Raw genomic sequence first — 72,089 nt, 5'->3', positions numbered from 1 at the left:
TTTAGCTACTGTTCTGTTATGAAGAACTTGAGAGTTTTGAGATGGAAGCACCAAATCTAAAGAAGCTAGTTTTAGATTCACCCATTGTGACAGACAAATGGTTGAACTGCATCTTTTCTAAACATCCACTCATTGAGAGTTTAGAGCTTCATTATTTAATTATGTAAGTTGGAAAGGATTAAGATTTCAAGTGATCGCATGAAGAGTTTGACCATTCATCAATGCAGTCATTTGGTTGGAGTTAACATGCATTGTTACTCCTAACTTACATACACTCAATTATTTTGGTGATGTTATATCCCTTTCTTCCAACGCTTTTACTCTATCGGAAGTTAATCTCAACCTTTATAGCGATACTCCTTTGGATGTCGAAAAGATTGAATTCCTCGCAAAGTTAAGTCATCCGAAATTATTGACTTGGAGTACCTTATGTGACAAGGTATTCTACGTTCTTTTATTTGATTTTCTTATAGTTTACTTTGTACATCAATTATTATCATTTTTTATAAATATCTAACATTTGTTTTTATTTACTTTGTGAAGAGTTTGATTGCTCCAAAAGAATTAAGAGAAGCACTATCATTCCCTTTATATAATGGAGCTGTTTGGTAAGTAATTGTGAAATGAAATATTTATTTGAATAGTAGTAAGAAGTGATTGATGTGATATAAAATTTGTGAATGTTTTATGGAAAAGTGAAAAAATTTTGTTTTGTAGTGAGTTTTTTTTTTTTTTTTTTTTTTTTTTTTTTTTTAAAAAAAAAAAAAAAATTTGAATAGTAATAAAAAAAGGGTAAATGTTTAATAAATCATTGAGTCGAAGCGTCATTTGAATTCGATCCCTCACTTTTTGAAAGTAAGTATTCGGTGCTTAACTATTTCGCGAATTTGAAACAGGTCATTCCGTCATTTTTTCATCAATTTTTCTAACCACCGTTAGTGCCACGTCACCCTTTTTGCCATGTCATCCTAAAATATTATTATTTTATTTAATTATTAATTTAAAAACTTAAAATTTATTTTTTATTTTCTAAAAAAAGAAAAAAAAAAAGTAGGGGGTATGGGGCGGCAGCCACCCCCTTGGGGAGGGGCGAGCCACCCCCTAGGACTGGTGAGTTCTCCGGTGAGTGTTTTTCTGTTCTTTGTCGCTTAACCCACAGCCTATGCAAATCAAATCACAAATGATCAAGACAAAAGAGCCTTGAATAAATTGAAACAAACTCGTATTTACAGACGCCAATGCAATCACAAAACAAAATTAATGTTCAAGAATGAAAGAATCGTGGACTAGACTAGTAGCAGTTGTCTTCCTAAATATCACTCGTTGAAGGGATTCCAATCCCATCATCACTAGAACTGGCGGCCGTCTCTGGTCTAATTTCTTCCAGTTGCTAGAGAACCTGCTGAACTTCTGGCCGAGTCGACGGTGACGGATCAACACAATGCAAAGCCAATTTTAACGTGTTCAGCAACTCATCATCGATTATAGATACATCCCTCATCAACTCTAAATCAAATACTTCATTTGTCCACTCCTCCTTCACGATAGAGGCAACCCACTGAGGCAAATTGTGACCATTCATCGCCAATCCCTCATTGGCAATCCCTCGAACACCTCCTGTGCCTATTCCATCAACCCAAATTCAAACCAAGTATGAACCAAACGCACTTCCAACAAACACATCCAACTCCAACTTGGGTCGATTTGCATTCGTCGAGTTCTTGACCCACTGTCGCCGTTACGATTCTGGAGAGATTGAGAGGGATGACCACGCCGCCGACCCCCGCCAATCCAAAGCCTTATCGGCTTCTCTGCAAGCCTTCCAATCCGATGTCTCCAGTTGCTTAAACCGGTTGAGGTTAAATTCGAAACTCGGATCAGAATTACTGTCCCTAACATGGGTTCGACAGTATTTCAGCCTCATTCCGGTCATCAACAGAGCTTTTGCAAAGCTGGTTGTGGATATAGACTACCCCATTAGTAAATGGGAAGTTGCTTCTGTGGAAGAATATCTAAACTACAGCTTGATTTTGCTGGAGCTTTTCAACTCTATTAGCTCCTCTCTTGCATACCATGGACAAGCCAAGCTCTCTCTGGCTTATGCTTTGAGCCTTGTGGAGGATTCGCCTTCTTCAGTAATAGAGCGTTTGAAAGCAGTGGAGCCAAGAAGGGGGTGGCTGCCGCCCCATACCCCCTACTTTTCTTTTTTCTTTTTTTTTAGAAAATAAAAAATAAATTTTAAGTTTTTAAATTAATGATTACATAAAATTATAATATTTTAGGATGACATGGCAAAAGGGTGACGTGGCACTAACGGTGGTTAGAAAAATTGATGAAAAAATGACGGAAGGACCTGTTTCAAATTCGCGAAAAAGTTAAGCACCGAATACTTACTTTCAAAAAGTGAGAGATAGAATTCAAATAGCGCTCCGACTCAGAGATTTATTAGGCATTTACCCTAAAAAAAATTATTGATGTGGTGTAAAAAGTGTAAAAAAGTTAGAATGTTTTTGATTTGATTTTTTTGGGAGAGTGAAATGGGAATTGGAAATTTTACATTTGGTTGCCAAACAACTTCAATGTCAAGCAATTGAAGTTAAAGTTATTATGGCATTCACGTATGAGAGATGAGATCATCGAACTTGTGGATTCTTTGTTATGAATTTTCCCTCTTCTAGAGATTCTTGTTATAGAATGGGAGGAGACAGATGATAATATATCTTTGAAGGTATGTATTACATATGTTCATTTTTGAGAATGTAGAAACTTTCTTCTAATACTGTTATTTTTTAGGATGCTTTGGTTCTTAAGTGCTTCAAACAAAGTTACTAAAGTGAAAGGTCATTCTTATTTCTTGTAACCATGTCGTTCTCATCTCCTATTTTGTAGCAATTCATTGATGTGGTAGTTCATAACCAGTAAAATAATTAAACAAAAATATGGCTTATTAAGTTCTCTTAATTATTTCACCAATTATATAAATTGTAGCATCAGTTTGTAAATGATTTTATAGTAAAATTTGTAGTACTGTAAACATTTTCTATTATTTTGTGTCAGCTGTAATTTGATCTTTTGTGGTTCCTTCGTAGCATGAGACAGTAGATGCTAATGGTGGTATTACAATGCACTAATGAATTTTTTATAATTAGAGAAAAAAAATTATTCTTATTGCATCATGTTTTCTCATTTCTAAATTCAGTTTCAAGCACCTTTTATTTTTTTCTCATACCTTTTTTCTGGCATTTTTTATAGTGTTCATAACTGTGTGCATGCTCTTATTTCAGTTCTCATATGAAACTCCAGTTTACAAATTGAAAAATCTAAGTTGTTGCAAACTTCTTCCAGTTCTGTGTTGGCGGCATTGCTTAAAGACTATCAAGATTGAATACTCCGAAGGATTGACCGATGTCAAAGTTCTAAAGAAATATTTTCATAAGAACTTAGAAATATTAGAGAGCATCCTATAATTTCAAGGACGTAGAGGATTTGTAAATGAAAAGATTATGGACAAGTATCTTTCAAAGATTCATAATTCTTTAAAATTGTCTCACTGATTGTGACTTTTGAATCACCCTATAGAATCTCAACTCGATTTTGCTAATCTTTATTTCTACTTTAAATAAACAGTGTTGAAGGCATAATGTTTTGTACGATTATCCAGACATTCACCAACTTGTCATGCTTTATAAATTTGTCTTGTTTTTTGTTAACTATCAGTAACCAGCAATGCTATCTTCTTAATTTCAAGTTTTTTCGGAAGATTTTTAATTTTTAATTTTAGGGGACGGATTGTGTTGTGTCTACGACGATGGAGCTATTGAAGTAGTGTCTGGTTGAGTTGAATTAATGGATGTTCTTAGTCTAATTTTCTTCTGATCTGTCATATGGAGTTAAAAAGCAAGATTAATGTGCAATCCCCTATATGACTGCATGTGCATTAGCAGACAACTAATTAATTTGAGTTAAAATTAATAAGATGGGTGAACTTACGGTCACGGAGGGACCATTTCCATGGCCTTCCTCCCCGTTCGCATCCACCGGTGCTGAAGGAATCACTTCAATTTCTTCAGCTTCGCCCACCCTCCATCTCAAAGCATACTTTGATCTTAGTAAGATCTTTAGGTGCTGCAGGAATGCCATCGAGCTCAAATTCTCCCAACTGGTAATTGCCATGCAAGAAGTTCCCATCTCAAAGAATACTTTTACTTGTACCTGCGTCTATGTTGGTCACGATGTGTCAACAGTTTGTCTGTAAATTATGAGTTGGTTAATTAATTAGTTATGACAGTAAGTTAGCATATGATCGAGCTGTCTTGTTAGCGTGTTAATTAGATAAGTTTTACAGTTGAGATGTTTTCTAATCTTGTATATATGGACGACTCTGTCTCAGAGATATAATAACAGAGTGAAGCTCTATCCCGTTGGTTGGATTTACTCATCAACTTTTAAGACCCACTTGTTGCAAAGAGGTTTGATTTCAATGCATGCACTTGGGCATTTGGGATGAATTTCTTTGATTTGCGAGAGTGGAGACCACAAAATTTAACTGATGTCTACCATAAATACTTGCAATTGGTAAATGTTTTGTTTGTCCTCGCATTTGCGTGTGTACCTATAGGAGTGAAAGTTTATTTTTAAAAAGTGAATGATTGATTTCAAATCGCCTGTTGGCTTAGGGATTTATCATACATTTACCTAATAATTAATAGTGCAAATCTCCTCCACCTCTATTTTGTTTTTTTCTAAAATATTGGTTAAACACTTTTTTAGTACATATGATTTAAAAATTTTATTTTTGAGTTAAATATTATTTAGCTCTGTTAGGGGTATACAACTGAGGCGGTTATTAATAAAAAATAACCGGTAACCGATAATAACTGCTAACCGAAGAAACCGAAAAATTGAAAATAACCGCAACCAGATAACCGAGTACCCGGTTGCAGATATAGATTATAGGGTTTTAGGAAACCGGGTAACCAGTTTTTTTTTTTTAATATATATAAATTAAACTTTGGATTTAGCTTTGTCTCGTTGAGAATTCTTGGATCCACATTGGCATCAGAGATGACTGTTTCCATCCCCAGTCTACCAATAACCGAATTGAAAGTAAAAACTACACCAATGTTCACAACCGCAGGACTTTGGCAATACACATAACTGGCCGGTAAGGAATACTCCTATCAAAGTTATAATTGGCATAACCGCAAACTGTTTCATACTTGCCATCACACCAATTCTTCATAATAAAGACTCAAAACTTTTCTCAAACTAAGCTTGCACATGCTTCAAAATCTGGATACCCAGATGAGTTTAAGAGACAACAAGGGTTATGTACAAACATGGTGGCCTAGAAATGAAAGGGTGTCCCCCGAAACTAACGAGCACGTACTGACCACTACTTCATGCTCAAAGTGCAACCCATTTCTTGTCTAATAAACTCGTGGAAAAAACCAAAAACAGTAAAAGGAAAAGATTGGAAAATTGAGCCACTTAAAAAAAAAAAAAAAAAAAAAAAAAAAAAAAAAAAAAAAAAAAAAAAAAAACAAACAAACAAACAAACAAACTATGGAGTATGTGTGTGATAAGGAAAAATGAAGGAAAGAGTATAAAGGGATAGTACTGTTAAATTTAATAATTTATGGAAACATGTCCCACCATGTAAAAATGAGAATTTCATTTTGGGAAAGAGAGAGAGAGAGATAATCATTTATGATGAAACAAAATGGTATTCAAAAATAATTGCTAGTTTGCCTTTCATTACATGAATGAAAACCAGTTATCTGACTAATAACTAGATAACCGGCGGTTGGTAATAACCGTAACTAATAGACCGATTGCGATTGCGGTTGCTGTTATTTAAATGAGAATAACCGGGTTCCCCAGTTGCGGTTTTGAAAGAATAATCGCAACTGGTTGTACATCTCTAAGCCCCGAGAACTAACTGTCTTTTTTTATGAAAAACCAATAACTAACAAGTGTCATGATATAGCCATCCAATCTGCCAATCTGTTATGATTTAGCCCCCTCGGTCGGTCTTGACCATTATCTTGGATGGAAAATCAAATTTAAACAAAATGTTTTGAAAAAACTCTTATTTTGACAATTGAAAACCCAAAATTATCCTTTGTATTCATTAATTAATAGAAAAATACTATTTTTTTTAAAAAATAAATAAAGAAAAAAATCTATTTCTTTTTTTTTTTTTTTTAAAAAAAAAAATCCTAAGGATAAATGTAAAATCATTCTTTGTGGGTTTGAAGGTTGGAAGTGTGTCGGGATAAATGCAAAATCATTCTTGGCTGAGCCACTCCTTTTTTCTTTTTCTAATTTTTTTTTAATATTTTTTTTAAAAGTTTTATTAATTTTAATTTTTAATTAATTTTTAAAGTTTTTTATTTTTTATATTGTGCCACATGTCAACCCTCATTCGTTGACACGTAGCGGACCATTAAATATTGGATGAAAAAATAAACTGAGGTACCAAATTCGTCTTTTCTCAAAACCCAAGTACCATCTATGAAGAAAATGAAATTGAAGTACTAAAAATGTATTTAACCCTTAATTTTAATTTGTATTATAAATGGTACTACGCTTATGATTAAAAACGGAAATAGTACTTCCGTCCAAACTCTATTCATAAAAGTAACGAAAATCCACGTCAAACCAATTAAGGACTACCAATGGCCGTTTGCCTCATTAAACAAAAAAAAAAAAAAAAAAAAAAAAAAAAAAAAAACCCTCATTAAAAGTATTAAAAACAAAAGAAAAGTAAAAACTAAAAAAAATAAAAATAGAAGTGCCAAGGTGGTGGCTGAAAAATTGAGTGCAAATGGAAGTTTTTGGTTGAATTTTCATTGCTGAGTTTTGATACTCAGTTCTATATTTATAGAGAAATTTGTATAAGGATACATCAATGCTGAATTACAGGAAAAGTATAAGTCTAAAGTTGTACATTGGGAACTAACATGAGCTAACTAATTAGATTACAATTCCATGTTTCCTGCAGCCGCATATCTCCTGGAATTAGGGACTTTGAGCTGACAAATATCTCCCTTGAAGTAAGGATGGTGACAGCCTCAGTTCATTAGCTTTAGGATGATTGAAGTCATGCAGACTTTGTTCTGCAGAGGATGCTCTGGCTTGTTCTGCAGAGGATGAGCTGGAGCATGCTGAGGTGGAGAAGTCTGCTAAGGTGGAAGGGTCTCCTTTAACAGCCCCCCTCAAGCTCATGGGGAGAGAAGTGACCATGAGCTTGTCTCGAAGAAAGAGAAAACGGGAAGAGGTTAGGCCTTTGGTGAAAATATTTGCACATTGATCTTCGGTGGAGATGTAGCTAGCAGTCAAATCTTTGTGAAGAATTTTCTCCCGAATAAAATGGTAATCCACCTCAATATGTTTGGTCTGAGCATGATAGATGGGATTGGAGGCTAAAGCAAGAGCACCTAGATTGTCACAGTAAAGGCGAGGAGGTGCAGTGAGAGGCAGTTGGAGTTCCTTAAACAACATTCTGATCCAATACAATTCAGCAATTGCATATGCCATGGATCGGTACTCAGCTTCAGTACTCGAGCGAGAGACCACAGGTTGCTTCTTAGATTGCCAAGAAATCAAGCATTGACCAAGAAAAACACCAAAACCACTAGTGGAACGTCTGTCAAGTGGATCTCCAGCCTAGTCCGAGTCACAATAAGCATGAAGATTAAGGAGACCACGAGTAAATAAAAGGCTAGAATCAGGAGTTCCTTTGAGATACCGAAGGACCCTTTTGGCTATAGTAAAATGAGCTGTAGTGGGGCAATGAAGAAACTGACAAAGTTGATTTACTGAGTAAGATATATCCGGCCTAGTAAGAGTGCAGTATTGTAAGGCTCCAACAATGTGTCGGTAGAGAGAAGGATCACTTAAGGGATCACCATCAAGACGAGTGAGTTTCTTCCCTGAAGTGCGAGGTGCTGAGTATGGTTTTGCACCTAGCATATTGACACGAGTAAGCAAGGAAGTGATATACTTGGCCTGGTTAAGGTGAATGGCTTGAGAGTCACGATGAACATGAATTCCAAGGAAGTATGAGAAGGTGCCAAGGTCCTTCAATTTGAATTCATGCTGCAAGTCAAGAATTAGAGCATTAATTTTGGACAAATGAGTGCCTATAATAATGATATCATCCACATAGACAAGCACAAAGACATGAACAGGATGTTGATGAAGTATGAACAATGAAGTGTCAACTAAAGAGTCTCTGAACCCGAGAGCCAATAGAGCTTGTGTCAGTCTTTGAAACCAGGCTCTTGTGCCTGTTTTAGACCATAGAGTGCTTTGTTGAGCTTGCATACATGAGTAGGAAATCGTTGATCAATAAAGCCAGGGGGCTGTTCCATAAACACTTCTTCTTGGATGGAACCATGTAGAAAAGTATTGGACACATCCAGCTGCTTAAAAGGCCAATCAAACTGAAGAGCAAGAGTGAGTAACAATCGAATTGTTGCAGGTTTAATAACTGGACTGAAGGTTTCTGCATAATCAATGCCATTACGTTGCTTAAAACCTTTAGCTACTAATCTTGCTTTATACCTATCAATGGTACCATCAGGCTTTTGTTTGAGTTTGTAGACCCATTTGTTGCGGATTACATGCCTATCGAGTGGCCTTGGACAGAGAGACCAGGTTTGGTTTTCCAGAAGGGCAGCAAACTCACTTGCCATGGCAGCACACCAGTTGGGATTTGAAATAGCCTTGGAAAAAGGTAGCTGGTTCAGGAGGTGAAGTAGCAATCATGGCCTTCCAAGGATGTTTAGTAGTGTGTCTTGAGTGATAGAGATGGAAGTCTGAAAAATCTTTGGGTTTTGAGTGTCCTGTTTGAGACCGAGTGGTGATGTGAGGAGTAGGGGCATAAGATTCCTCAAGAGAGAGAGGTAGATGATTTGGTTCAGGCCTTGGTGACTCTTCTGCTGAATGTATGTGAACTGATTTAGGAATTGATGATTCGTCTAGTGCAGAACTGGTTGAGTCATTAGGGTAGAAGGCAAGGGAAATTGTTTCAGTTGGTGATAGTGAAGAGGAATTAAGGTTCGGTTGTGTATGAGTGGAAGTTGATGTGTTAGAGGGTGTTGACGGATGTGACAGGGTATCAACAAAAATAGAGTGAGAGTTCCTGTCAAGGGCAGCATTGATAGAGTAGAAATCAATGGGAAGCGGAGTACCTGGTGGATGAGGAGAGTCTTCTAAAGAGGCAGTGAGATAGGCCTTATCCTTTGCTGGAAAAGTGTGATCACCAAAAATAACATGCCTGGAAATATAGATTCGATTGGAAGTAGGATCAAGGCATCTGTAACCCTTTTGATTTGAACTATACCCAAGAAAAACACATTGTTTACTACGAAATTCATGCTTGTGTTTGGTGTAAGGTCTTAATAAGGGATAGCAAGTATAACCAAACACTCTTAGATGTGAAAAAGTTGGTTCCTTATTGAAAAGCTTGAGAAAGGGACTGGAGTGCTCAAGAGTGCTAGTGGACATTCTGTTGATAAGATAGACAGCAGTGTGACAAGCATCAACCCAGAACTTAGGAGGTAAATGAGACTGAGCTAGAAGACTCAAACTAGTTTCAATGATGTGTCTATGTTTCCTTTCAACAATTCCATTTTGCTGTGAAGTATGAGGGCATGTAGTTCTATGGAAAATACCATGGTCAGCCAGAAATTTGGTGAAGGCATTTGAGGTGTATTCACCTCCCCCATCTGTTTGCAATTGTTTAATTTTTTGTGAGAAGAGATTTTCAGTCAAACATTTGAATTTGACAAACTGTTCTAAAGCCTCAAACTTATGTTTTAAGGGAAGCAGCCATGTATATCGTGAAAATTCATCTACAAAGATAATATAAAACTTGAATCCGTTAGTAGACAAAACGGGAGAGGTCGAAATATCACTATGAATCAGCTCCAAAGGAGCTGATGTTATACGGCTAGAGTCACAAAAGGGAAGCTTCCTACTTTTAGCTAGCTGACATGGAGTACACAAAAGCTGACTAGACTTAGATTTCAGCACTGGAATTTGTTGATGATTAAGCATAAACTGAAGAACTTGATGATTGGGATGTCTTAGACGATTATGCCAAACATCTGCAATAGTTTTGATTCCAATCAAGACAACATATCTCCTAGCTTTATTTCTTGTAAGCTTCTTTAGCTGCATAGGATAGAGCCCATCTTTACTAGGGCCCTGCAGGAGGATCTCCCCGGTTTGGTTGTCCTTCACAAGAAAATAAGTATCCGTGAGTTTAAAATGACAGTTATTGTCTTTGCAAAATTTATTGATGGATAACAAATTTGCAGAGACTTGAGGACAATGCAAAATATTGTTTAGATGAACAATGGATTTAGAGTTAGAGGTTTGAAAAGAGGATGAGCATGTATTTTGAATTTGAAGACCACTACCATTTCCAATAGCTATAGTTTCAGTCCCTTGGTATGGTTGCTGCAATGTCAAGTTGTTTAAGTCAGCTGTTAGGTGATTGTTTGCTCCACTATCAGCTAACCACTCATCTTCCTCATGGAGAGCAGTGGACTGTGAAACCATAGCAGCCAACTCACTTGGAGGGTGTCTTCCTTGGAATGAGAAATCCATATGGTAGAAGCAATCAAGAGCCTGATGATTGTTCTTACCACAGATTTGACAAGCAACCCGATTAGTGTTAAAATTGCTTGAAGAGACAGCATTGTTACCTGGTGCTTGATTTCTTGGTGCTTGGTTTCCTGAAGGACGAAATGGCTTCTTGACATAGGTAGGCTTTGAGAAATGCTGTGGCCTACGCTGTGGTTGGTACCCAAACTTTGGTTTGGCAGGATGTTGGTTTGGCCTCTGTGAAAGCAAGGCATAGCTAGATGCTTCTGCAGTAACATCTTGATTTTGGTGCTCAAGTAGTTGTTCATAACTCAGCAGTTGAGAAAGAAAAGACTCTAAGTCCATTGAGTCATCTTTGTTGGCAAAAGAGAAGGAAGTCACAAAGGAGTTGTACTGTGGTTTTAAACCTCCCACAATATAAGAAATGAGATCATCATCTCCAACTGGCTTTCCAATGATGGCCAGTTGATCTGCCAGCATCTTGGCAGTGCGCACAAACTCAGCACAATTTTTGGTGCCTTGGCGCAACATTTGCAATTGGTGCCGCAGTTGATTGATGCGGGATCGAGATGGATTTACATACCGATTCGCTAAAGCATTCCACACTTGTTTGGCAGTAGTCATGCCATAGATGGTGGGAACAACCTTTTCAGTCAAGGTTGCAATGAACCAGCTAAGAATGAACTGGTCTTTTCTCTCCCCAATGACATACTCAGGATTGAGAGAGAGTTGCTCCTTGTCTGCAGAACTTCCTGCAGCAGAAGAAAGAAACTTTGGTGGGGATGGTTCTGAGCCATCAACAATGCCCATTAAACCATAGGTTTTCAGGATAGGTTGGAATTGGAATTCCCAAGCTAAGTAGTTGTGGTCATCAAGTTTTGTGGGAGCAAGGTGAGTGATGTTAGGCAAGGTGAAGGTGGAGGGATTGGAGTTGCTGGATTCTGCCATTTGGTGTGAACCGAGAGGCTCTGATACCATGAAAAATTGAGTGCAAATGGAAGTTTTTGGTTGAATTTTCATTGCTGAGTTTTGATACTCAGTTTTGTATTTATAGAGAAATTTGTATAAGGATACATCAATGCTGAATTACAGGAAAAGTATAAGTCTAAAGTTGTACATTGGGAACTAACATGAGCTAACTAATTAGATTACAATTCCATGTTTCCTGCAACCGCATATCTCCTGGAATTAGAGACTTTGAGCTGACAAATATCTTCCTTGAAGTAAGGATGGTGACAGCCTCAGTTCATTAGCTTTAGGATGATTGAAGTCATGCAGACTTTGTTCTGCAGAGGATGAGCTGAAGCATGCTGAGGTGGAAGGGTCTCCTTTAACAGTGGCTGGGGGAATAATAAAAAAAAAAAAAAATAGAAGTTGGACCATTCTGTCTATATTAGAATGAAGGGGTTATAATATGCCAAACTTCATTGAATCCAGTATTTATAAACTTGTGGGAAGTTCTCAACTATCCAGCCAACTTCAGCGCCCAAGCCCATGGCATGATATATATATAAAATGTAGGGTTGAAAAAGACGGGTTTAGTAGTCCTCTTCTTCACAAAACAATTTGCCAACGTTCTGAAAATTTCAGAATTGTGCTGCCGCGCTGAAGCTGTACGTGGTTGAAGCAAAAAAGGTTTGTCTTCAATTCCTATGATTTTATTTATTTCGAAATAATAAGAGAAATCTTTTGATGATTTTTGATAAAAAAACGATTCACTCTCTGTTGTGATATGTGTGATGCACTGATGCATCTCGTGTAAATACTGCAGTAAGGCATAATTTATAGCTTAATTATATATGCTCATCTATGCCAACTCATGAATTCTCTAACAAAAGGGAGCATAAATTTGATTTATAGCTTATAGATTTTGATCATCTATATATTATTAACTTAGCTTTCATTGAAGAAAATTCCTTTTCTTTATCTGTTATAGAAAATTCAGTCTAACCAGAGAGCCTAGCTTTGAGACCATACGATTTATTTATTTATTTATAGTCGGAAAGATAGGACATAATACATTCAAATCAGAGACTTTTTAGGGCCGCTGATCGATAGGATAAACTAATTAATAAGGCTTTGTGTGGTTATTCTTGCCTTTCAGTGAATGCTAGCTTCATTAAAGTCTGAAGATATTCTTCCTTTTGTCGTATTGCCTATGAATGTAATAATTAATTGTTAATATGTTTTTGGTGGTCAGTGTACTAAATAGTATTACTCAAATAATTTACTTTAGGACAATGCTTAAGATCATTCTTCTACGGGCCAAAAAGGTTGTTACAACTTGCAAGCATCTAAAAACTTGGTCGCACTTAACAAAAGAATAATAGGATGTGTATTACACATATACTTCTGGTTTTATTTTATTTTATTTTTTTTCCCTTTTCATGGGTTTTTTTTTTTTGGTTTGTTTTAATGATAATTTGCTGACTAAATTATCATGCCAGGACGTCTTTGCTGGCTTGGAGGAAGGTTATTTAATTCAAGCTTATATACTATGGAACACAAAATTGACCTACTATCGGAGTTGCCGGATCCAGTTGTAGAACACATCCTATCATTCATCCCCCTGAAAAAAATACTTCAACTCAGTACATTGTCCAAGAGATGAAAAAAGGTCTGGACTTTATTCCCCATTCCGCAATTTAATTCAAAATTCTATAAGTCAAATTTGTACAAGATTTTGGGCAACGAGAAAAAGCAGAAAATCAAGATAAAGAGTGAGGAATTCAATTATTTTGTGGAGAGAACTTTAGTTAGCCGTTGTAGGCAAAAGCTATGTACAAACAAGTTTAATCTTAAAATTTGGGTCGTGAATGAAACAGATTATGTTGTTGCGAACCGTTGGATTGGGTATGCAATTGAAAGCAATGTAAAAGAGTTGAATCTTGGCTTAAAATCCTATGTCTATAGCTATGAAGAGAAACCTGATGAGTATCAAGTGCCTGAGAGTATTCTAAGAGCAAAATCAATAAATTTGTTGAACTTGTCTGGGGGTAACTTGAAGTCGAAGTCATCTTGCAGTGATATTAATTTATCTTCTTTGAGAAAGTTGGTTTTGTCGCGAGTTGATATGGATGACCAGATTTTCCGAAGTCTAATTTATGGTTGTCCTGTTTTGGAAGAGATAGAAATTGGACGATGTTACGGGTTGAAAGATATACATTTGCCAGCATGTCTTCCTAAACTCATGCATGTCCTTTAAGCTGCTGTACTATTATGGAGAACTTGAGAGTTTTGAGTGATTGCATGAAGAGTTTGACCATTCATCAAGGCCGACATTTGGTTGGAGTTAACATTGTTACTCCTAACTTACATACACTCGATTATTGGGGTTATGCTACATCCCTTTCTTCCAATGCTTTTACTCTATCGGAAGTTTATCTCAACTTTTTGCCCAATACTCCTTTGAATGTCGAAAAGATTGAATTGCTCGCAAAGTTAAGTCATCCGAAAATATTGACTTGGAGTACTAGGTATTCTATTTTCTTTTATTTGATCCTCTTATATTTTACTTTGTACATCAATTATTATCGTTTGTTATAAAAATCTAACAATGTTTTTTTTTTTTTTTTTTGCTTTGTGAAGAGTTTGATTGCTCCAAAAGATTGAGAGAAACACTTTCATCCCCATTATATAATGTCAAGCAATTGAAGTTAAAGGTATTTTGTCCAAGTATGAGAGATGAGATCATCAAACTTGTGGATTCCTTGTTATGGATTTCTCCTCTTCTAGAGATTCTTTTTATAGAATGGGAGGAAACTGCAGGTGACAATATATCTTTCAAGGTACGTATTGCATATGTTCGTTTCTGAAAATGTAAAATCGTTCTTCTAATATTGTTATTTTTTAGGATGCTTGGGTTCTTTAGTGCTTCAAACAAAGTTAATGAAGTAAAATGTCATTCTTGTAACCATGTCGTGATAATTATTTTTGAGTAGTGTTAAGGATATTACAACTTTTACCACTAGGTTATTTTCAAATTGATGCGGTAGTTCATAACCAGAAAAATAATTAAGCAAAAATATGGTCTATTAAGTTCTCTTAATTATTTCACCAATTATATCGATTGTTGCGTCAGTTTGTAAATGCTTTTATGGTAAAAGTTGTAGTATATACTCAAAACATGTTCTTTTATTTTGCATTAGCTATAATTTGATCTTTTGTGGTTCATTCGTAGCACATGACATTAGATGCTAATAGTGGTATTATAACGCACAATCGAATTTTTTATAATTAAAAAAAAAAAAAAAAAAATTCTTATTGCCATCATGTTTTTGCATTTCTAAACTCTGTTTCACACACCTTTTATTTTTTTGTATTTTTTCTCTGGCATTTTCTATAGTGTTTCTAACTGTGTGCATGTTCTTATTTTAGTTCTCATATGAAACTCTTGTTTACAAATCGAAAAATCCAAGTTGTTGCAAATTTCTTCTAGTTCCGTGTTGACGGCATTGCTTAAAGACTATCAAGATTGATGAGTTCGGAAGATCTGCAGATGTCAAAACTGTAAAGAAATATTTCCATAAGAATGCAGAAATATTAGAGAGCATCCTATAATTTCAAGGACGTAGAGGATTTGCAAATAAAAAGATTATGGAAAAGTATGTTTTAAAGATTCATAATTCTTTGAATTTGTCTCATTGATTGTGACTTTTGAATCGTCTTATAGAATCTCTTGAGTTTGCTCATGTTTATTTTTACTTTAAATAAACCATGTTGAAGGCATAATGTTTTGCAAGATTATCCAAACATTCACCAAATTGTTTGTTATGCTTTATAAATTTGTCTTGTTTATTGTTCCTTATTAGTAACTTGCAATACTAGCTATCTTCTTAATTTCAAGTTTTTTCGAAAGACTCTAAATAAATTTTAGGGGACAGATTGTGTAGTGTGTCTACTGCGATGGAGCTATTGATGTTGTGTCGAGTTGAGTTGAATTAAGTGATGTTCTCAATCAAATTTTCATCTGATCTATCATATGGAGTTAAAGAGCAAGACTAATGCGCAATCCCTATGTGGTTGCATGTGCATTAGCAGACAGATAATTAATTTGAGTTAAAATCAATAAGATGGGTGAACTTTTGGTGATCTTGGGGTATTTGGTTCAAAAACAAACTAAATAATGGTAGCTGGAATATAATAATTTCATCTTTAAGCCAAAAATTGATTGGAATGATGCCTTGAGTTTGTGTATGAATAACTCATACCAATCATTCTGATTTCAAGTTGACAAAGTGGCTAGTGTCACTATATAGGTCAACCATAATCTAATCCATTTAATTAAACGGGTTAGAATTCTCAACGCTAAGTCTTTAATTTCGTGTTGGATTCATGTCGGATTTGCAGATTTTGTTAAAAATTAATAGCCCTAAAAACACCCACCAAATTTACGCAATGAAAAAGCAGCTATTAAAGTTTGTACATCTTCACACTACTTCACATTTGCGTTTCCATCGCGTCGCCGTGGTACAAACTATGGTTGAAGCACAAAGATATTTCTCTCTTTTCTCTTCTTCTCTCCATACCTTAACGCCGGACTTGTGCAAGCAACACGTGCCGACGCCGAAAAAGAGTTGGTCTTCCCATGATTTTGTTCTTCCAATTTTACTATTGGCCTGTTTGTTGTGAGCTTATAATTTTTTTTTTATTATTATTATTTTTAAAAATCCTGGAATACGTTGAGACAAAAAAGCTTGTATTATTTATAGAATGTATAAAAAGAAAAAAGAAAAAAGAAAAAAGAAAAGAAAAATGAATAGTTCTGAAAACTTTTATTGCTCAACTCCGGAAGACTCTAGGTCTTTTCGTACAATAGTTGTGAGTGAATCCATGTAGTACTCAAACCAGATTTGTGAAGTATTTTGATTTACAGCCAACTGTGAATCACCCTCGAGCTGAATTGATTGGAACCCCAAATCTCTGTAGAACATAACCCCCTGTACGAGTGGATCGAGGATATAGTGTTGAAAAGTACTAATAGATGCCTGATGGGGAGAGAGAAAGTTTTAGAAGAGGGAACCGAGAAGGACGTTTAGTAGCTCCTACCCATTGAGAGCCGTACATGAGGGGTTTTGTTGATGGGAACTGTAACGGGTTAAGGAAAAGTGCTAGCCACATCAGCGCTATCACCTCAAAATGACTAGTCAATTTGGAGTTTTTTTAGAATTCCTTGTAAAGCTTAGTTTCACCTAATCACTAGGAAATGTGAGACTTAGCACTTGTAACTATCTTTATAAACCACTCACTCTATGTGAGCTTCTCATCTTCCTATATGGGACCAGGGTGTTACAGGAACCACATAGTGAGACCCAATACAGCTAATACTAAAAGGATTTAGATTTCCATTTCAAAAGAAGGGCATTTCATTTCTGTTGTTAACATGCTTATGTAACATCATCCACCGAAACACAGATATCTTCATTATTCTATATATTTTTTGATTGTCCATATTATTTTTGTGAATTACTTGTGAGGACCCTCTGAGCTCGCACTACGAGCACCCATGGATCCATCAATCTCGCTGCAAGCCCAGGTGTCCCATTAGTGGTTGATCCGAAGGATTGGCGTAAATATTCAACTCGACTCTTCTCATTATCAAGATAGCTCTTATGCTATAAATTTTTTACAATTTATTGAAATGTATTAGTATGTGATTGGAAAGTGTTAAAATTTCTTCAAAGTAGTTGATGTTGCTGCAATTACATGTTAGCACGTGTCAACAAGCTGTAAATCTTGAATAAAATGAAACTAAATAGTATATAAGTATACTTTTACAATTTGTTGACATGTATCAATATCCATTTCCTACTTTTATGCAATGTATTTTTTTATTTGGGTTCATTGTTGGGGAGTCTACTCTTCTTTTTAGGTCTCCCTCTCTCTCTTCTTTTCGGGATCAAGAGTGGAAAGACCCTCCCTTATAGGGGTGGGCAAAACTGTGCAAAACCGCACCGATCTGCATGAACCGCACCGCCCGCCTTGCCACTACCGGTTTTCACGTTGATATTTGCGGACACGATTTGGATTTTTGCCAAACCGTGCAGGGTGGGCGGTGCTCGGGTTTAGGATTTTTTCAACACCAGATCCCCGCCCCGCACCGCACTACATAAACCTAAAACACCTAAAAACAAAAAACCCTAACCCCCCCTATCTGAAGACTCCGACTATCCCTCACGAGTCACACACCTCACTTCAAATGAAATGAGTCATACTTTCTTCATCTTCGTTACTACTCATGCTTTAGATTCTTTGAGCAGAATTAGGGAAAGACGGCGGCTGAGATATGTTGACTATTGAGACAACGACTGAGATAATGAGATCTGTGAAAAGAAGACAAAAGGAAAAGAAAGAGACGAAGCCTGACTTTTTGGGAAAAGGAAAAGAAAAGTTTTGTTGATTGTTGAAGGCCTAAAGGGTATAATTGTAAAAGATGGGGGGTTGGAAGACTCTAGAAAGCCATATGGCAGATGAGCATTGAAGTTTTTTTCCAAGTGAGTTACAACTGTTAGTCACTACTAACTCCGAACGGTGTGTTTTGCATTTGGTTTGAAGTTTGATAAATCACTCTGCATCCTGAATGCATACGCTGCGTTTTGCTTTTTTTTTTTACTGGAAGCTTCAAGCTATTCATTTAACCCTAATTTCCCTAAACAAAAAAAAACGTAAAAAGTAAAACGTTGTGCAGCCTCTATTCTGAGTATTCCCTAATCTAGAAAATTCTTCATTTTCCTCATCTTCTTCTTCCATCTTGTTGGGTGGTCCCTCCTACGTGGGGGACCACCTCAGACCAACGAAACAGGGGGGTTGTCACCCCTGTTTCTGTTGGCAGAGTGCAAGTCACTCACAGTGCGTGACTTGCGACCAAAGAAGAAGAAAAATGAAAAAAGGAAAGAAAGAAGGCAAGCTGATTTTTTCAGCTTGAGACAGAGAGGGAAGTTCAGTTTTTTTGAAAAACAAACTCGAGCAAACAGTGACGGAAGAGGGAAAAATAGTGTTTTCCACATAGCCATTTCCATCAGAGATTGGAGGGTCATCTATGGTCCGATCTTGATGAAATTTCAGTATGTTGTTCCTAACGACGAGGGCTACGCATTGACTGGTGTCGATCGTTGGATTTCCTCTCCATTTGTTTGGTTGTTCATCCCCACTTGGTGAGACCTTTCTTTGTTCTTATTGGAATCCACTTTTGAAGTGATGAATTTATGTTTTAATCCAAGAATGTGTGTATTCTTGATGTGGTGATAACCTCTAGATATTATTCTAGAGAAGACATTTGTAAGCCCATTATTGTTGATAGTGGAAGTTTTAACTGGACTAGGTCCCGTGGTTTTTCCCTTCACACCGGAGGGTTTTCCACATACAAATTTTTGGTGTCTTGCTTGTGGTGATTGCTGGATTTATTTTTCTGCATTGTTTTTGGATGAGTTGATATTATGGTGCTAGCTAGATTGACTATTTAATTTGCACAATGAGGAGTAGATAATTTCCGCTGTGCATTTTGTTATTGGCATTCATCCCAACAAAGTGGTATCAAAGCTTTGGTTGTGAAATTGCTGTGTAAATTAAATGGAGGAGTCATCTAATAGCATGGTTAAACTCACAACCTCCAATTATTCAATTTGGAAGACTAGGATGGAAGATATTTTGTACTGTAAAGAATTGTTTGAGCCTATTGAGTTGAATGGGATTAAACCGGATGCCAAAACTGATGATGAATGGAAGAAATTAAATAGGAAAGCCGTAGGACATATTAGGCAATGGGTTGATCAAAGTGTCTTCCATCATGTAGCCAAAGAAGTTGATGCTTACTTACTTTAGTTGAAGTTAGAGAGTCTTTATGAGCGAAAGACTACTCAAAACAAAGCCTTTATGATAAGAATGCTTGTGAATTTGAAGTACAAAGATGGGCAAAGTGTTACGGAGCATTTGAGTAATTTTCAAGGATTATTGAATGAGTTGTCTACCATGAAACTTGTGCTAGATGATGAGGTGCAAGCATTACTTATGTTGAGTTCTTTGCCGGACAGTTGGGAAACCTTGGTAGTGTCACTCAGAAATTCGGCTCCCAACGGTGTGATGACTATGGGTATGGTAAAAGACAGCATGTTCAATGAAGAGGCAAGAAGAAAAGAGCATGGTATTTCTTCTCATACAGAGGCACTTGTTACAGAAAAGCGGGGGAGAAGTAAAAGCAGAAAACCTCGTGGTGATGACAATCGTGACAAGTCAAGGGGAATGTCCAAGACAAGAAAAGAGATAAAATGTTTTTACTGTGGCAAGCTTGGGCATATGAAGAGATAGTGCAAAAAATTTAAAAAGGAACAGTTGAAAGAAAAAGGTGAAGAACCGAAAGAAGAAAAAGACGCTGCAGCAGTTGCATCTGATGGTGATGATTTAGTTGTTTGTGAAGATGCTTATGTTAATCTCGCATGTCATGAGTCTATGTGGGTAGTTGATACGGCAGCCTCCTTTCACATTACGCCACATTGAGATTTCTTCTCTTCCTACACCAATGGCAACTTTGGTTGGGTCAGGATGAGAAATGAAGCAAAATGTGAAATTGTGGGCATGGGAGATATACAGTTAGAAACCAGCATTGGGTGCAAATTGCTTCTCAAAGATGTCAGATATGTTCCTGAGATGCGCTTTAGCTTGATTTTCATTGGGAAGCTTGATGATGAAGGCTACCATAATTACCTTGGAGGTGGACAATGGAAACTTTGCAAGGGTTCTCTTATTTTAGCCAGGGGGAAGAAGATTAGCACTTTATACAAGACTGAAGTAGAATTAGTCAAGAGAGATGTGAATGTTGTTGAGAATGAAACTTCCACTGAGCTATGGCACAAGAGGCTTGGTCACATGAGTGAGAAGGGACTTCAAGTTCTTGTCAAGAAGCAGCTCCTACCTAATATCAAAGGTACGTCACTAATGCCCTGTACTCATTGTCTTGTTGGAAAACAAAGAAGAGTTTCATTTCATAAATTCCCACAATCAAGAAAGACTAATATTCTTGATTTAGTTCACACTGATGTCTGCACTATGAACACTAAAACTCTTGGTGGTGCACTTCATTATGTTACATTTATTGATGATCACTCTAGAAAAGTGTGGGTTTTTGCTTTGAAAACTAAAGATCAGGTGCTGGATGTGTTCAAAGTCTTTTACATGAAGGTTGAAAGAGAGACTGGGAGGCAGCTGAAATGTATTCGAGCAGATAATGGTGGTGAATATAGAGGTCCGTTTGAAGAGTATTGCAGAGGCCATGTCATCAGGCTTGAGAAAACTGTGCCCAAGACTCCGCAGCATAATGGTGTAACAGAGAGAATGAATAGAACTATTTGTGAAAGAATCAGATATATGCTTTCTCATGCAAAATTGCCTAAATCCTTTTGGGGTGAGGCAATGAAGACCACAGTTGACTTGATCAATCTTTCTCCGTCAGTTCCTTTGAATTGTGACTTTCCTCAAAGGGTGTGGACATGGAAAGATGTTTCTTTTGAGCACTTGAGAGTGTTTGGCTGCAAGACATTTGTTCATGTTCCTAGAGATGAGAGGTCCAAGCTTGATAGCAAGGCTAAACAGTGTACCTTCCTGGGTTATGGACATGAGGAGTTTGGTTACAGACTTTGGGATCCAATTTCTAAGAAAATCATACGGAGCAGAGATGTTGTTTTCTTTGAAGATCAAACCATTGAAGACATGGAACAGAGTAAAAAGCCAGAGTCTCTCTGTGAAGAACGTGTTGATTTGGGTCCAGTTGTTCCTCCTTGTGTGACACATGATGAACATAGGAGAGATGTACAAGAAGAGCAGGTTGACACAATTGGTAGAGATGGTGAGCCCGCAATTGATAATGTGGAGTCAGAAGAGCACCTAGAGCAAGCATCCTCAGAGCCATCCACTGAGATTCAGTTGAGGAGATCTACCAGAGAGCGCCAACCTTCCAAAAGATATTCAGTTGATGAGTATGTGTTATTTTCTGATGGGGGAGAGCCAGAAAGTTATCAAGAGGCTATGTTACATGATCAGAAAAATGAGTGGCAAAAAGCCATGCAAGAAGAGATGAAATCCATGCATGAGAACCACACATATGAGTTGGTGGAACTGCCTAAGGGCAAGAGAGCACTCAAGAATAAATGGGTGTTCAGATGCAAGATTGAACCAAACAGATCACAACCAAGGTTCAAGGCAAGGCTGGTTGTGAAGGGGTTTAGTCAGAAGAAGGGCATTGACTTTGAAGAAATTTTTTCACCGGTGGTGAAGATGTCTTCTATCAGAGTTGTTCTAGGTCTGGCTGCCAATATGAATTTGGAGATTGAACAGCTTGATGTGAAGACTGCTTTCCTTCATGGTGACTTGGAGGAGGAAATATATATGGAGCAACCAAAGGGGTTTACAACTAGAGGCAAGGAAAATCTAGTGTGTCAGTTGAAAAAGAGCTTGTACGGACTCAAGCAGGCACCGAGGCAGTGGTACAAGAAATTTGATTCCTTCATGGTTGAGCACGGGTATGACAAAACTACTTCTGATCACTGTGTATTTGTGAAAAAGTTCTTAGATGGAGAATTTATTATTCTCTTACTATACGTGGACAACATGTTGATAGTTGGTCTTCCTGGTATGAAGATCTCTGGTGATAGGAAAAATAGAAGATTGTGGCTATCACAAGAGAGTTATATTGAGAAGGTATTGGACAGGTTCAACATGAGCAAGGCAAAACCGGTGAGCTCTCCACTTACAGGTCATTTGAAGCTAAATTCAAAGCAAAGTCCTACAAGTGAGAAAGAAAATGAAGAAATGAAGAAAGTGCCTTATGCTTCAGCTGTGGATAGCTTGATGTATGCCATGGTGTGCACGAGGACTGATAACGCTCATGCTGTTGGAGTTGTCAGTCGGTTCCTTTCTAATCCCGGCAAAGAACATTGGGCAGCTGTGAAATGGATTCTCAGGTATCTCAGAGGTACTTCGAGGGTATGCTTGTGCTTCGCTAACGATAAGCAGGTGCTTGATGGATTTACAAATGCAGATATGGCCGGTGATATTGACTCTAGAAAGTCTACTTCAAGGTACCTGATTACTTATTCAGGGGAACAGTGTCATGGCAATCCAGATTGCAGAAATGTGTTGCTTTGTCTACTACAGAGGCTGAGTACATTGCTATCACAAAAGCTGCCAAAGAATTGTTGAAAAAGTTCATACAAGAACTGGGTCTACAGCAAGAGAGGTATTTGCTTTACTGTGACAGTCAGAGTGCCATCCATCTCAGTAAGAATTCAACTTTTCAGTCAAGATCCAAACATATTGATGTTAGGTATCATTGGATTCGTGATGCGTTGGATGAGAAATTGTTGCAGATTGAGAAAATCCATACTGATGATAATGGTTCAGATATGATGACAAAAATGTTGCCTATGTAAAAGCTTGAAATTTGCAGAAGGAAAGCGGGCTTGGTGGAGCCCCCATGTAGTCGGGAGGGGGAGATTTGTTGGGTGGTCCCTCCTACGTGGGGGACCACCTCAGACCAACGAAACAGGGGGGCTGTCACCCCTATTTCTGTTGGCAGAGTGCAAGTCACGCACAGTGCGTGACTTGCGACCAAAGAAAAAGAAAAATGAAAAAAGGAAAGAAATAAGGCAAGCTGATTTTTTCAGCTTGAGACAGAGAGGAAAGTTTAGTTTTTTTTGAAAAACAAGCTCGAGCAAACAGTGACGGAAGAGGGAAAAATAGTGTTTTCCACATAGCCATTTCCATAAGAGATTGGAGGGTCATCTATGGTCCGATCTTGATGAAATTTCAGTATGTTGTTCCTAACGACGAGGGCTACGCATTGACTGGTGTCAATCGTTGGATTTCCTCTCCATTTGTTTGGTTGTTCATCCCCACTTGATGAGACCTTTCTTTGTTCTTGTTGGAATTCACTTTTGAAGTGATGAATTTATGTTTTAATCCAAGAATGTGTGTATTCTTGATGTGGTGATAACCTCTAGATATTATTCTAGAGAAGACATTTGTAAGCCCATTATTGTTGATAGTGGAAGTTTTAACTGGACTAGGTCCCGTGGTTTTTCCCTTCACACCGGAGGGTTTTCCACGTACAAATTTTTGGTGTCTTGCTTGTGGTGATTGCTGGATTTATTTTTCTGCATTGTTTTTGGATGAGTTGATATTATGGTTCATGAGAAAATCAAGGAAACGAGAAATTCGGTGATTTGTTTGTGATTTTATTGGCTTTGGTTTGAATCAGCCCCGCCCCACACAACCCGCACCCCCTGCCCCGCATATACCCGCCCTGGACGATTCCATTCTGTAACACGTGGTTCACGGGTTAATAATTTTCAACCCGCAGGGGTGTGGGGCGAGGGTAAAAATGGCAGAAATCCGCCCCACCCCGCCTCGCCCCGCCCCGCCCCGCCCTGTGCACACCCCTACATAAGAGACCAATTAGGTTTTGACTTCTAAGACTATGAATTTGTACCGGCTTCCGAATTTGGTGTGTTCGGAATACTAGAAAATTAGGTAAGCTTTAGAAATATTATGACAGGAACCCTTTTGGGTGTGTGTGTGTGTGTGTGTTTTTTTTTTTTTTTTAATTAAAATCTCAATTTTCAATTTTTCAATTCTAATTTTGGGTGTTCTCAACTATCCATGCAGCCTTGACAATCACCACCCCTAATAATCATCATGATTTTATTTTGTTGCTTTTGACAATATATATGATGTGATGTTAATTACTATATTAAAAACAAATTAAATAATATGATAACATATTCAACACATAACAATATCTTAGCCAATAGATTTATGAAACTTAATAAAATGGAAAGGATTCTATTCTGAAAAATTAACATGGACCACGGAAAGGTAAGTACGTAGGATTAAGATAATATTAAATTTCCAAGAAAAATAGGCAATTCTCCATAGACGGAAAGTTGGGGTTAATATTATTAATAATAAATAAATAAATAAATAAATAAACTGGAGATATGTTTGTAGAAAGTTCTCAAGTATCCGGCAAACTTCAGCGCCTAAGCCCATGGGTCTTCTGCTTGCCAAAACATCCAAAATGCTCAATTCCCAAGACTTGTGGGCTGGGCCTCAAACTTTTTAAAAGGTAAACTTGTAAATATGCGTACACAATCAAGTAAAAGCGTTAAAAATTTTAATTTTAATTTTTTTTTGACATGTTCACATAAGAGGGAGGAGAGAGTTTCGAACTAGTGATCTCCTTTTTATGAGGCATAATCTCCAGCCGATTGAGCTACCTCTTGAAGACAGTGAAAATTTCACAATTGTGCTGCTGCCGTTGAAGAGAAAAGGTTTGTCTTCAATTCCCATGATTTTATTTAGTACGGAATAATAGGATGTTGGCCTATTTTACTGCATGTTGGCCTGTTTGTTGTGAGGTTTTGAATTTTTATTTTTGTTTCCATTTCATGGTTTTTTTTTTATTATTTATTTTCTTGTTTTAACGACAATTTGCTAACTAAATTATCGTGCCAGGAAGTCTTTGCTGATTTGGAGGAAGGTTAATTAATACAACCTTATTATGGAACACAAAATTGAAACCAGTTGTAGAACACATCCTATTATTCATCCCCTTAAAAAAAAATATTTCAACTCAGTACATTGTCCAAGAGATGAAAAAATGTCTGAACTTTATTCCCCATTCCGAAATTTAATTTAGATTTCTATGAGTCAAAGTTGTATGATATTTTGGGTAACGAGAAAAAGCGGAAAATCAATTAAGATAAAGTGTGAGGAGTTCAATTATTTTGTGTAAAGAACTTTATTAAGCCGGTGTAGGCAAAAGCTACCTATAAACAAGTTTAATCTTGAAATTTTGGTCATGAATGAACCGGATTATGTTGTTGCAAACCGTTGGATTGGCTATGCAATCGAAAGCAATGTAAAAGAGTTGAATTTTGGCTTAAAATCCTATGCCTATAACTCTGAAGAAGGTCCTGACGATTATAAGGTGGTGCCTAAGAGTATTCTATGAGCAAAATTAATAATTTTGTTAAACTTGTCTGGGGTAACTTAAAAAAGTTGAAGTCATCTTAGTAATATTAATTTATCTTTTTTGAGAAAGTTGGTTTTGTCGCAAGTTGATATGAATGACCAGATTTTCCCAAGTCTAATTTATGGTTGTCTTGTTTTAGAAAAGATAGAAATTGGACGATGTTACTTTATAATAAAAGTTGTAGTATTCTTAGGATGCGTTTGAAATTGCGATTTCGTAGACAAAAAGTGCGATTTTAAACCAAATCACAGAAAATGAACCGTTTGAGAATTGCATTTTTAAAAAGTACTTGAGATTGGAAAATGCCAAAAAATGCATTTTCAAATCGCAGACGGTGCTTTTTTTAAAACGTGAAATTTTAAAAGCTAACCTACAATTTTAAAGGTCAAAACTCTAATTTTGTCAAACGCTAAACTACATTTTTAAAAATCATTTTTACCAATCGCATATTTTAAAATCGCAAACCTAAATAGACCCTTAGCACTATCAGGAAAAAAATTGAACCATTAAATTTAAGAACAATGATTAAAATCTTTAGATCTCCACGTAAAAATATTCTGAAAAATTCTAAAGATTTAATACCAAATATCTATTGATTGGGATTTATTTGTAAAAAAGAGTCCATAATCCATGACATTTACTTGGTGGTAAATTGTAAGCATCAATTTAATAAAACGCATGTAATAAGAAAGAAAGTTTGGCAACATAGTTTTAACAAGAACTTAAACACAACATACGAGGGTACTACCAAGAAATCAAAAAGTTCCAACAAAATATTCACAAAGTTGAATTTCCTATTGATTATTAATTATGTATGAATTTTAAAAGATAAAAAGAGAAATGTTTGTGATGCATGAACCGCTTCATATAATATTGAATCTGCAGGAGATGCGCAACCGGACCCATCCCCATGCACTTGCTGCATTAACAACTAATGGTGCAAATCTCCTCCACCTCTATTTTGTTTTTCTAAAAATATTGGTTAAATATTTTTTTATACTTCGTTTGTTTCGACGTAAAATGGTTTTCGTCGTAAAATATTTTCGACGAAATCAATTTAGAAAAAATAATTTTCTCGAAAATATTTTTCGGCATTTGGTTTGTACGAAAAAATTACAAAAACTGAAAATGCATCTGTCGCCGGAATCCGGCAACGTCCGGTCGCCGTCGCTGGATTCTGGCGAACATGTTTGGCCGGATTCCGGCAGGACTCCTCCGGATCCGGTCAGATCCGACCGGATCAGTGGCCCGATCCGGTCATATCCGGCCGGATCCCGATTGGGTTCCGGCAAGATTCCACAGGCATCCAGCGACGGTGGCCGGATTCCAACGCCGACAGTATTCCGACGGCAGGATTTCGGCGCTGGCAGTATTTCGGCGGCCGGATTCCAGTGCCAGCATTATTCCGGTGGCCGGATGATGCTGGATTCCAGTACCGCCTGGTTTCGAACGACCAACTATTGCCAAATTCGGGCAATCGGATATCAAACGTGCGTGCAATGACGAAGAATTTAATTTCGGAAAACGATTTACGGTTTTTAAAACCGTAAAAATTTTCTAAAAATTAAATAAGTTTTTAAGGTCAAACCGAAAATGAGTTTCGTTGACCATTATTTTCGCTCCTAACAAACACCGTAAAATACCAAAATCATTTTCTAGAAATCATTTTGCGCCGAAACAAGTGGAGCATTAGTGTACGTTGTTTAAAAATTTTATTTTTGCCCACTTCAATTCTAATTTGTATTATAGATGATTCTACGTTTATAATTAAAAATAAAGATGATACTTCCATCCAAATTTCATTAATAAAATTATCAAAAATTCACGTCAAACCAATTAAAGACCGCCAAGTGGCGCCTCATTAAAAGCGTCAATGGCATGGTATATATATATATTATTTAATAAAATGTAGGGTTGAAAAAGACTGCTTATTTAGAGTATAAGTTTAGTAGTCCTCTCCCTGAGAAAACAATTTGCCGACGTTCTGAAAATTTCAGAATTGCATGTGCTGCCGCCGTTGAAGCTGTACGTGGTTGAAGCAAAACAGGTTTGTCTTCAATTCCTATGATTTTATTTAGTTCGAAATAATAAGAGAAATCTTTTATGATTTTTGATATAAAACTATTCACTCTCTGTTGTCATGTGTGGGATGCATCTCGTGTTAATACTGCAGTAAGGCATAATTTATAGCATAATTATGCTCTGTGCCAACTCAATTCTCTAAAAAAAGGGAGCATAAATTTGATTTATCGCTTATAGATTTTGATCATCTATATATAATTAACTTAGCTTTCATTGAAGAAAATTCCTTTTCTTTATCTGTTACAGAAAATTCAGTCTAACCAGATAGCCTAGCTTTGAGGTTACAGTACAATTTTTTTATTTTCTATTTATAGTCGGAAGGATAGGACATAATTACCCTCATTATCACAACCTTACATTCAAGTCAGAGACTTTTTAGGGCTGCTGATCCATAGGATAAACTAATTAGGTTTTGTGTGGAAATTCTTGCCTTTCAGTGAATGCTAGCTTCATTAAAGTCTGAAGAATATTCTCCCTTTTTTGGTTTGTTTTAACGATAATTTGCTGACTAAATTATCGTACGTGCCAAGACGTCTTTGCTGGTTTGGATCGAGGAAGGTTAATTAATTCAAGCTTATTATGGAGCACAAAATTGACCGACTATCGGAATTGCCAGAACCAGTTGTAGAGCACATCCTATCATTCATTCCATTGGAAAAAATACTTCAACTCAGTACATTGTCCAAGAGATGGCAAAAGGTCTGGACTTTATTCCCCATTCCGCAATTTAATTCAAAATTTTATGAGTCAAATTTGTACGAGATTTCGAGCAACGAGAAAAAGCGGAAAATCAAGATAAAGAGTGAGGAGTTCAATTATTTTGTGGAGAGAACTTTAGTAAGCCGTTGTAGGAAAAAGCTACGTATAAACAAGTTTAATCTTAAAATTTGGGTCATGTATGAACCGGATTATGTTGTTGCAAACCGTTGGATTGGGTATGCAATCGAAAGCAATGTAAAAGAGTTGAATCTTGGCTTAAAATCCTATGTCTATAGCTCTGAAGAGAAGCCTGATGAGTATCAGGTGCCTGAGAGTATTCTAAGAGCAAAATCAATAATTTTGTTGAACTTGTCTGGGGGTAACTTGAAGTCGAAGTCATCTTACAGTGATATTAATTTATCTTCTTTGAGAAAGTTGGTTTTGTCGCGAGTTGATATGGATGACCAGATTTTCCGAAGTCTAATTTATGGTTGTCCTGTTTTAGAAGAGATAGAAATTGGACGAAGTTACGGGTTGAAAAATATACATTTGCCAGTATGTCTTCCTAAACTCATGTCCTTTAAGCTGCTGATCTGTTATGATGAACTTGAGAGTTTTGAGATGAAAGCACCAAATCTAAAGAAGCTAGTTATAGATTCATCCATTGTGACAGACAAATGGTTGCACAGTTTCCTTTCTAAACATCCACTCATTGAGAGCTTGGGGCTTCGTTATTTTTGTATGTTGGAAAGGATTAAGATTTCAAGTGATCGCATGAAGAGTTTGACCATTCATCAATGCAGTCATTTGGTTGGAGTTAACATTGTTACTCCTAACTTACATACACTCGATTATTGTGGTGATGTTATATCCCTTTCTTCCAACGCTTTTACTCTATCAGAAGTTAATCTCAACCTTTGTAGCTATACTCCTTTGGATGTTGAAAAGATTGAATTCCTCGCAAAGTTAAGTCATCCGAAATTATTGATTTGGAGTACTTTCTGTGACAAGGTATTCTACTTTCTTTTATTTGATTCTCTTATAGTTTACTTTGTACATCAATTATTATCATTCGTTATAAATATCTAACATTTGTTTTTATTTACTTTGTGAAGAGTTTGATTGCTCCAAAAGAATTGAGAGAAACACTATCATCCCCTTTATATAATGTCAAGCAATTGAAGTTAAAGTTATTCTGCCATCCACGTACGAGATATGAGATCATCGAACTTGTGGATTCCTTGTTATGAATTTCTCCTCTTCCAGAGATTCTTTTTATAGAATGGGAGGAGACACATGACAATATATCTTTTAAGGTACATATTACATATGTTCATTTTCTGAGAATGTATAAACTTTCTTCTAATACCGTTATTTTTTAGGATGCTTTGGTTTTTAAGTGCTTCAAACAAGGTTACTAAAGTAAAAGGTCATTTTTGTAACCATGTCGTGTTCATCTCGTATTTTGTCACAATCCATTGATGTGGTAGTTCATAACAAGTAAAATAATTAAACAAAAATATGGCTTATTAAGTTCTCTTAATTATTTTACCAATTATATAGATTGCCACATCAGTTTGTAAATGATTTTATAGTAAAATTTGTAGTACTCGAAACATTTTCTATTATTTTATATCAGCTGTAATTTGATCTTTTGTGGTTCATTCGTAGCATGTGACATTAGATGCTAATGGTGGTATTACAATGCACTAATGAATTTTTTATAATTAAAGAAAAAAAAATTATTCTGATTACATCATATTTTCGCATTTCTAAATTCAATTTCAAACACCTTTTATTTTTTTTCTTATACCTTTTTTGTGGCATTTTTTATAGTGTTCCTAATTGTGTGCATGCTCTTATTTCAGTTCTCATATGAAACTCCAGATTACAAATCAAAATATCCACTTTGTTGCAAATTTCTTCCAATTCTGTGTTGGCGGCATTGCTTAAAGACTATCAAGATTGATGACTCTGGAAGATCTGCAGATGTCAAAGCTCTAAAGAAATATTTTCATAAGAATGCAGAAATATTAGAGAGCATCCTATAATTTCAAGGAGGTAGAGGATTTGCAAATAAAAAGATTATGGACAAGTATCTTTTAGAGATTCATAATTTTTCGAAATTGTCTCACTGATTGTGACTTGAATTATCTTATAGAATCTCAACTCGATTTTGCTAATGTTTATTTCTACTTTAAATAAACAGTGTTGAGGGCATAATGTTTTGTACGATTATCGAGACATTCACCAACTTGTCATGCTTTATAAATTTGTCTTGTTTTTTGTTAACTATTAGTAACTAGCAATGCTATCTTCTTAATTTCAAGTTTTTTCGGAAGATTTTTAATTTTTAATTTTAGGGGACGGATTGTGTTGTGTGTCTACGACGATGGAGCTATTGAAGTAGTGTCTGGTTGAGTTGAATTAATGGATGTTCTTAGTCTAATTTTCTTCTGATCTGTCACATGGAGTTAAAAAGCAAGACTAATGTGCAATCCCCTATATGACTGCATGTGCATTAGCAGACAGCTAATTAATTTGAGTTAAAATTAATAAGACGGGTGAACTTACGGAGGGACCATTTCCAATTTTCCAAGGCCTTCCTCCTCGTCCGCGTCCACCGGTGCTGAAGGAATCACTTCAATTTCTTCATCTTCGCCCACCCTCCATCTCAAAGCATACTTTGATCTTAGTAAGATCTTTAGGTGCTGCAGGAATGCCATCAAGCTCAAATTATCCCAACTGGTAATTTCCATGCAAGAAGTTCCCATCTCAAAGAATACTTTTACTTGTACCTGTGTCTATGTAGGTCACGATGCGTCAACAGTTTGTCTGTAAATTATGAGTTGGTTTATTATTTAGTTATGACAGTAAGTTAGCATATGATCGAGCTGTCTTGTTAGCGTGTTAATTAGATAAGTTTTACAGTTGAGATGTTTTCTAATCTTGTATATATGGACGACTCTGTCTCAGAGATATAATAACAGAGTGAAGCTCTATCCCGTTGGTTGGATTTACTCATCAACTTTTAAGACCCACTTGTTGCAAAGAGGTTTGATTTCAATGCATGCACTTGGGCATTTGGGATGAATTTCTTTGATTTGCGAGAGTGGAGACTACAAAATTTAACTGATGTCTACCACAAATACTGCAATTGGTAAATGTTTTGTTTGTCCCCGCATTTGCGTGTGTACCTATAGGAGTGAAAGTTTATTTTTAAAAAGTGAATGATCGATTTCAAATCGCGTGCTGGCTTAGGAATTTATCATATATTTACCCAATAATTAATGGTGCAAATCTCCTCCACCTCTATTTGTTTTTTCTAAAATATTAGTTAAAAACTTTTTTAGCACATATGATTTAAATTTTTTATTTTTGAATTAAATATTATTTAACTCCGTTAGGATCATACAAGCGGAGCGGTTATTAATCTGAAATAATCGATAACCGATAATAATCGCCAACAACCGCTAACTGAAGAAACCGAAAGACTAAAAAATCGAAAAATTGAAAATAACTGCAACCGGATAACCGGGTACCCGGTTGTGATTACTGGTTGTAGGGTTTTAGGAAACCAGGTAACCGGTAACCCTTTTTTTTTTAATATATATATATATATATAAAACTTTAAATTTAGCTTTGTCCTGTTGAGAATTCTTGGATCCACATTGACATCAGAGATGGCTGTTTCCATCACCACCTTGGCGACTCTACCAATAGTTGAATTGAAAGTAAAAACTGCACCAATGTTCACAACCGCAGGACTTTGGCAATACACAGAACCGGTAAGGAATACCCTATCAAAGTTAGAAGTGGCAGAACCACAAACTGTTTCAAACTTGCCACCACACCAATTCTTCACAATAAAGACTCAAAACTTTTCTCAAACTAAGCTTGCACATGCTTCAAAATCTGGATACCCAGATGAGTTTAAGAGACCACAAGCCCACAATGATTAAGTACAAACGTGGTAGCCTAGATATGAAAGGGTATCCCCAGAAACTAACGAGCACTTATTGACCACTACTTCATGGTCAGGGCGCAACCCATTTCTTATCTGATAAACTCGTGGAAAAAACCAAAAATAGTAGAAGGAAAATATTGGAAAATTAAGCCACCAAAAAAAAAACAAACTGTGGAGCATGTGTTTGGTAAGGAAAAATGAAGGAAAGAGCAAAAAGGGATAGTACTGTTGAATTTGATATTTTGTGGAAACATGTCCCACCATGCAAAAATGAGAATCACATTTTCGGACACAGAGAGAATCATTTATGATGAAACAAAAGGGTATTAAAAAATAATTGCTAGTTTGCCTTTCATTGCATGAATGAAAACCGGTTATCCGACTAATAACTAGATAATCAGAGGTCGGTAATAACCGTAATTGGTAGACTGATTGCGGTTACGGTTATTTAAATAAGAATAATCGGATACTCCAGTTGTGGTTGCGGTTATGAAAGAATAACCGCAACCGGTTGTATACTCTTAAGCCCTGAGAACTGTCTTTTTTTATGAAGCACCAAGAACTGACAAGTGCCATGATATGACCCTCCAACCTGCCAATCTGTTATGATTTAGCCCCCTTGGTCAGTCTTTACTATTATCTTGGATGGAAAATTAGATTTAACCAAAATGTTCTGAAAATACCCTAATTTTGACAATTGAAAAACTAAAATTATCCTTTGTATTCATTGGTAGAAAAATACTATTTTTTAAAAATAAATAAAGAAAAATATATATATATATATATATATATATATATATATATATATATATATTTAAAAAAAAATCTAAAGGATAAATGCAAAATCATTCTTTGTGGTTGGCCGAAATTACAAATCCCTTGTTATGGAATAAAAAATAATTCAAAAATAATTTTTTTTTTTTTAAAAAGAATAAATTAAAAATAAAAATATAAAATTTTAAAACATAACAAATTTATTTTTTAAGATAAATGTAAAATCAGTTTTTGTGGTCAGCCGAAGTTACAAATTGTTGGTAGTGGAATAAAAATAATCCAAAAGTCATCGGGATATGCCCAAATAACAATTTACTTTCTGCTGTAAAATTCCTTCAATACACTTGACGAATTCCATTAATGTATCACGTTATCACCAATAAGAATGTGTAATGTAGCAGTGGCAGTGGCAGTGGAGCTAATGCTATTTTGTCTAGTTTAGTCGAATTAACCGATGCCCTCAATCTAAATTTTTGTTTCACTGTTTCACCAATTATAAATTATCACATCAATTTGTAAACTACTTTAAAGTAAAAGTTGTAAGGAAAAAATTGAACCATTAAATTTAAGAACAATGATTAAAATCTTTAGATCTCCACGCAAAAATATTCTGAAAAATCTAAAAGATTTAATACCAAATATCTTTTAATTGATTGGCATTAATTTGTGAAAAAGAGTGCCTAATGCATGACATTTGGGCAACATAGTTTTAACGTACGAGGGCCACTACCAGAAAGGGGGGGGGGGGGGGGGGGGGGGGGGGGGGGGGGGTGAGGTTGGGTTAGAATCCATTCTAACCTAGTAATAATATTACAACAAAATATTCACAAACTTGAATTTGCTATTTTTTTTATTAATTATCTATGAATTTTAAAAGATAAAAAATTAAATGTTTGTGATGCATGAACTGCTTCATTCTGAATCTGCAGGAGATGTCCAACAGGACCCATCCCCACTCGCTGCATCTAATGGTGCAAATCTCCTCCACCACTATTTTGTTTTTTAAAAAATATTGGTTAAACTCTTTTTTAATTTATTTGGTTTAAAAGTTTTATTTTTGTCCCACTTTAATTTTAGGTTTAAAAACCTTTTTGGTACCTGTGGTTTAAAAACTTTATTTTTTGATATTTCAGTTTAATTTTTCTTCATAGATGGTACTTGAATTTTGGAAAAAGACGAAATTGGTACTTCCGTTTATTTTTCCGTCCAATATTTAACGGTCTGTCACGTATCAACCAATAAGAGTTAACACATGGCATGATATTAAAAAAAGAAAAAGAAAAAGGGGTGGCTTTGGGCAAAATGGGCGTGGTTCGGCCACCCCGAAAGGCCAAAAAGAAAAAGAATATATATATAAGAGGGTTTTGGCCATTAAGGGTGGCTTAAACACCCCCATGGGCAACGGGAGTGGTTTGACCACCTCCAAGGGCCAAAAAGAAAAAAATAAATAAATATATAATTTTTTTAAAAGTTTTTAATATTTTTATTTTTAAATTTTTATTAATTTTAATTAATTTTTAAAGTTTTTGTTTTTTTTTTTTTTTCTTTTTAATATTGTGCCACATGTCAACCCTTATTGGTTGACACGTAGCAGATCGTTAAATATTGGACGAAAAAATAAACTGGGGTACCGATTTTGTCTTTTCGTAAAATCTAGGTACTATCTATGAAGAAAAATGAAATTGCGACACCAAAAAATAAAATTTTTAAACCACAGATACCAAATAGGTATTTAACCCTAAGCTTTTGATTAAAAATGGAGATGGGGGAATAAAAAAAATAGAAGTTGGACCATTCTGTCTATATTAGAATGAAGAGGTTATAATATAACAAACTTCATTGAATCCAGTATTTAGAAACTTGTGGGCAGTTCTCAACTATCTAGCCAACTTCAGCGCCCAAGCCCATGGCATGATATATATATATATTTCAGAATTGTGCTGCCGCCGTTGAAGCTGTACGTGGTTGAAGCAAAAAAGGTTTGTCTTCAATTCCTATGATTTTATTTATTTCGAAATAATAAGAGAAATCTTTTGATGATTTTTAATATAAAACGATTCACTCTCTTGTGATGTGGGTGATGCACTGATGCATCTCGTGTAAATACTGCAGTAAGGCATAATTTATAGCTTAATAATGCTCTGTGCCAACTGAATTCTCTAACAAAAGGGAGCATAAATTTGATTTATAGCATATAGATTTTGATCATCTATATATAATTAACTCCATCATAAACTAAATGGCCTTTAATTTGTATGGTTTAACTTAGCTTTCATTGAAGAAAATTCCTTCAATTTATAGAAAATTCAGTCTAACCAGGACATAATACACTCCAATCAGGTTACAACACAATTTTTTTTTTTTTTTTTTAATTTTTTATTTGTAGTCTGAAATATAGGACATAATACATTCCAATCAGAGACTTTTTAGGGTTGTTGATCGATAGGATAAACTAATTAATTAGGTTTTGTGTGGTTATTCTTGCCTTTCAGTGAATGCTAGCTTCTTTTTTTTTTTTTGATGAATAAGTGAATTTTATAAACCAAAAAACAGAGTACAAACAAAAGGTCTAAACCGACCAACCAAACAAGCAACAAACAGAGAACAAAACTCTGTTAACAGCTGGCCTCAAAACGTAAACAAGTGTCACACTAGTAAGCTTCCATCTATATTCCACATCTGACAAATCGCCACATTCTCCTTGCTCTTTATGAATTTTCCTTTCCCTGAAATTCTATTCCGAACCTCCCAGAAAATCTGTCTTAAAATCTGTTCTTCTGTTTTAGGGTGGCCTTTTGCTTTAATTTCATTTCTTGTGCGCCAAATATGATACACAGTAGAGCTCAAGATCAACTTACACAGCACACCCTGCAACTTCTTCGTTCTCCATTTCCTGCAAGCTTCGTCAAGCACACTCTGCCAATCTAGAGGAGGATGTTGATAGAAGCATCGATTCATGCAGGTCTTCCAAATACGAGAGCTAAAACTGCAAGAGAAGAAAAGATGTTCGCGGCTTTCCACTCCATTTCTGCAGAAAAAACACTGTGTGTCTCCTTGATACCCCCAAGTCACAAGCCTTTCTCCCGTTGTAAGCCTATTAAGAACCACCAACCATAAGATAAATGCTTGTTTAGGAATAGCTTGAGGAAACCATACAACAGACCACCAACTAACTTCCGGCTTCCTTTTCCTCATAAATTCCCAAGTATCAACACTCACATAAACTCCTTTCCGAGATAGGGTCCAAATAGGTTTGTCCACATTACCTAAAGGCACATCCGGAAGTTTACTTTGGATATCAACTAGCTCTTCTGATCTAGCCGGCTTCCAGCTCCATCTCCCATTCCGAATAACAGAATTCATCTTTGCCTCCAAACTACTCTGAGAGTCATATATAATTCTAAACCCATATTTCTCATAGAGTGGCCCAAAAGGATGCCAATTGTCCAACCACAAGTGAATAAGCTTTCCATCTCCCACATCAAACTTAATAAACTCCCTGGCTGTGCTTCTCAAACTCAAAAGTTTCCTCCAACTCCATGAGCAATTCTGAGGAATGCTTAAGTTCCAAAAACTCCTCCCTCTCAACAAGTAGGTCCGAACCCAAGCAACCCAAATGGAACCCGAGCAAGCAAACAAATTCCATATATGCCTTAGCATAGACACCCGGTTCCACTCTTCTAAACATTTCAATCCCAATCCACCCTCCTTCTTAGGATAGCAAACTTCCCCCCAAGCTACTTTAGCTTTTGCCGAATTGCCCTCCTTACCATTCCATAAGAACCTATTAAACATTTGAGTCATGTCTTTTAGAACCCTCTTAGGAAGGATGAACATGCCTGTCCAGTAAACCTGAAGGCTAAATAGTACTGAAGTAAGAAGCTGAAGCCGACCAGCAAAAGACAAATTTTTTGAAGTCCAAGAACCAGTTCGTCTTGAAATCCTTTCTAGAAGCATTCTGCAATCCTCAGCAGAGAGTCTTGAAGAAATCAATGGAACACCAAGGTACCTAACTGGAAGCACACCCTCCATCATTTGTAGCTCAGCCAGCAAATGATCTTTCATCCTTGCAGAAATACCAGAACAAAAGAAAGAACTCTTAGAAGGATTTGCTTTCAATCCAGAGATACTTTCAAAATCCACCAAAGCTGCCTTCACTATGCTTATAGAATACTCTCCCTTTTTTCGTATTGCCTATGAAGTAATAATTAATTGTTAATTTGTTTTTGGTGGCCGGTGTACAATTTATAAGTTTACTAAATAGTATTACTAAAATAATATACTTTAGAGCAGCAATACTTAAGATCATTCTTCTACGGGCCAAAAAGGTTGTTGCAACTTGCAAGTATCTACAAACTTGGCCGTGCTTAACAAAAGAATAATAGGATGTGTATTTTGCTCCCAATTTTACTGTTGGTCTGTTTGTCTTGAGGTTTATTTATTTATTTACCATTTCATTTATTTTTTAAACAATAATTTGCTGACTAAATTATCGTGCCAGGACGTTTTTGCTTGTTTGGAGGAAGGTTAATTAATTTAAGCTTATTATATATGCAGCACAAAATTGACAGATTATCGGAATTGCCAAAACCAGTTGTAAAACACATCCTATCATTCATCCCCTTAAAAAAAATACTTCAACTCAGTACATTGTCCAAGAGATGGCAAAAGGTTTGGACTTTATTCCCCATTCCGCTATTTAATTCAAAATTCTATGAGTCAAATTTGTACGAGATTTCGAGCAAAAGTAGAAAATCAAGATAAAGAGTGAGGAGTTCAATTATTTTGTGGAGAGAACTTTAGTATGCCGCTGTAGGCAAAAGCTACGTATAAACAAGTTTAATCTTAAAATTAGGGTCATGTGTGAACCGGATTATGTTGTTACGAACCGGTGGATTGGCTATGCAATCGAAAGCAATGTAAAAGAGTTGAATCTTGGCTTAAAATCCTATGTCTATAGCTCTGAAGAGAAGCCTGATGAGTATCAGGTGCCTGAGAGTATTCTAAGAGCCAAATCAATAATTTTGTTGAACTTGTCTGGGGGTAACTTGAAGTCGAAGTCATCTTACAGTGATATTAATTTATCTTCTTTGAGAAAGTTGGTTTTGTGGCGAGTTGATATGGATGATCAGATTTTCTGAAGTCTAATTTATGGTTGTCCTGTTTTGGAAGAAATAGAAATTGGACGCTGTTATGGGTTGAAAAATATACATTTGCCAGCATGTCTTCCCAAACTCGTGCCCATTAAGCTGCTATTCTGTTATGACGAACTTGAGAGTTTTGAGATGGAAGCACCAAATCTAAAGAAGCTAGTTTTAAATTCACCCATTGTGACAGACAAATGGCTGCACGGTTTCCTTTCTAAACATCCACTCATTGAGAGCTTGGAGCTTAGTTATTTTTGTATGTTGGAAAGGATTAAGATTTCAAGTGATCACATGAAGAGTTTGATCATTGGTCAATACAGTAATTTAGTTGGAGTTAACATTGTTACTCATTACTTACATAGACTCGGTTATTGGGGTAAAGTTATATCCTTTTCTTCCAACGCTTTTACTCTATCGGAAGTTAGTCTCAAATTTTCGATAAATACTTCTCTAAATGTTGAAACAATTGAATTCCTCACAAATTTAAGTCATCCGAAATTATTGACTTGGAGTACTTTCTAGTTTCTATGACAAGGTATTCTACTTTCTTTTATTTGATTCTCTTATAGTTTTTTTGTACATCAATTATTATCATTTGTTATAAAAATCTAACATTTGTTTTTATTTGCTTTGTGAAGAGTTTGATTGCTCCAAAAGAATTGAGAGAAACACTTTCATCCCCATTATATAATGTCAAGCAATTGATGTTAAAGGTATTGTATCGACGTCCGAGAGATGAGATCATCGAACTTGTAGATTCCTTGTTATGGATTTATCCTCTTCTAGAGATTCTTTTTATAGAATGGGAGAAGACAGGTGACAATATATCTTTCAAGGTACGTATTGCATATGTTTGTATCTGAGAATGTAAAATCTTTCTTCTAATACTGTTATTTTTTTAGGATGCTTTGAGTCTTTAGTGCTTCAAACAAAGTTACCAAAGTAAAATGTCATTAATCTTGTAGCCATGTCATGATAATTATTTTAGAGTGGTGTTGGAGATATTACAACTTTTATTACTAGGTTATTTACAAATTGATGTGGTAGTTCATAACCAGTAAAATAATTAAGCAAAAATATGGCCTATTAAGTTCTCTTAATTATTTCACCAACAATATCGATTGCTGTGTCAGTTTGTAAATGCTTTTATAGTACATGTTGTACTATATACTCCAAACATGTTCTATTATTTTGTATTAACTGTAATTTGATCACGGGACATTAGGTGCTAATGGTGGTATTAAATGCACAATTGAATGTTTTATAATAATAATAAAAAAAATTATTCTTATTGCCATCATGTTTTCGCATTTCTAAACTCCGTTTCAAACCCCTTCTATTTTTTTCTTATACATTTTTCTGGCATTTTGTATAGTGTTCCTAGCTAACTGTGTGCATGCTCTTATTTCAGTTCTTATACGAAACTCCTGTTTACAAATCAAAAAATCCAAGTTGTTGCAAATTTCTTCCAGTTCCGTGTTGGCGACATTGCTTAAAGACTATCAAGATTGATGAGTTTGGAAGATCTTCAGATGTCAAAGCTCTAAAGAAATATTTCCGTAAAAATGCAGAAATATTAGAGAGCATCCTATAATTTCAAGGACGTAGAGGATTTGCAAATAAAAAGATTATGGAAAAGTATCTTTTAAAGATTCATAATTCTTTGAAATTGTCTCATTGATTGTGACTTTTGAACCTGTCTTATAGAATCTCTTGACTTGAGTTTGCTCATGTTTATTTTTACTTTAAATAAACCGTGTTGAAGGCATAATGTTTTGTAAGATTATCCAGACATTCACCAAATTGTCATGTTTTATAAATTTGTCTTGTTTATTGTTTCACTATTAGTAACTAGCATTAGCAATACTATGTTCTTAATTTCAAGTTTTTCCGGAAGATTCTAAATTAATTTTAAGGGACAACTTGTGTAGTGTGTCTACCGCTGATTGATGTAGTTTTTTTTTCCGTGAAATTTACGCAATGAAAAAGCAGCTATAAAAGTTTGTACTTCTTCACACTACTTCACAATTGCGTTTCCGTCGCGTCTGCCGCGGCACAAGCTGTTCTTGAAGCACAAAGATATTTTCCTCTTTTCTCTTCTTCTCTCCCATCCCTTCTCACAAATTTCACCTCCCAATTGTGAAACAAGTTGAGATTTACCCGAATGTCTTCAATGAGATTCCCAATCCTTTCCTGGAAAATGTCTCCGGATCGTATAGCTGTGACAACCAACTGTGAATCTCCCTCGAGCTGAATTGACTGGAACCCCAAATCTCTGCAGAACATAACCCCCTGTCTAGCAGCATATGCCTCGGCTACGTGTGGATCGAGGATATAGTGTTGAAAAGTGCTCATGGATGCTCGAGGGGGATAGAGAAAGTTTTAGAAAAGGGAATCGAGAAGGATGTTTAGTGGCACCTATTCGTTGAGAGCCGTAAATGAGGGGTTTTGTCGGTGGGAACTGTAACAGGTCAAAGAAAAGCACTAGCCATATCTGCGCTATAATCCCAGAAGGATTAGTGAATTTGGAGTTTCTTTAGAATTTCTTGTAAAGCTTAGTTTCACATAATAACTAGGCAGTGTAGGACTTAGCACTTATAACTATCTTTATAAACTACCGACTTTATGTGGGCCACTCACCTTCTCAATATGGAATCAGGGTGTTATAGAAACTGCATAGTGAGACCCAATACAACTAATATTAATAGGATTCAGATTTTCATTTCGAAAGAATGGCGTTTCATTTCTGTTGTTAACATGCTTATGTAACATCATCCACCGATACACGAATATCATCATTATTCTATATATTTTTTTGATTGTCCATATTATTTTTGGGAATTACTTGTGAGGACCCTCTTAGCTGGCACTGCGAGCACCCGTGCATCCATCAATCTCACTGCAAGCCTAGGTTTCCCATTAGTGGTTGATCTGAAGGATTGGTGTATATTGAAGTCACTTGAGCCTTACTCATTCCCAAAAGGCACCTCAAGGGAAGAGGTTTGCTCAAGGCTTATAAAGCCCACAACCCAGGTATACCTTGGCAATGTGGGACTCTTAACACGCCCCCTCACGTGTGGCATCTTTTGGCCAAACACGCAATGTGGGACTCTTAACACGCCCCCTCACGTGTGGCATCTTTTTGCCAAACACGTGTTCAACATCGGGAGGGAAGGCCCAACATTGTCCAAGGGCTTGTGGCTCTGATACCATATTGTAGTCACTTGAGCCTTACTCATTCCCAAAAGGCACCTCAAGGGAAAAGGTTTGCTCAAGGCTTATAAAGCCCACAACCCAGGTATACCTTGGCAATGTGGGACTCTTAACAGCGTAAGTATTCAGCTCGAATCATCTCATTATCAAGATAGCTCTTATGCTATAAATCTTTTACAATTTATTGAAATGTATTAGTATGTGATTGGAAAGTGTTAAAATTTCTTCATAGTAGTTGATGTTGCTGCAATTACATGTTAGTACATGTCAACAAGTTGTAAATCTTGAATAAAATGAAACTAAATAGTATATAAGTAAAATTTTAATATTTGTTGGCATGCATCAATGTCCATTTCCTACTTTTATGCAATGTATTTTCTGATTTGGGTTCATTGTTGGGGAGCCCACATTTCTTTTTAGGTCTCCCACTCCCTCTTCTTTTCAGGATCAAGAGCGGAAAGACCCTCCCTTATAACATTTTTCCTACTTCAATTTTTTTTTTTTTTTAAAAAAAAGGGCCAAACATGTAAATAATAGGGGGTGAATTATAGAGTTAGGATTTGAACTCATAACTTTTTCTTTCATATTATGTTAAATTACCATTTATCTTAAATGTTTAAGATGATAGAAAATAGTAGATTTAATCATTTAATTAATATTATAATACTCTCCTTCACGTATGGTCTCAAATGTAGATTATCTTTTTTGGATTTGGATATGTGCTATGTAGAAAACTACATGCATGTGTTACAGTTTTTTCAACCATCCATATTCAATTTAATAATTTTTTTACATGTATTTGTTGTCATTCTCTTACATATTATTTTTTGCAAATGTCTTATTTAAAGATGAACAATAAATATACAATGAAATTAATGATGCCGAGGATATTTTGGTCCTCAGCACTCTCTTTTGTGTTGATATTAATATATTGTATGATACGATATATATTGCAACAATTTCAAACCTGTTCCACATGGTAGGCATTGTCTCACATGTGATTGATTAAAAAAAAACTTCTTATAACGGCGACCTGAATATAATTGAATACCTAATCAAAGAGGTCTACCACATTTTCCTCTGTGTTTCTTAATTGCAGATATTTAATTTGAAGGTGATATAGTAGACACACATGGCTCTGAAATGGATTTGATTTTTATAAAATTGTGAAAAAAAGCTATCCATTTGCATTTTGCTCTGTATATCTCCAGTAAATTGGAATGCAATCATTATAAGAGCCGGTTTGATCATGTAATTTTGCATGCTAAAAGTGAATTTTTAAACAAATTGCAGAAAGTGCGTTTGAAAAATTATGGTTGAAAATGTCAAAAACTAAAATGTACGTTTTCAAATCACAAGAAAATGGACGTGTTTTTAAAAATGCACGATTTTAAAGGTTGAACAAAAAAATTTACCCAACGATATCTACACTTTAATTTAAGAATTATGTTTTTTTTATTAACTATGTTTTGAAATCTCTATCTTTTAAAACAACAGATTTTGGAAACGCTAAATCAAAAGGACCCAAAAACTGTTTTAGGTCATTTGTAGTAACACAAGCTTTTGGATTGAGATTAATTTGGAATGCATGAAGGAGGGAGAAGAAAAAGCGCAAGAGAATTAAGGCTACTCGGGTGAGATTGACAATGTCACATCAGCATAATGAGATAGTGATGTAGTTTATTGCATCACTCCATAAGAAATATTGAGTAATGCTAGAAATCAAATTTTTATCCTATAACTATTTTACAATGCTAACGTGTCAATCACAACAACACTTAAATTTTTTTAATTTTTAATTTTTATATTAAAAATGACTTGTCTAAGGGTTGGTTGGGATTAGCATCCCAACATTAATTGTAATATAATTGTAGGAAAAAGCGTGGTTTTAAGCATTACTCATAAATATTTCTTTATGGGCACACAAGTTTCATTATAAATTGTGAGACAATGTAACTCTCCTTAAATTAAATTCTCATCAAAAGAGATATTTTTCAATTTAATTCTCATAAAAAAAAAAAGAAAAAAAAAAAGGTATCGGATAATATTTACTAATCAAATTGATTCGGATCACAAGAAATCAGGAAAAACAATTAGCAGCCTCAAAGCATAGAGAATATATCATTTTTTAAAATAAGAAGTCTTGCCATATTTCCATCTAAATAAGCATATTCCTGTCAACGTAATGTATAATCCGTTTGGCATCATGAATTGGGCCTTCTTTCAATGTAAAGTTCAGTGTCTGTGGCAATTTTAGAAGTGTCTACTGACAGAAGATAATCAGCCCATAAGGGAGGTATTAAACTAGAAAGTAAAAAAGAACAAAGAAAGATATTCACATTCTAGAACCAAATCCTATGGTACAAATTGGAATCCCAATTGAACAAGCTAGGAACGAACAAGAACCTAATATATACTTGGGACATTTTTGAATGAGGCATCCCCATGACAAACAGGAATGGATGAAATTAATGACGGTTTCTGTATCAGCTCTAAAAAAGCATTAATAAACGGAGCCAAAAAGATTCGATTACGAACAAAGTATCCCTTCATATCTCGGAATTAGTTGCATTGTCCATGTAAAAAGCATCAAAGGATCTTGAAATTCCTTTCCAATAGGCATGAAAGATTCGATTATACTGTGGCATTTGCCAAGACCTCATTCATCACCCAACTTGTAGAATCATAATCCCTAATAACATGATGTAATCTTTTCTTGGGAGTTAAGTTAGAGACTAATAAAGAGTAAATTTTCATTTACTTTATAGTCTAATAAGAAATAGATCTCTAATTTAGAATATTTCCTTACTAGAGTCTTTGTAGTCTTAGAAGTCAAGGCCTAATTGGTCTCTTATGTAATCGGTAGTCTATTAATTCTCTATTTATGGTGCATTTGATATTGCAATTTCATAGACAAAAAGTGTGGTTTTAAAAATAAATCGTTTGAGAATTTTGTTTTTAAAAATTGTGATTTGAAAACGTAGAAAACTGCTTATTCAAATCGCAGACAATTGAGTGTTTTTTTTTTTAAATGCAGAATTTTAAAGGCTAACGTGCGATTTTAAAACCCAAACTGCGAATTTTAAACGCAGAATTTGCCATACACTTAACTGCGTTTTTTAAAAATCACTTTTTCAAATCGCACATTTTAAAATCACTATTTTTAAATCGCATTTTTTTTTTTTAAATCACAAACCTAAACGAACCTTAAAGGGGAGCTATCAATAAGAAAATAATGAGTTGATTATTATTTTAGAATACAGTTTCTGTGTTTTGGAGGTTAATGCTCCCTTAAAGTAACTACTGAAAATCACGACTCTTTCAAAATAGCCAATTTATTATTTTCTATGCTTTGGCACTAGTGAGTTTGCATCATAACAGCACTAATATCTTAAATTTCAAGTATGGAAGCCTTTGGGTGCACTTTTTGTATTCCTTCTATTTGGTCAACAAATTTTGTACCCGCTGCCAGATTTGGTGTGTCCGGAATATTAGAAAATTAGGTAAGCTTTAGAAAAATTATGATAGGAACCCTTGTGGGCGTATGTTTTTTTTAATTAAAATCTCATTTTTCAATTTTTCAATTCCAATTTTGTGTGTTCTCAACTATCCATGCGGCCTTGACAATCGCCACCCCTAATAATCATCGTGATTTTATTTTGTTGCTTTTGATGTGATGTTACTATATTAAAAAAATTTAAATAATATGACAACATATTCAACACATAACAATATTTTAGCCGATAGATTTATAGAACTTAATAAAATGGAGAGGATTCTATTCTAAAAAATTAACATAGACCACGGAAAGGTAAGTCCGTAGGATTAAGGTAATATTAAACTTCCAAGAAAAATAGGCAATTCTCCACATACGGAAAGTTGGGGTTAATAATAATAATAATAATAATAAATAATATATATATATATATATATATATATATATATATATATATATATATATATATAAAAACACTGGTGATATGTTTGTAGAAAGTTCTCAAGTATCCGGCCAACTTCAGCGCTTAGCCCATGTGTCTTCTGATTGCCAAAACATCCAAAATGCTCAATTCCCAAGACTTGTGGGCTGGGCCTCAAGCCTTTTAAAAGGTCTCAGGCAAAAGCATTAATGACATGATAAGCGTTTATGGCATGATATATATATATATATATATATATATATATATATATATATATATATATGGTTCAAAATTTTACAATTTTTTTTTTTTTTTTTTACATGTGCACACAAGAGGGGGGAGAAGTTTTGAACTAGTGACCTTCGCTTCATGAGGCATAAGTTCTAACTGATTGAGCTACCGCTTAAAAAGAATGAAAATTTCACAAGAGAAATGATCCCTACACTCATTTCTCACAACAGCCCCACAACAAGCTAACGTGGCTGGTAATATTTTATTATTTTTTTGTTTTGTTTTCATTTCTTTTTGTAAAAAAAATATTACCAGCCACGTCAGCTTGTTGTAGGACTGTTATGAAAAATGAGTGTAGGGATCATTTCTCATTTCACAATTGTGCTGCCGCGGTTGAAGAAAAAATAGGTTTGTCTTCAATTCACATGATTTTATTTAGTACGGAATAATAGGATGTTGGCCTATTTTACTGCATGCTGGCCTGTTTGTCGTGAGGTTTTAAATTTTTATTTTTATATTTTGTTTTAACGACAATTTGCTAACTAAATTATCGTGCCAGGACGTCTTTGCTAGTTTGGAGGAAGGTTAATTAATTCAAGCTTATTATGGAACACAAAATTGAAACGAACACATCCTATCATTCATCCACTTAAAAAAAATACTTTAACTCAGTACATTGTCCAAAAAATAGAAAAATGTCTTAACTTTATTCCCCTTTTCGAAATTTCATTTAGATTTCTATGAGTCATAGTTGTACAATATTTTGGGCAACGAGAAAAAGCGGAAAATCAAGATAAAGTATGAGGAGTTCAATTATTTTGTGTAGAGAACTTTATTAAGCCGGTGTAGGCAAAAGCTACGTATAAACAAGTTTGATCTTGAAATTTTGGTCATGAATGAACTAGATTATGTTGTTGTGAACCGTTGGATTGGCTATGCAATCAAAAGCAATGTAAAAGAGTTGAATCTTGGCTTAATATCGTATGTCTATAGCTCTGAAGAGGGGCCTGACGATTATAGGGTGCCCGAGAGTATTTTATGAACAAAATCAATAATTTTGTTGAACTTGTTTGGGATAACTTAAAGTTGAAGTCATCTTACAGTGATATTAATTTATCTTCTTTGAGAAAGTTGTTTTTGTTGCGAGTTGATATGAATGATTGACCAGATTTTCCCAAGTCTAATTTATGGTTGTCCTGTTTCAGAAAAGATAGAAATTGGACGATGTTACTTTATAACAAAAGTTGTAGTATTCTTAGGATGCGTTTGAGATCGCGATTTCGTAGACAAAAAGTGTGAATTTAAATCAAATCGCAGAAAATGAACCGTTTGAGAATTGCGTTTTTAAAAACTTGAGATTGAAAAACGTAAAAAACTGCATTTTCAGATCGCAGGCAATTGAGTGCTTTTTGAAAACATAGAATTTTAAAGGTTAACCTACAATTGTAAAGGCTAAAACTGTAATTTTGTCAAACGCTTAAATACATTTTTAAAAATCATTTTTTCTAATCGCATATTTTAAAATCGCACTTTTTGAAATCGCAAATCTAAATAGACCCTTAGCGCTACCAGAAAAAAATTGAACCATTAAATTTAAAAACAATGATTAAAATCTTTAGATCTCCACGTAAAAATATTCTGAAAAATCTAAAGACTTAATACCAAATATCTATTGATTGGGATTTATTTGTAAAAAAGAGTCCATAATCCTTGACATTTACTTGGTGGTAAATTGTAAGCATCAATTTATTAAAACGCATGTAATAAGAAAGAAAGTTTGGCAACATAGTTTTAACAAGAACTTAAACACAACATACGAGGGTAATACCAAGAAATCAAAAAGTTCCAACAAAATATTTACAAACTTGAATTTGCTATTGATTATTAATTATGTATGAATTTTAAAAGATAAAAAGATAAATGTTTGTGATGCATGAACCGCTTCATATAATATTGAATGTGCAGGAGATGCGCAACCGGACCCATATATCCCCATGCACTCGCTGCATTAACAACTAATGGTGCAAATCTTCTCCGCCTCTATTTTGTTTTTCTAAAAATATTGGTTAAATACTTTTTTAGTGTACGTGGATTAAAAATTTTATTTTTGCCCACTTTAATTTTAATTTGTATTATAGATGATACTACATTTATAATTAAAAACGGAGATGATACTTCTATACAAATTCCATTAATAAAATTATCGAAAATCCACGTCAAACCAATTAAGGACTGCCAAGTGGCACCTCATTAAAAGCGTCAATGGCATGATATATATATATATATATTATTTAATAAAATGTAGGGTTGAAAAAGACGGCTTATTTAGAGTATAAGTAAAGAAGGTAAGAAGAAATTGGTTTTGAATTGCTTGAGTTTTCCATTCGTCTAGGGTTACAATTTATACATGTATTTGAGTTGTTTACAAAGGAACGAAAGAAAATACACAGAATAATAAAACATAAATACAGAATAATAGGTATTTGATTTCCTTGCTGATTTGTTGGTGCTAGCCGTTGGTTTCCATTTGGGGATGCTGGAGCTGTTGTGGTGATTGGGTCGCAGATTTTATGCTAGCCGTTGTGCTATCTAAGGTATGTTACCTTGTATGGTGATGGTTCTCCGTAGATGGTTCAATAATAAGTTTAGTGGTCCTCTCCTTCACAAAACAATTTGCCGACGTTCTGAAAATTTCAGAATTGCATGTGCTGCCGCCGTTGAAGCTGTACGTGGTTGAAGCAAAAAAGGTTTCTTCAATTCCTTTGATTTTATTTAGTTCGAAATAATAAGAGAAATCTTTTGATGATTTTTGATATAAAACGATATATTCACTCTCTGTTGTGATGTGTGTGATGCATCTCGTGTTAATAATGCAGTAAGGCATAATTTATAGCTTAATTATGCTCGATCTGTGCCAACTCAATTCTCTAACAAAAGGGAGCATAAATTTGATTTATAGCTTATAGATTTTGATCATCTATATATAATTAACGTAGCTTTCATTGAAGAAAATTTCTTTTCTTTATCTGTTTTAGAAAATTCAGTCTAACCAGATAGCCTGGCTTTGAGGTTACAATACAATTTTTTTTTATTTATAGTCGGAAATATAGGACATAATACATTCAAATCAGAGACTTTTTAGGGCCGCTGATCGATAGGATAAACTAACTAATTAGGTTTGAGGAATGCTAGAGCATCTCCTTGTGTTCTCTTGGAATGGTATAGATGTAATTTTTTAATTACATATATGTCATTCCAGGAGAACACCAGGAGAACATTGGGAGATGTTCTAGCATTTCTCAATTAGGTTTTGTGTGGTTATTCTTGCCTTTCAGTGAATGCTAGCTTCAATAAAGTCTGAAGAATATTCTCTCGCTTTTCTTGTTGCCTATAAAGTAATAATTAATTGTTACTGTGTTTTTGGTGGTCGGTGAACAATTTATAAGTCTACTAAACAGTATTACTCAAATAATTTACTTTAGAGCAATGCTTAAGATCATTCTTCTACGGGCCAAAAAGGTTGTTGCAACTTGCAAGCATCTACAAACTTGGCCGTGCTTAACAAAAGAATAATAGGATGTGCATTTTGCTCCCAATTTTACTGTTGGTCTGTTTGTCTTCAGGTTTATTTATTTTAACCTTTTCATTTTATTTTATTTTAACAATAATTTGCTAACTAAATTATCGTGCCAGGACGTCTTTGCTAGTTTGGAGGAAGGTTAATTAATTCAAGCTTATTATATATGGAGCACAAAATTGACAGACTATCGGAATTGCCGGAACCAGTTGTAGAACACATCCTATCATTCATTCCCTTGAAAAAAATACTTCAACTTAGTACATTGTCTAAGAGATGGCAAAAGGTTTGGACTTTATTCCCCATTCCGCAATTTAATTCAAAGTTCTATGAGTCAAATTTGTACGAGATTTCGGGCAACGAGAAAAAGCGGAAAATCAGGATAAAGAGTGAGGAGTTCAATTATTTTGTGGAGAGAACTTTAGTAAGCCGTTGTAGGCAAAAGCTACGCATAAACAAGTTTAATCTTAAAATTTGGATAATGGATGAACTGGATTATGTTGTTGCGAACCGTTGGATTGGGTATGCAATCGAAAGCAATGTAAAAGAGTTGAATCTTGGCTTAAAATCCTGTGCCTATAGCTCTCAAAAGAAGCCTGAAGAGTATCAGGTGCCTGAGAGTATTCTAAGAGCAAAATCAATAATTTTGTTGAAGTTGTCTGCGAGTAACTTGAAGTCGAAGTCATCTTACAATGATATTAATTTATCTTCTTTGAGAAAGTTGATTCTGTCACGAGTTGATATGGATGACCAGATTTTCTCAAGTCTAATTTATGGTTGTCCGGTTTTGGAAGAGATAGAAATTGCACAATGTTACGGGTTGAAAAATATACATTTGCCAGCATGTCTTCCTAAACTCACGGCCATTGCGCTGCTCTATGATTGTAATGGACTTGAGAGCTTTGAGGTGGAAGCACCAAATCTAAAGACGCTAGTTTTAAATTCACCCATTGTGACAGACAAATGGTTGCATAGTATCCTTTCTAAACATCCACTCATTGAGAGCTTGGCCCTTAAGTCTTGCGATATGTTGGAAAGGATTAAAATTTCAAGTGATCGCATGAAGAGTTTGATCATTTGTCAATGCAGTTATTTGGTTGAAGTTAACATTGTTACTCCTAACTTATATAGACTCGGCTATAGTGGTGATGTTATACCCTTTTCTCCCAACGATTTTACTCTATTGGAAGTTAGTCTCCATTTTTCGAGAAAGACTTCCCTGGATGTTGAAACAATTGAATTCCTTGCAAAGTTAGGTCATCCGAAATTGAGTATGAGTTGCAGTGGTTGTGGCAAGGTATTATACTTTCTTTTATTTGATTCTCCTATGGTTTACTTTGTACATCAATTATTATCATTTGTTATAAAAATCTAACATTTGTTTTTATTTACTTTGTGAAGAGTTTGATTGCTCCAAAGGAATTGAGAGAAACACTGCCATCCCCTTTATATAATGTCAAGCACTTGAAGTTAAAGGTATGGTATCATGTGTATGACCGTATGAGAGATGAGATCATCGAACTTGTAGATTCCTTGTTATGGATTTCTCCTCTTCTAGAGATTCTTCTTATAGAATGGGAGACAGGTGACAATATATCTTTCAAGGTACATATTGCATATGTTCATTTCTAAGAATGTAGAAACTTTCGTCTAATACTATTATTTTTTAGAATGCTTTGGTTCGTTAGTGCTTCAAAACAAAGTTATTGAAGTAAAAAGTCATTCTTGTAACCTTGTCGTGTTCGTCTCCTATTTTGTAACAATTCATTGATGTGGTAGTTCATAACGGGTAAAATAATTAAATAAAAATATGGATTATTAAGTTCTCTTATTTATTTAACCAATTATATAAATTGCCGCATCATTTTGCAAATGATTTTATAGTAAATGTTGTCGTACTCCAAGCGTTTTCTATTATTTTGTATCAATTGTAATTTGAGCACGTCACATTATATGCTAATGGTGGTATTACAATGCACGAATGAATTTTTATAAATAAAAATATATATTATTCTTATTGCCATCATGTTTTTGCATTTCTAAATTTAGTTTCAAACACCTTTTAATCTTTTCTTATACCTTTTTCTAGCATTTTGTATAGTGTTCCTAACTGTGTGCATACTCTTATTTCAGTTCTCATATGAAACTCCTGTTTACAAATCGAAAAACCCAGGTTGTTGCAAATTTCTTCCAATTTTGTGTTGGCGGCATTGCTTAAAGACTATCAAGATTGATGAGTCTGGAAGATCTGCAGATGTCAAAGCTCTAAAGAAATATTTTCATAAGAATGCAGAAATATTAGAGAGCATCCTATAATTTTAAGGACGAAGAGGATTTGCAAATGAAAAGATTATGGAAAAGTATCTTTTAAAGATTCATAATTCTTTGAAATTGTCTCATTGATTGTGACTTTTAAATCGTCTTATAGAATCTCTTGACTTGAGTTTGCTCATGTTTATTTTTACTTTAAATAAACTGTATTGAAGAAAAAAGTTGGTCTTCCTATGATTTTATTCTCCCGATTTTACTATTGGCATGTTTATTGTGAGCTTATAATTTCTTTTCTTATCGTGGGATACGTTAAGACAAAAAACTTGTATTATTTATAGAATTTGAAAAAAAGAAAAAAAAGAAAATTGAATTGCTTTTAGTACCAACGATAATTATGCTAATTAAATTATCGTACTAAGACGTTTCTATTGGTTTGGAGGAAATAATATTCAATTCATCTTTAAGCCAAAAAGTCATATTAAGGATGCCTTGAGTTTGCATGAAGGAATAAATCATGTGAATCATGCAATTCCTGAGCGGATGCAGTTGCCATTGCTGGAGGCTGCTGTCAACGAAGGGGAGAAAGAGTTTTAGAAGAGGGAATCAACGAGGGTGTTTAGTAGCACCTACTGACCATTGAGAGCTGTACAGGAAGGACTTTGACCGAAGGGAACTGTTCAATGCAGGTAATACTAATAGGATTTAGATTCCCATTTTGGTAGAAGGGCATTTCATTTGTGTCATCAACATGCTTATGTAACATCATCTACCGATACACGGATATCGTCATTATCCTATAAATTTTTTGATTGTCTATATTATTGTCGTGAATTACTTGTGAGGGCCCTCTCACCTCGCACCGTGAGCACCCGTGCATCCATCAATCTCGCTTCAAGCCGTGGTATCTCATTAGCGGTTAATCCGAAGGATTAGCATAAGTACTCAGCTCGGCTCTTCTGATAAGGATTGACAGTCTTTAATTTGTATCATAAATGGTACCACGCTTATGATTAAAAACAGATATAGTATTTTCGTCCAAATTACATTCATAAAATTAACGTCAAACCAATTAAAGACTGCCAAGTGGCCGTTTGCCTCATTGAAAAAAAAAAAAACAAAAAACAAAAACAAAACTCACTAAAAATAGTAAAAACAATAGAAAAGTAATAAAAAAAAAATAGAAATGCAAAGGAGGTGGCTGACTCTTCTGATTGCCAAAAACATCCAAAATGCCCAATTCCTGAGACTTGTGGGCTGGGCCTCAAACTTTTAAAAAGGTAAACTTGTAAATATGCGTACACAATCAGGTAAAAGCGTCGATGGCATGATATATATATATATATTATTTAATAAAATGTAGGGTTGAAAAAGACGGCTTATTTAGAGTATAAGTTTAGTAGTCCTCTCGACCTCTCCTTCACAGAACAATTTGCCGACTTTCTGAAAATTTCAGAATTGCATGTGCTACCGCCGTTGAAGCTGTACGTGGTTGAAGCAAAACAGGTTAGTCTTCAATTCCTATGATTTATTTATTTCGAAAGAATAAGAGAAATCTTTTGTTGATTTTTTATATAAAACGATTCACTCTCTATTGTGATGTGTGTGATGCATCTCGTGTTAATACTACATTAAGGCATAATTTATAGCTTAATTATGCTCCGTGCCAACTCAATTCTCTAACAAAAGGGAGCATAAATTTGATTTATAGCTTATAGATTTTGATCATCTATATATATATAATTAACTTACCTTTCATTGAAGAAAATTCCTTTTCTTTATCTGTTATAGAAAATTCAGTCTAACCAGATAGCCTGGCTTTGAGGTTACAATACAATTTTTTTTTTATTTATAGTCGGAAATATAGGACATAATACATTCAAATCAGAGACTTTTTAGGGCCGCTGATCGATAGGATAAACTAATTAATCAGGTTTTGTGTGGTTTTTCTTGCCTTTCAGTGAATGCTAGCTTCAATAAAGTCTGAAGAATATTTTCCCTTTTTTCTTGTTGCCTATGAAGTAATAATTAATTGTTACTATGTTTTTGGTGGTCGGTGTACAATTTATAAGTCTACTAAATAGTATTACTCAAATAATTTACTTTAGAGCAATGCTTAAGATCATGATCATTCTTCTGCGGGCCAAAAAGGTTGTTGCAACTTGCAAGCATCTACAAACTTGGCCGTGCTTAACAAAAGAATAATAGGATGTGTATTTTGCTCCCAATCAAACAATTTGCTGACTAAATTATCGTGCCAGGACGTCTTTGCTAGTTTGGAGGAAGGTTAATTAATTCAAGCTTATTATATATGGAGCACACAACTGACAGATTATCAGAATTGCCGGAACCAGTTGTAGAACACATCCTATCATTCATCCCCTTGAAAAAAATACTTCAACTCAGTACATTGTCCAAGAGATGGCAAAAAGTTTGGACTTTATTCCCCATTCCGCAATTTAATTCAAAATTCTATGAGTCAAATTTGTACGAGATTTCGGGCAACGAAAAAAAGCGGAAAATCAAAATAAAGAGTGAGGAGTTCAATTATTTTGTGGAGAGAACTTTAGTATGCCGCTGTAGGCAAAAGCTTAGTATAAACATGTTTAATCTTAAAATTAGGGTCATGTGTGAACCAGATTATGTTGTTGCGAACCGTTGGATTGGCTATGCAATCAAAAGCAATGTAAAAGAGTTGAATCTTGGCTTAAAATCCTATGTCTATAGCTCTGAAGAGAAGCCTGATGAGTATAAGGTGCCTGAGAGTATTCTAAAAGCAAAATCAATAATTTTGTTGAACTTGTTTGGGGGTAACTTGAAGTCGAAGTCATCTTACAATGACATTAATTTATCTTCTTTGAGAAAGTTGGTTTTGTCGCGAGTTGATATGGATGATCAGATTTTGCGAAGTCTGATTTATGGTTGTCCTGTTTTAGAAGAAATAGAAATTGGACGCTGTTACGGGTTGAAAAATATACATTTGCCAGCATGTCTTCCTAAACTCATGTCCATTAAGCTGCTGTTCTGTTATGAAGAACTTGAGAGTTTTGAGATGGAAGCACCAAATCTAAAGAAGCTAGTTTTAAATTCACCCATTGTGACAGACAAATGGTTGCACGGTTTCCTTTCTAAACATCCACTCATTGAGAGCTTGGAGCTTAGTTATTTTTGTATGTTGGAAAGGATTAAGATTTCAAGCGATCACATGAAGAGTTTGACCATTGATCAATCCAGTGATCATTTGGTTGGAGTTAACATTGATACTCCTAACTTACATACACTCGATTATTGTGGTGATGTTATATCCCTTTCTTCCAACGCTTTTACTCTATCGGAAGTTAATCTTTACTTTTTGAGTGATACTCCTTTGGATGTTGAAAAGATTGAATTCCTCGCAAAGTTAAGTCATCCGAAATTATTGACTTGGAGTGGTTGTGCCGAGGTATTTTAGCTTCTTTTACTTGATTCTCTTTAATTTTGTTACTTTGTACATCAATTATGATCTTATATTATAAAAATCTAACATTTGTTCTTGTTTACTTTGTGAAGAATGTGATTGCTCCAGAAGAATTGAGAGAAATACTACCATCTCCATTATATAATGTCAAGCAATTGAAGCTAATAGTAGATTATCCACTTGGGGGAGATGAAATCATCAAACTTGTGGATGCAATGTTATGGTTTTCTCCTCTTCTAGAGATTCTCTTTATAGAATGGGAGTATCCTTTGATCGAGATGGTTGACAATATATCTTTCAAGGTATTGCATATCCTCATTTCTTATAATGAATTCTCAGTAAAAATTCATTTGTGTTAAGGGATGGGTATCGGTTCATTCGGTTTCAATAAGGACGTTTTTGCCTACTGAACCCTAAAAGTCGGTTAATTAATAGACTTCCCACCGACTAAAAATATTTTCAATTTGGTGCAATGGTTCCATTGACGGTTAATGATCTTTTATTAAAATAAATAAATAGTCGGTGTATTTTTCCCATTTCCAATCAGGCATCATCTTCATGAATAATCTTGTTTGGTTCTTCCTCTTTATTGGCTTCCCGAGTTTTAATCCAAATCAAGTACTATGGGCATCATAATATATTGTAATTAACTACCAACTCAGTGAAACTATTTCAGGATTACCTGAAGTACACGTGTTACACTTTTTGTTCTGGCCAATACACTAATATTTGTAATTCAAAATTTCTTTGTTTTTCTTTTCTTTATTTTCATTTTTTGAGAATAACTGTAAAAATAATATTAAAATCTTATATAGATCCGTGCTATATACAAACTTGAAGATTTTAATTTTTGACCACCTAATTATATTTTAGATAAAGTTTTTTAAAAAAAAAAAATTCAATATTTGTATATGAAGCTTCTCCCATCTTTACACATTTTAGGGTAATTCATATATCATGTTCATGATCCTGTTTTGCATATTATTCTTTGTTACTTTGAATCAGATATTTTTGTTGGCATTGCACGAACAATATAATGTTTCCTCCATTTAATTTTAAGACAAAAAATTCTTACAAACCAGATTGTAGGAGTTCTTACAACCCAGCCTTTTAATTAAAAGGTGACGTGTCATTTAAGCGCATGTTTTCGTATTAATGTTATTAAAATATATATATATATATATATATATATATATATGTTCTTCTCACATGTTCAGGGATACATGTCACCTACAACCCAGTTTGTAAGAAATTTATGTCCTTAATTTCAAAAATATATATATGCCATAATTATAATTTTTTCATCATCTTAAACCCCCCATCAATTTCGTAAGAGACATCGTCATCCTCTATCTCTATGGCTTCCCAAACACTTTTTCCTTTCAGACCACCTTCAAAATCGATAGTTACATAGAATGCAGATATTTGTCATCTCCATCTCTGCTAACGAAGAGGATGGGCTTACCAAATGATTCATATATCTTTGAGAATCAATCATTTTCTAATGAACCTTCTAATATTTTCTCCACTTTTATTTTTTTCTTATACATTTTTATGGTATTTTGTATAGTGTTCCTAACTGTGTGCATGCTCTTATTTCAGTTCTCATATGAAACTCCTGTTTACAAATCGAAAAATTCAAGTTGTTGCAAATTTCTTCCATTTCCGTGTTGGCGGCATTGCTTAAAGAGCATCAAGATTGATGAGTCCAAAAGATCTGAAAATGTCAAAGCTCTAAAGAAATATTTTCATAAGAATGCAGAAATATTAGAGAGCATCCTATAATTTCAAGGCCAATAAAAGTAACATAGAGGCTGGATTTGCAAATAAAAATATTATGGAAAAGTATCTTTTAAAGATTCATAATTCTTTGAAATTGTCTCACTGATTGTGACTTTTGAATCATCTTCTAGAATCTCTTGACTTGATTTTGTTCATGTTTATTTTTACTTTAAATAAACCGTGTTAAAGGCATAATGTTTTGCAAGATTATCTAGACATTCACTAACTTGTTATGCTTTATAAATTTGTCTTGTTTATTGTTCACTATTAGTAACTAGCAATACTATCTTTTTAATTTCAAGTTTTTTCAAAAGATTTTAAATAAATTTTAGGGGACGGATTGCGATGGAGCTATTGATGTAGTGTCTGCATGGTTGAGTTGAATTAAGTGATGTATCTTTTAAAGATTATGGAAAAGTATCTTTTAAAGATTCACAATTCTTTGAAATTATCTCATGACTGATTGTGACTTTTGAATCGTCTTATAGAATCTCTTGACTCGATTTTGGCATATTGTTTTGTATGATTATCCAGACATTCACCAACTTGTCATGCTTTATAAATTTGTCTTGTTTATTGTTCACAAATAGTAACTAGCAATACTATATTCTTAATTTCAAATTTTTTTCATAAGATTTTAAATTAATATTAGGGGAAGGATTGTGTAGTGTGTCTACGGCGTTGGAGCTGTTGATGTAGTGTCTCGTTGAGTTGAATTAATTTATGTTCTCAATCTAATTTTCATCTGATCTATCATATGGAGTTAAAAATCAAGACTAATGAGCAATCCCTATATGATTGCATGTGCATTAGCAGACAGATAATTAATTTGAGTTAAAAATAATAAGATGGGTGAACTTTTGGTGAGCATGTGGTATTTGGTTCAAAAACAAACCAAAGAATGGTAGCTGGAATATAATAATTTCATCTTTTAAGACAAAAATTCATTGGAAGGATGCCTTGAGTTTGTGTATGAATAAATCATACTAATCATTCTAACTCCTAGTTGACAAAGTGGTTAGCGTGTCAACTCATTTAACTAATTTGGTAAAAAATGTGTAATTATTGCGTCATAAATATGTTATAAACGGGTTGATGAGTCATAAATGTGTCATAAACAGGTTGGTGGATCATTAACGAGTCATAAACGTGTCATAAACGGGTTGACGGGTCATAAACGGGTTATAGCCTAAACTCAAACCCTATATATTCATGTCGTGTTCGTGTTGAATTCGCGGGTTGTATCAAAATTGCCAAGCCTAGAGACAAATATGTCAATAAGCACAATCTAGCCTTTAGGGCTAATTTGTAATTGTAGATGTAGGTGTCTAAAATGCACCGAACCACTAATAATTCCTTGTATTATCTTCTCTCTCTTGCTTCCGCCTTTATTACTCTATTTTAAATTTCATCAAACTTGCAAAATCACAATGTCAAACGCATTTTAAATATTGCTCGCGATCTTTGAGAAGATTGTGCAACCCGAGGCAGAATTTGTTTTCTTTTTCTTATACTGCTTTTACTGGGCTTCTTGGGAACTTTCTCCTCAAGGGAGCAAGTTGAGCAAGTGATGCCATGGTAAAAATATTGTTGGAGGGTGAATGTTTTGTATGATTTATCCACCCTTTCACCAATTTGTCATACATAATAAATTTGTGATGTTTATTTTACAACCTTAGTAACTAGAAATATTATGTTCTTAAATTCTACGTACTTAAAAAGAATCTAAATTAATTTTAGGGGAAGGATTGTGTTAGTGGCAGTGGAGCTATTGTTGTTGTGTCTGCATGGTTTAGTTGAATTAACCAATGCCCTCAATCTATTTTTTTTTTCTTAATTATTTTACCAATTATAAATTATCACATAAATTTGTAAATTACTTTATAATAAAAGTTGTAGTAATATTCTTAAACCAAATCGCAATTTTGTAAAAAAAAAGTTCAATTTTAAACCAAAATGCAGAAAATTAACTATTTGATAAATTCGTTTTTTTAAAAATTGCGATTTAAAAACGCAGAAAACACAGTTAATGGTGTGCTTTTTTGAAAACACATAATTTTAAAGGCTAACCTACAATTTTAAAGGTCAAAATTACGATTTTGTCAAATGTTTAATTATGTTTTTAAAAATCACTTTTTTAAATCGCACATTTTAAAATTGCATTTTTTGAAATCGTAAATCCAAACGGACTAAATATAAAAACTCAAAATATAAATCCAATAAAATTTTGACAACTCAACTAAAAACTCCAAATACAACCAAATATAATACAAATGAAAACATAGGATCTGCCGACCAAAATCCCTATCGGCCAAACAAAAAAAAAAAAAAGTCCGTTTGGTCTTCTGATTGCCAAAACATCCAAAATGCCCAATTGCCAAGACTTGTAGGCTGGGCCTAAAATTTTTTAAAAGGTAAACTTGTAAATATGAGTACACAATCAGGTAAAAGCGTCAATGGCATGAATATATATATATATATATATATATATATATATATATATATATATATATATATATATATATATATTCTTTAAGAAAATGTAGGGTTGAAAAAGACGGCTTATTTACAGTATAAGTTTAGGTAGTCCTCTCCTTCACAAAACAATTTGCCGACGTTCTGAAAATTTCGCGATTTTGCAGCCGCCGTTGAATTTTCTGTTTCTTCTTCTCTCTACCAAACTTGGAAGAAAAAAGGTTTGTCTTCAATTCAATTCCTGTGATTTTATTTAGTTCGGAATAATAGGATGTGTATTTTGCTCCGAATTTTACTGCATGTTGGCCTGTTATTTCGCATTGGCATGTTTGTTCAAATAGTACTAATTCTTGTGTTTTTGAAACCTATATATGGAACTTCAAATTTTCTACCCGTATACTTTCCCTGAAAACATCCTGGAAATTCCCTCCCACTGGCATTCCTGTAATCTGTTTTGTAATCCATTGCAACTTTGGACAATAATTTCCACGTACGCGACCAAATTTGTGTGCAATTGGACCTCGAGATCGACTCCCCAGCCTATGGATCGATCTGCCTCTTGTGCTCTTCATGGATATGGACACGACTAGTAAACTGTTGTTAACCTTTCTCAAGCCACTTTTGGCGAAATCTCTCGGCTTATAATATTTAATATAGACATCAATATATACTGAATGGTTAAAGAAAATCGATCTAGAGTCAAGACATTCAATGCGACACATCCATCAGAGGTAGAATGAAAAAATAAAACCCCATTCTCACTTCTATTTGCTTCTCTCTCATCAACGTATTACGTATCACGTATGTTTTCAGTTTTCTCGTCTGAACCACTATCAAACTGTATCTTCGATCTACCCTTTTTCTTCTTCTTTTTTTTTTAACGATAATTTGCTAATTATCGTGCCAGGACGTCTTTGCTGGTTTGGAGGAAGGTTAATTAATTCAAGCTTATTATGGAACACAAAATTGACCTACTATCAGAATTGCCGGAACCAATTGTAGAACACATCTTATCATTCACCCCCTTGAAAAAAATACTTCAACTCAGTATATTGTCCAAGAGATGGCGAAAGGTCTGGACTTTATTCCCCATTCCGATATTTTATTCAGATTACCATCAGTCATACTTGTACGACATTTCGGGAAACTCTAAAAAGCCAAAAATCAGGATGAACTATGAGGAGTTCAATTATTTTGTGGAGAGAACTTTAGTAAGCAGGTGTAGGCAAAAGCTATGTATAAACAAGTTTGATCTTGAAATTTTGCTCTTGGATGATCCGGATTATGTTGTTGTGACCCGTTGGATTGCCTATGCACTCGAAAGCAATGTAAAAGAGTTGTATCTTGAATTAAAATACTATATCTCTAGTGCTGACGAGTAACGTGACGCTTATCCGATACCTGAGAGTATTCTAAGAGCAAAATCAATAATCTTGTTGAACTTGTCTGGGGGTAAATTGAAGTCGAAGTCATCTCACAGTGATATTAATTTATCTTCTTTGAGAAAGTTGGTTTTGTCGCGGGTTGATATGGATGACCAGATTTTTCCAAGTCTAATTTATAGTTGTCCTGTTTTAGAAGAGTTAGAAATTGGACGATGTTACGGGTTGAAAAATATACATTTGCCAGCATGTCTTCCTAAACTCATGTCCATTAAGCTGCTACTCTGTTATGAAGAACTTGAGAGCTTTGAGATGGAAGCACCAAATCTAAAGAAGCTAGTTTTAAATTCACGCATTGTGACAGACAAATGGTTGCACGGTTTCCTTTCTAAACATCCACTCATTGAGAGCTTGGAGCTTCATTCTTTTTGTATGTTGGAAAGGATTAAGATTTCAAGTGATCGCATGAAGAGTTTGACCATTGATCAATGCATTAATTTGGTTGGAGCTAACATTGTTACTCCTAACTTACGTAGACTTGATTATTGTGGTCATGTTATATCCCTTTCTTCCAACGCTTTTACTCTATCGGAAGTTAGTCTCAAATTTGAAGAAAATACTTCTCTGGATGTTGAAACAATTGAATTCCTCGCAAAGTTAAGTCATCCAAAATTATTGATTTGGAGAGGTCTTGCCAAGGTATTCTAGTTTCTTTTACTTGATTCTCTTTAATCTTGTTACTTTGTATATCAATTATAATCATATATTATAAAAATCTAACATTTGTTTTAATTTACTTTGTAAAGAGTTTGATTGCTCCAAAAGAATTGAGAGAAACGCTACCATCCCCTTTATATAATGTCAAGCAATTGAAGTTAAAGTTGTATGGAGGGAATCCAAGGTATAGAGATGAGGTCATCGAACTTGTAGATGCATTGTTATGGATTTCTCCACTTCTAGAGATTCTTCTTATAGAATGGAAGACAGATGATCTTAAAGATGAGAAAATATCTTTCATGGTACGTATTGCATATGTTCATTTTTGAGAATGTAGAAACTTTCTTTTAAAACTGTTATTTTTTATGATGCTTCGGTTCGTTAGTGTTTCAAAACAAAGCTACTGTAGTAAAAAGTCATTCTTGTAACCATGTCATGTTCATCTTCTATTTTGTCACAATTCATTGATGTGGTAGTTCATAACCAGTAAAATAATCAAACAAAAATATGGCTTATTAAGTTCTCTTAATTATTTCACCAATTATATAAAATGCCGCATTAGTTTGTAAATTATTTTATAATAAAAGTTATAGTACTCCAAGTATTATCTATTATTTTGTATCAACTGTAATTTGACCTTTTGTGGTTCATTCATAGCATGTGACATTAGATGCTAATGGTGGTATTACAATGCGCTAATGAATTTTTTATAATTAAAAAAAAAATTATTCTTCTTGCGATTATGTTTTCGCATTTCTAAATTTAGTTTCAAACACCTTTCTTTCTTTCTTATACTTTTTTTCTAGCATTTTGTATAATGTTCCCAATTGTGTGCATGCTCTTATTTCAGTTCTCTTATGAAGCTCCTATATACAAATCAAAAAATCCAAGTTGTTGCAAATTTCTTCCAGTTCCGTGTTGGCGGCATTGCTTAAAGACTATCAAGATTGATTACTTCGGAAGATATGCATATCTCAAACCTCTAAAGAAATATTTTCATAAGAATGCAGAAATATTAGAGAGCATCTTATAATTTCAAGGACGTAGATGATTTGCAAATGAAAAGATTATGGAAAAATATCTTTTAAAGATTCATAATTCTTTGAAATTGTCTCACTGATTGTGACTTTTTAACCGTCTTATAGAATCTCTTGAGAGTCTTGACTTGATTTTGCTCATGTTTATTTTTACTTTAAATAAACTGTGTTGACGATATAATTTTTGTGTTTGTGATTTGAAAATATGCGATTTGAAAACACGATTTTTTACAATTAAAGTTAAGCATTTGGTAAAATCAGAGTTTGACCTTTAAACTCGCAGTTTAACCTTTAAAAATAAAATTGTATATTTTTAAAACTGCACCGCATTGCTTTCGATTTGAAAACTCAAAAATCATAATTTTTTTTTTTTTAAAAAAAAAAAAAACGCATTTCTAAATGATACATTTTATGCTATTCGATTTGAAATTGTACTTTTAACCTGCAAGAATCGAAGTGTCAAACCCACTCTAAATACGGCTCGCAATCTTTGAGAACATTGTGCAACTCCGGGCAGAATTTGTTTTCTTTCTTATACTGCTTTTACTGGCCTTCTTGGGAACATTCTCGGAGCAAGTGATGCGCATAGAAATGAAGGAGAAAATGTTGGATCAAATTCTATTCAAGGAAATAATATATATATATATATATATATATATATATATATATATATTAAATGTTTTCCTATAAAATGTAGGGTTGAAAAGACGCGACTACAAAAAATTGAAGTTTTAATAACCTTACTTTAGCAATGTGATGCTCAAGTTTCTAAATCTTGAGTTACTAAAATAATTTTAGTAGCGTGAAAATTGTCACCAGGTTACTAAATGGTAACCTGTCATTTTTGCACGTTACTACAATTAGTAACGTGATAAACACTTTTGCAAGTTACTAAATTAAAAAATAATAATAATAAAAGAATGTTTCTAATGTACATTTTAAAAAAAATTATATTATTTTTAGTAACGTGCGTTCACACTTTTAAAAAATTTTTAAAAAAAAATATCAAAAAAAAAAAAAAAAAGAACTGCCGACATTCATGTTACTCGCCAGAAATCGCTCATCAAGGTCAACCAAGTCCGACGCCCATATGCATTTTCCTTTCAAGAAGTTCAAATATTTTCCATCAATGGATGGATCTGGTTTCCCTGTCCCGCTATGGTTAAAGACCCTTTGTTGGATGGAACCACAAGAAGCCCTTCCAATGGTGTGTGCCCTTGCATAACATTTTGCACCATAAGAGTGCTACTAATACTTCTAACCGGACAAAGAGAACATCAAACCCGAACTGAAGCAACAATCCCTTATTGTCTAAATCGAGCATATGACCCAGGTGCCAAATGTTGGGCATGGTCAATCTGCTAGGGAAAAAACAGAGAAAAAAATTAAACTCAAACTCAAAGCCCATTCGGTCCTCTCCCCAAATAACCTCAAAATTTTTTTTACCGGAAAACCCTCAAGAACCCAGCAAAATTTTCCTATACCCATACGGCTTTCTTAGAGATTTTCTACCCAAAAATTCGGTACCCATCAACCGGAATTCAAAATCTGAGAAGTTACTTATCCAAAAATTGGATCCCCGTTGTTTGGGCTCCAGGAAAAATCCCTCTCCGACATCTCTGGCGTCCTCCCCAGCGGCAGCCAACCCACCAGAAACATCTCCCTCTCCCTCTCAGATCTCCCTCTCCCGATCTCTCAATCTCCCTATCTCGGCCTCTCAAAAAAGAAAAATTGAGGGAAAAGAACGAGGTAAGAGGAAGAAGAACGTGCAAAGAATATGTAAGGAGATAAACATTACTCAATCTTGAAGACAAAAAGAAAAAAAAAAAAAAAAAAAAAAAAAAAAAAAAAAAAAAAAAAAAGAAAAAAGTAAAAAGAGTGCTGGTTTTAACTTTTGGGAAGTGGCGCGCAGGACACAAAATTTTTGTTTTTACAGTTTTTTTTTTAATTTAATAGAAAACTGGTTTTACTTTTTTATTTTTCATTTGTTTTGTTTTTAAAAATAAAAAATAAAAAAATTGTTTTCATAATTTTTTGTTTTTTTTAAAGAAAAATATTTTTTTTTTCGTTTTTACTTTTAATTTTTTTTTTTTGTTTTTCTTTAATTTCTTTAATTTGTTTTTAAAGAATAACTTGGCAAATTTTGGCACATTACTAAATAATTTTTATTTAATATTATTATATTATTAATTAACTAAATTCGCACATCACTAAAGAATTTAATTTCAATTTATTTTTATATATATCAAATATAATTGATATAACTCTATCACGATCGATCGAACTAATTAATGCACTATGATTGATCGGATGGTCCATCGATCATATTGTCCTATCATGATTTATCTATCTACTACACTAGGATCGATCGAACCTTCACTGTGTCAAGTCTGGTCAATCACACTCTATCACGATGGTAGATCTGATCAATCATTATAGATCAATAGAATCGATAAATCATCCTATCGATCATGATAGATCAATAGGATCAATAGATCGTTCGATCGATCAAGATATATCAGTAAGATCGATAGATCATCCAATCAATCATGATAGATCCGTAGAATCAATAGATCATCCTATCGATCGTGATAGATAAATAGGATCAATAGATCATTCGATCAATCGTGATAGATAAATAGGATCGATAGATCATCCGATCAATCATGATATATCAATAGGATCGATAGATCATCCGATCGATCGTGATAGATCAATAGGATCAATAGATCATCCGATTAATCGTGATTGATTAATAGGATCGATAGTTCATCTGATCTATCGTGATAGATCAATAGGATCGATAGACCATCCGATCGATCATAGTGCATTAAATTAGTCTGATCGATCATGATAGAGTTTGATCAATTGTAATTGACATAGTGAATGTTCGATCTAACGTGCGATTGATCCTAATAAGTACTAGTTCGATCGATCATGACAGGATCGTAGGATCAATAAAATATCTATCACTAATTAGTGATGTGTCAAATGTAAAACGCCACTAATTCTTTCATTTATTATTTTTTTTCTTCCTCCTCCCGTTACAAAAACACCTACCATTGGATGCCTAATCGATCGTGATACGATCAAATGATTGATCAAACTTGACACAAGTGAATGTTTGATCAAATATCTAATCCATGTTAATGCATAGGTCCGATCTATTGTGACACGAACATCTGATCAATCAAACTTGACATAGTTATCAGTTCGATTTAACGTGCGATTGATCATGACATGATCATAGGATCGATAGAATCATCCAATCAATCCTAGTGTATTACTCTGGTCGAAAAAACCAATTTTTCGAAAAAAGAAACTAAAAAATATATTTTTTAAAAACAAATTAAAAACATAAAAGAAAAACGAAAAAAAAAATTAAATAACGAATTTTTATTTTTTCAAAAAAAAAAAACAAACAAACAAACAAAAAAGCTGCAAATTATGAAATCAATTTTTTAAAAAAATAAAAAATAAAAACAAGACAAGCGAAAAAAGAAAAAAAAAAAAAAAAAAAAAAACCAATTTTCTATTAATGTTTTTTTTTTAAAAAAAAAAAAAAAAGAAAAGAAAAATTAACTGAAAATTAAAAAAAAAAAATCCAATTTTTCAAAAAAATAAAAATAAAAAGTTATTTTTTAAAAACAAAATAAAAAAAATTAAAGAAAAACAAAAAAAAATTAAAAAATGATTTTTGTTTGTAAAAAAAAAACTGAAAATTATGAAAACAATTTATAAAAAAAAAAAAAAAAAAAAAAAAAAAAAAAAAAAAAACAAACAAACAAACAAACAAACAAACAAACGAACGAACGAACGAACGAAAAAGAAAAAAGTAAAATCAGTTTTCTATTAAATTAAAAAAATGAAAAAGAAAATTTTTTCAAAAAATAAAAACTATAAATTAAGAAAGAAAAAAAAAACCAATATATATATATATATATATAACTAATTAAAAAATTAAAAATCTCAACTTTCAGAAAAAAAAAAAAAAAAAAAAAAAAAAAAAAAAAAAAACTCATGATTCGACACTACCCCCACCCCCAAAGTTTGATGATTAAACTTTTTTCTTTTTATTTTTAATTTTTTAATTTTTGTTTTGCTTTTAGAAATATCCTTATCTCTTTGCTGTTCAACTCTTTCTCCTCATTTAGTAACATGAAAAATTTACTATGTTACTAAATATTTAAAATTATATAGATTTTTTTTAAATAATATAATTTTAAATATTTCATAACGTAGTAAATTTTGCACGTTACTAAATTATATTATTTTTTAAAGAAATATATTACGTGCAAGCTTTTGCACGTTACTGAATTCAAAATTCTGCACGTTAACAATTTAGTAATGTGCAAGCTTTTGCACGTTACTAATTCTTGAAAATTATATTATTTTTTTTAAAATCATATTGACATAATATTTAGTAACGTGCAAACTTGTACACGTTACTATTTAGTAACGTGCAAACTTGTGCACGTTACTATTTAGTAATGTGCAAAATTTTCCATGTTACTAAATTAGTAACGTGAAAAATTTTGCACGGTACCAAATGCTCAGTTTTTTGTAGCTAGCTTTAGGCTTATGGCTTATGAAATAATTTGTAAGTGCTTTAGGCTTGATTTACAGCATTGTGTTTGAACAATAACTCTATAACATTACACGTTGGATTAGTCTATAAGATGAACATTATCTTAGCTAGTCTTGTGGTTGGATTAGTCTTCTCTCGAGAATGAATTGATGAAGACTTCAGTTGATGAGTTGGAGTAGGATTCTGAGTTGATGAGGTCTTTATCTCTAACAATTTACAGTATAAGTTTGGTAGTCCTCCACAAAATAATTTGCCCGCGTTCTGAACATTTCACAAGTGTTCTGCAGCCGTTTAAGCTGTGGTTAAAGCTAAAAGATTTTCTCTTTCTTCTTCTCCCTACCAAACTTGGAAGAAAAAAGTTGTCTTCAATCCTTATGATTTTATTTAGTTCAGAATAATAGGATGCATGTGTATTTTGCTCCCAATTTTACTTTTATGGCCTGTTTGTCGTGAGGTTTTAATTTTTTTTTTTTTTTAACGATAATTTGCTGACTAAATTATCGTGTCAGGACGTCTTTGCTGGTTTGGAGGAATGTTAATCAATACAAGCTTATTATATTTGGAGCTATTGACAGACTATCGGAATTGCCGGAACTAGTTGTAGAACACATCCTATCATTCATCACCTTGAAAAAAGTACTACAACTCAGTACATTGTCCAAGAGATGGCAAAAGGTCTGGACTTTATTCCCCATTCTACAATTTAATTCAAAATTGTATGAGTCAAATTTGTACAAGTTCATGCTAGGGTCTATATATGGCAATTTTAGAAGTGTCTACTTACAGAAGATAATCAATCCATAAGGGAGGTATTAAACTAGAAAGTAAAAAAGAACAAGAAAGATATTCACATTCTAGAACCAAATCCTATGATGCAAATTGAAATCCCAATTGAACAAGGAACAAGAACCTAATACTTGGGACATTTTTGAATGAAGCATCCCCATCATAACAAATAGGAATGAATGAAACTAATGACGGCTTCTTTATCCGCTATAAAAAAAGCATTAACAAACGGAGCCGAAAAGATTCGATTACGAACAAAGTATCCCTTCATATCTTGGAATTTGTTGCATTGTCTATGTAAAAAGCATGAAAAGATCTTGAAATTTGTTTCCAATAGGCATGAAAGATTCTATTATACTGTGGCATTTGCCAAGATCGACCTCCTTCATCACCCAACTTGCAGAATCATAATCCCTAATAACAGCACAATTATCTCAACTTTCAAGTATAAAAGCCTTTCGGTGCACTTTTTGCATTCCTTCTATTTGGTCAACAAATTTTGTACCCGCAGCCAAATTTGGTTTGTACGGAATATTGGAAAATTAGGTAAATTTTAGAACCCTTGTGTGTGTGTTTTTAACTTTCTTTTTATATGTATATTTTAAATATTCTTTATTTCTTTATTTTCTCTATTTTCAAAGCCTATGCGGTGTGATTTATTAATTTTCATGCACCAAATGTTACGAAACTTTATGGAAATAGAAGATGATCCATACCATTACTCGTTCCCTCTCCAGAGGAGATCCAACGTTGCTTTCAAATTTGTACCCAGGTAAATTCTGCTTCATCATGAGGTCATCAGGCTCACCACACGTCATGAATGAAGTACATGCATAGATGTAAGCCATCAATTTGAATGAGTTGAATCCCAAGAAAGTGCAAAGCCAAATATTTGCTTCTTATAACAAAAACCAGCCGGCGAGATCAGCACCGGTGGGTTTCATGACGTAATTAACGGCAGCAGCTAGCATAGCAAAACTCCCCCCCTTGGCACACTCTTTTGCATCCAAGACTGGGTTTACCAGATGTGAAAATGGACGCACGAACCAAAGGTTCAAGTTAAACCAAACAACTGGCAAGATTCTTTGAGTGCCTGACATGAGCAATCAGGTTGCAAGAAAACGATCCAAGTTGAGAGTGATATATTAAAATTTAAAAATCATGTAGAGAGAGATCAGAGATGGGACCATTTTCTGATTATATAAATATAAAAGTCTTCTTTTAATTTCCTGCTCTGTGACTAGGAGTGCCTGCAGTTCCCGATGAGGGAGGAAGACGTATTTGTTTGCTTGTTTGAAGAAATATTATAATATGTATAGAGAGAAAGGATTTAAAATGTGGTGTGGGGGAGGGAGAGGAGATAAGGTGGTGCAACCGTACGTGATAATGCAAAGTAAAGATGATGAAGATGATGAAGATGATGAGAAGATCTGTTGTCATCATCTATGCATGCCTTTTGACACGTGAACTCGAATAATCATCACGACTTTATTTTAATTTGTTGCTTTTGACGGTGTACATAATTTGATGTTAACACATGCATGACGATATTTGAGCCACATTATATTTATGAAACTTAATAAAATGGAGAGGGTCATGTTCCGGAAAATTAACATGGACCACGGTAAGTACGTAGCATTAAGGTAACATTAAACTTCCAAGAAGCATAGGCAATTCACCATAGACGAAAAACTGGGGTAAATAATTTGGGAAAAAAAATTACTGAAAATCCAAATCCGCATATCAGATATGTTTGTACGTAGGAATTTCTCAACAATCCAGCCGACTTCAGGGCCAAAACCTATCTTATATATAATTAATTGCCTTTGTATTCATTCATTCATTCATTTAGTCAGCAAATAAGAGAAATTTCTTCTTGAAGAGGTTTGCTTCGCTTCCTTTCTTTTTCGTTTAATTCTTAATATATTTGGAGGTAATTACGGATTTTAATTTGCCGACGGCTTATCAACCCAAAACTTGGAAGCAAAAAGATTTTCTGTTTCTTCTTCTCTCTTCCAAACTCGGAAGAAAAAAGGTTTGTCTTCAATTCCCATGATTTTATTTAGTTCGGAATAATAGGATGTGTATTTTTCTCCCAATTTTACTGCATGTTGGCCTGTTTGTTGTGAGGTTTTATTTTATTTTTTCTTCATTTTCTTGGGTTTTTTTTGGTTTGTTTTAACGATAATTTGCTCGTGCCAGGACGTCTTTGCTGGTTTGGAGGAAGGTTAATTAATTCAAGCTTATATATTATGGAACACAAAATTGACCTACTATCGGAATTGCCGAATCCAGTTGTAGAACACATCCAATCATTCATCCCCTTGAAAAAAATACTTCAACTCAGTACATTGTCCAAGAGATGGCAAAAGGTTTTGACTTTATTCCTCATTCCGCAATTTAATTCAAAATTCTATGATTCAAATTTGTACAAGATTTCGGGCAACAAGAAAAAGCGGAAAATCAAGATAAAGAGTGAGGAGTTCAATTATTTTGTGGAGAGAACTTTAGTAAGCCGTTGTAGGCAAAATCTACGTATAAACAAGTTTAATCTTAAAATTTGGGTCATGGATGAAACGGATTATGTTGTTGCGAACCGTTGGATTGGGTATGCAATCGAAAGCAATGTAAAAGAGTTGAATCTTGGCTTAAATCCTATGTCTATAGCTCTGATGAGGGGCCTGACGAGTATCAGGTGCCTGAGAGTATTCTAAGAGCAAAATCAATAATTTTGTTGAAATTATCTGAGGGTAACTTAAATTTGAAGTCATCTTACAGTGACATTAATTTATTTTCTTTGAGAAAGTTGGTTTTATGGCGAGTTTATATGGATGACCAAATTTTTCCAAGTCTAATTTATGGTTGTCCTGTTTTAGAAGAGATAGAAATTGGACGATGTTACGGGTTGAAAAATATACATTTGCCAGCATGTCTTCCTAAACTCATAGTCATTATGCTGCTCTATAATTACGGACTTGAGAGCTTTGAGATGAAAGCACCAAATCTAACGACGCTAGTTTTAGATTCACCCATTGTGACAGACAAATGATTGCACGGTGTCCTTTCTAAACTTCCACTCATTGAGAGCTTGGAACTTCGTTATTTCTGCATGTTGGAAAAGATTAAGATTTCAAGTGATCACATGAAGAGTTTCACCATTGGTTATTGCACTCATTTGGATGGAGTTAACATTGTTACTCCTAACTTACATACACTCAATTATTATGGTGATGTTATATCCATTTCTTCCAACGCTTTTACTCTATCGGAAGTTAATCTCTACTTTTTGAGTGATACTCCTTTGGATGTTGAAAAGATTGAATTCCTCGCAAAGTTAAGTCATCGGAAATTATTGACTTGGAGTGGTTGTGCCAAGGTATTCTAGCTTCTTTTACTTGATTCTCTTTAATTTTGTTACTTTGTACATCAATTATGATCTTATATTATAAAAATCTAACATTTGTTCTTGTTTACTTTGTGAAGAATATGATTGCTCCCAAAGAATTGAGAGAAATACTACCATCTCCATTATATAATGTCAAGCAATTGAAGCTAAAAGTAGATTATCCACTTGGGAGATATGAAATTATCAAACTTGTGAATGCAATGTTATGAATTTCTCTTTTTCTAGAGATTCTCTTTATAGAATTGGAGTGTCCTGAGATCGAGATAGTTGACAATATATCTTTCAAGTATTGCATATCCTCATTTCTTATAATAATATAGAAACTTGCTCTCAATATTATTATTTTTTTAGGGTGATCTTAGTTGTTTAGTGCTTCAAATAAAGTTACTAAAGTAAAAATTCTTAGTTAAAGCCATTATATTAATGTTATTAAAAAAAAAAAAAAAAACATGTATAATTATAATTATTAATATCATAATTATAATTTTTTCATCATCCTAAACCCCCATCAATTTCGTAAGAGACATCGTCATCCTCTATATCTTTGAGAATCAATCATTTTCTAATCAACCTTCTAATATTTTCTCTACTTTATTTTTTTCTTATACCCTTTTTCTGGCATTTTGTATAGTGTTCCTAACTGTGTGCATGCTCTTATTTCAATTCTCATGTGAAACTCTTGTTTCCAAATCGAAAAATCTAAGTTGTTGCAAATTTCTTCTAGTTCCGTGTTGGCAGCATTGCTTAAAGACTATCAAGATTGATGAGTCCGGAGACTATCAAAATTGATGAGTCCGGAGGGTCTACATACGTCAAAGCTCTAAAGAAACATTTTCATAAAAATGCAAAAATATTAGAGAGCATCCTATAATTTCAAGGACGTAAAGGATTTGCAAATAAAAAGATTATGGAAAATTATTTTTTAAAGATTCATAATTCTTT

The 72,089-nt window shown here is 34.2% G+C and overlaps 3 protein-coding genes and 3 long non-coding RNA genes across 8 annotated transcripts in view; all 6 read left to right on the top strand.

Annotated features, from left to right (window-relative positions):
- Positions 1–3,480, top strand: part of LOC133865323 (uncharacterized) — a 4,443-nt gene extending 963 nt beyond the window's left edge. Inside the window, exons 2-4 of one of the 2 annotated variants that reach the window (XR_009899694.1) lie at positions 1–439; positions 544–608; positions 3,285–3,480. The exon at positions 1–439 is cut by the window's left edge and continues 713 nt beyond it. This is a non-coding gene — a long non-coding RNA (uncharacterized LOC133865323). The remainder of the gene's footprint in view (positions 440–543; positions 609–3,284) is intronic. The other variant, XR_009899695.1, reaches the window with a different exon arrangement.
- A 24,153-nt stretch (positions 3,481–27,633) lies between these two features.
- Positions 27,634–29,678, top strand: LOC133865821 (uncharacterized). Its single transcript, XR_009899817.1, has 3 exons — positions 27,634–27,689; positions 29,347–29,434; positions 29,539–29,678. It is a non-coding gene; the product is annotated as an uncharacterized LOC133865821 (long non-coding RNA).
- Positions 29,679–37,727: 8,049 nt separating this feature from the next.
- LOC133865607 (uncharacterized) lies at positions 37,728–39,930 on the top strand. Its single transcript, XR_009899780.1, has 3 exons — positions 37,728–37,835; positions 38,950–39,147; positions 39,723–39,930. It is a non-coding gene; the product is annotated as an uncharacterized LOC133865607 (long non-coding RNA).
- A 9,800-nt stretch (positions 39,931–49,730) lies between these two features.
- On the top strand, positions 49,731–51,565 carry LOC133866329 (uncharacterized). The gene is made up of 3 exons (XM_062302848.1): positions 49,731–50,546; positions 50,651–50,854; positions 51,383–51,565. The coding sequence occupies exons 1-3, from the start codon at positions 49,731–49,733 to the stop codon at positions 51,563–51,565; spliced, it is 1,203 nt and encodes a 400-aa protein (XP_062158832.1).
- A 1,348-nt stretch (positions 51,566–52,913) lies between these two features.
- On the top strand, positions 52,914–56,928 carry LOC133867111 (putative F-box protein At1g49610). Its single transcript, XM_062303793.1, has 4 exons — positions 52,914–53,023; positions 53,779–54,959; positions 55,067–55,276; positions 56,577–56,928. The coding sequence occupies exons 2-4, from the start codon at positions 53,829–53,831 to the stop codon at positions 56,757–56,759; spliced, it is 1,524 nt and encodes a 507-aa protein (XP_062159777.1). The 5' UTR covers positions 52,914–53,023; positions 53,779–53,828; the 3' UTR covers positions 56,760–56,928.
- A 2,426-nt stretch (positions 56,929–59,354) lies between these two features.
- LOC133865219 (uncharacterized) lies at positions 59,355–62,398 on the top strand. Of its 2 annotated transcripts, XR_009899671.1 has the most exons (4): positions 59,355–59,452; positions 61,227–61,312; positions 61,420–61,632; positions 62,181–62,398. XR_009899671.1 is itself a non-coding variant. In XM_062301582.1 (3 exons), exons 1-3 carry the CDS (start codon positions 60,761–60,763, stop codon positions 62,361–62,363), a joined length of 948 nt encoding a protein of 315 aa, XP_062157566.1. In that variant the 5' UTR covers positions 60,183–60,760; the 3' UTR covers positions 62,364–62,398. The 2 variants fall into 2 exon arrangements, 1 of the variants encoding a protein (XP_062157566.1); XM_062301582.1 differs by lacking the exon at positions 59,355–59,452 and having other exon boundaries at positions 60,183–61,312.
- The last annotated feature ends 9,691 nt before the right edge of the window (positions 62,399–72,089 follow it).

Source organism: Alnus glutinosa, chromosome 4 (assembly GCF_958979055.1).
Source record: "Alnus glutinosa chromosome 4, dhAlnGlut1.1, whole genome shotgun sequence".
Classification (NCBI taxonomy): domain Eukaryota; kingdom Viridiplantae; phylum Streptophyta; class Magnoliopsida; order Fagales; family Betulaceae; genus Alnus; species Alnus glutinosa.
The sequence above is the reverse complement of the archived record's forward strand: the minus strand, read 5'-3'. Positions and strand labels throughout refer to the sequence as shown.

Bases quoted from the DNA above. Each gene is read 5' to 3' on its own strand.
- LOC133867111 (XM_062303793.1), top strand. From the start codon at position 53,829: ATGGAGCACACAACTGACAGATTATCAGAATTGCCGGAACCAGTTGTA. The intron at 54,960-55,066 runs GTATTTTAGCTT...TACTTTGTGAAG, and splicing joins CTTGGAGTGGTTGTGCCGAG to AATGTGATTGCTCCAGAAGA. The intron at 55,277-56,576 runs GTATTGCATATC...CTCTTATTTCAG, and splicing joins TTGACAATATATCTTTCAAG to TTCTCATATGAAACTCCTGT.
- LOC133865219 (XM_062301582.1), top strand. From the start codon at position 60,761: ATGGATGACCAGATTTTTCCAAGTCTAATTTATAGTTGTCCTGTTTTA. The intron at 61,313-61,419 runs GTATTCTAGTTT...TACTTTGTAAAG, and splicing joins TTTGGAGAGGTCTTGCCAAG to AGTTTGATTGCTCCAAAAGA. The intron at 61,633-62,180 runs GTACGTATTGCA...CTCTTATTTCAG, and splicing joins ATGAGAAAATATCTTTCATG to TTCTCTTATGAAGCTCCTAT.
- LOC133866329 (XM_062302848.1), top strand. From the start codon at position 49,731: ATGGATGAACTGGATTATGTTGTTGCGAACCGTTGGATTGGGTATGCA. The intron at 50,547-50,650 runs GTATTATACTTT...TACTTTGTGAAG, and splicing joins GTTGCAGTGGTTGTGGCAAG to AGTTTGATTGCTCCAAAGGA. The intron at 50,855-51,382 runs GTACATATTGCA...CTCTTATTTCAG, and splicing joins GTGACAATATATCTTTCAAG to TTCTCATATGAAACTCCTGT.